The sequence below is a fragment of the Rhopilema esculentum genome, chromosome 3 (assembly GCF_057945365.1).
Source record: "Rhopilema esculentum isolate cy_ngs chromosome 3, ASM5794536v1, whole genome shotgun sequence".
NCBI lineage: Eukaryota > Metazoa > Cnidaria > Scyphozoa > Rhizostomeae > Rhizostomatidae > Rhopilema > Rhopilema esculentum.
This window is the reverse complement of record NC_142817.1, coordinates 5,323,852-5,384,799: the sequence shown is the minus strand read 5'-3', so window position 1 is coordinate 5,384,799 and position 60,948 is coordinate 5,323,852. Positions and strand designations below refer to the sequence as shown.

Below are 60,948 nucleotides of genomic sequence, written 5' to 3'. Positions count from 1 at the left end.
AACTTGAAAACCTTCAAAAGGCAACTAATCCTCGAATAAAACTAAAAATGATTACAATCATCAACTGACCTCCTGTCTAAAGTACGTTTCCATAAAAGTTTAGTTTCACTTTCAAGTTGAGCAAAATTAAGATTAATTGTTAAGTTTCCCGATCTTTGTTATTGTAAAATTCATTGAAAACAAAATTTTGATCAGAAAATTCTGTAAGATTTTTTGAAAACCTTGAAAAGAACATATTTTATTTTGAAAATGGCTTTGAAAAAGGCAAAAATTTTAAACATACTCTTTTTTTCGTATGAAACTTCTGAGAGCATATAACGTCGGAATAAGGGTCCAAAAGAACAAGATGGAAAAAGTCGATCCAGAAGTTGGTCTTTACTCTCCATCTTGCTCTTTCTGACTCTTATTCTGGCGTTTTATACTCTGAAGAGGTTTAGACGAACAGACTTTAAGTATGTTAAAAAATATTTGCTTTTTTCAAAGCCATTTTCAAGTTTAGTAGCGCCAAACAACTGTTCATATGTAGCCAGAGGCACCTACACAAGGGAGGCTGGAGGGGCAGAGGGGGCAAGAAGTGCCCTGGAATATAATGACCACTTTGACTACTCTCGTTATATTAATATCTATTAGAAAATACAAGAAAGATGATAACACCAGCACAAAAATGCAGAGAATGAAAAGAGTGTTGGCCACAAGAGGGAGAGCGGCAAAGATGTGTATAAATGATAAACAAAAGATGTGTACCCCAAGAAGTACTCCAGGAACCTAAGGAGGATAAATCGGTATAAAAACTTAGCGGGCAATCAAAATGTTACAACCAGCCCATTTATAACAGCCATTATTTTTATAAAACCAAATATCGTGAATAGTGAGTGACAAGGCCAATTAGTAACCGTTTTCATTTATGGGTCATTTCGTCAACATTTCCTTTACGTTTGGAATCTTTGATGGTAAAAAACCCAGCTATATGGGTGCCACATATTCAAGTTAATATTTTATTATGTTACCTGTTCTAGGTACGATAAAGGACAATACTTTCTGAACGCCCTAATGGTGGCAAGCTTTTTTATTTTGCAATTCATTTAAAAACTCATAGGCATCATGCTTTTTGTACGTTACAACCAGAAATTTTGTGCCCAGAAGAAATTATGACTTATTGGAGCCAAAAATCTTGACAACTTTTAAAATAACTTTATACGGAATTTGTTGAGAATTCATGCCCTCGTGTAAAACCTTCTTTAAAACTTAGTGGAAAGTTAAACCGGCTGTTTTGAAAAAAACTGGTTTCAAATTTACAACTATCTATTAAAGTATTCCAATCTTCCTTCAAACTTTTGTTGCGGAATAGAGACTGTGCCTTTTTTTAAGAAATTCTTTATCCTTTTACCATGTCTACGCACAGTCTCTCATACAGAAGGGGCCTTCAATCTGTAAAATCATCAATTTGCGCAAAACGGACGGCAGCAGGTACTCTAAAAATACATTTGTCCAAGATATGTTATCAGATACTTTTCGGACAAGTCTACAGTTTTAAGCATATGTTCAATACCTGATAATAATTCCGCACGCTGATGCACTGGCATCATATCTTTGGTAAATGATGTGTAACTCTAGCGTAGAGGCAGGAGCAACACATTCATTAGGCTAGCATGTGCTGAGGCACCCCTTTTACTTTTTTCAATTATATGCTGCACAACCTTCGAAAATTTATGAGAATGAAATCATGTATTTCGTCAAATTTCTAAAGATTTCGAGATCGATTTTATTCGAAAAGAATCTCGTCTTCTAGGCAAGAGAAGTTGCTTTCTTTGTAAAATCTTGGAAGATAGTGTCTCGCTAGCTGAAAAATCATCAATTGATACCTAAAATTGTGGGCAATACATAATTTGGTACCTACAAATTTTGTCAGCCGTGTAGACGTTTAAAATAAAGTCAATTTGACTGAGAATCTTCTTCATGCCAATGCCAATTGTGAATAAAAAGCTTTGATTTTCAACATGGGGCATGTTCCGACATTCTAAATAGGGTGATTTAAAAAAATTCTCCGAGGACGATCCCCCGTTTCCTTTCCTGTGACAATGCTTGCAACAAACTGATTCTCAGCTAAAGCAAAGTTTTCCGAGCCCGTTTTACAAGCCCTAAAGTTTTGTGACTTTAGCACCTATTGGCGCAGTTTTGGCTGCTTTTCCCGGTGGGTCAAATGGTTGCCAGTCCGCCACTGGCCAGCACCATGTCCTTCAAGGTCAGTACTGCCTCCCTCGTTCCCTTCTGTCATCCATTTTTCCAAGACTTATTTTGTGTAAATAAGCACACTTCAAAGGTTTTTTAAATAAAGAAATAGTGGACCGGTTTATCTTATCTATAATATAGCATGGTAACAATATATTGAAAATTCATTGGCCCACGAAAAAATCTACGGAAAATCTATGTTTTTCTGGCCAGGCATTCAAAAAACTGAAAAAACCCCTGGTCTAGGGTATTCTCTGCGTGTTCGTGACTGATATCCATTCAACGTTGAGTAGTTTGATCTTCGATACTACCCTCTCAAAACTCCAAGCTTCCAAACACTTCGTCACATTAACTATGTCTTTATTTCCGTGAATTTCATGCTATTTTGAATCTGTATCAAAGACAACATATTGAAAGGCAACAACGTTAGTGACAAACAATTACCACCAAAGCGTTTTTAGTTTACTAATGTCAATAACAATTTTAGGGGCAATATTGCAGTATATAGACACGGACTGCTTTATTAGGAGTTGTCGAAGTAGGAATATTATGTTCTGTTATAATGAAAAAAACGCATTTCTTGAGTGCGCCTACAGAAATATAGAATTCTGCAAAAACAAGCGCTGAAAATTATCTCAAAGTCAAGGCCATTGAGTTTTAAAGGCGAATACGGTAACTTTGGCAAAGGATTGCTGCATTAGCTCGAAGGGGATGAGGACAATTGGATGTTAATTTTTGTAAATTGCCTGCTGGTGGACATTCTAAAGCCAATAAACAGTCGTGAAGCAGCTGCAATCTTCCAGTCAAAATCTTGTCACAGCATTGTCTATAGTTAAAGCAGTGCGAGAGGAGCTTAAGGAACGATGTGTAAACTTGACTGAGGCCCGATGCATGGAAACGGTTGCTGATCTTCGAAAAAACAATCAAATCCACGAAAAAACAAGCAGCCTTCAGCGAAAAAGGGGCTTTTTTCCCCAGCGCTTTGATGATTTTGTTCCAAGTACTCTCCGTCAGTGAGTCAGTCATAAAGGCTCAAAGCTTCCAGTATTTATGAATCGTACAAGATCCTTATACCTCTACAAATGTGAAGCGAAAGTTTCCTGTTTTTGAAAAATGTTGGAGGAGGTTCGTATGCAAAATTTTCTCTTGAGTGCTAAAAGACATGAATTGGCTAGAAGGTGGCAATCCTGGACAAAAATAGTTCAGACTTTAAAGATAACTTTTCCCCTCCCACGATTCAATGTTGGATGAATGAATGACAAATTGATAGAACTACAGATCCAACATTTATTTGGGATGAATGAGAGGATGCAATTTTACAGGGCAACCTTGAAGAAGGAAATTGCAAAAGTTGCATTCTGTTTCCTTTTGACCGGGATTGAAGCGAGCTCGAAAAGATCTAGCGACTGTATAAAGAAAGTGCACAGATACTTGCAAATTTTTATTAATGTGTATAAGTTGCATTTACTTCTGGCTTGACGTCAACACATGCGGACTTTGAGGAGAGCTTGTTTTTTACATTAAAGGGACTGGATCACGTGTTATGCCGCGGGCCAATGTTGTTGTATTGTAGCTTGTGGATGGGGTGAATCCACCACGACAACTAAAGTAAGTTTTGACTGGAAAGGGAATCGGAACGCGTCGGACGGATTTTAACGTATTTTAGCATATTAGTGCTCGAAGCAGAAATTTATTAAGAATGTCAAGGTTAGAAAAAATTACAGTTTTCTTATAAAAATGGTTGCATTAATTAGTAATACTTTCCTATCCAATTTACAAATAAAACGGAAAGAATGTAAGCTTTGGAAAGATTCATCTGGAAAGTTGATCGACATGCTAGTTCAGGAAGACATGTAAAGCAAAATGTGCTCATTGGCCGTAATACTGTTTCTAATCGAAAAGGGAATCCCTTAAAAGCAAAATTCATAATGAAATAATTCTGCTGTTAGGGTACATTTTCCTGACCCGATCCAAATGAAGTATCGCTGCTCGTTATGCGTGTATAAGGCCCTGGGGCAAAAATGAAAGAGAATCTCCCTGCAAGCGAAGCAAGCGGAAATTTTTGCGATCACGCCCTTTCTATTAGCTTAAAATACATATATTTTCTTGTAATCGGTTGTAAATATCTTTTAAAAGAGTGTGGATTCTCGTGAACACGCACATCTTTTCCTACATTTAAACATAATAATCAATGTTTAATGCAAGGCAAGATTTTGACGGCAGTTGCCGTTTCAGTTTCAACAAAATGCCGCATCAGGAGAGATTTAGAACACAATTTAACACAAGCACAATTATCATGAAAGTACTTGACACAATTAAAAAAGATGCCAGGAATAAAAGGATGAACAATTGGCGTGCACACTACATCAAGACTTTTGCAATGAAAACCTTTTAAGGATGGTTTGATAAAGATAAAATGTGTTTGATATTCGTGCCTGCTTTTGTCTTTTACATCTATTGAGGGTTTCAGAATTGCTTTGAAGATGACTACGTCACCATCATAGACATAACTATTGAAAAAGATACTGCTCTTAAAGGTTTAAAAAGCTCGTAAAGAAGCCTTTGTTGATGGATTAAAGGAGACTTGCCTTGCTAATATTCAGACTGGTATCACAGAAGGTGAGTTATATTGTGTTCATGATCTCATCAGGAATGGAAGACTCACAGACGAAGATGTTTCCTTTCCAACAATGTACTACCAGTGTATAGACAAAACAGAAGAGGCTAATCTAGAGACTTTCCATTCAGTGTCATGACACCCAGAATACCAGTTTCACGGTAAAAGCCGTAGAAATAATTTTTGCTTCGTGCTCCTAAAGGTTGGGAGCCCCTAAAAGTTGGGGGCCCTAAGTTTTCGCTACCCCGTGGGCTTCAAAGTTGGGGGTCCTTAGTCCGCTACGCCACTAGGTCAGTGGCTTTTATAGCACATGTTGGAGTGCCGAATCAAAGGTAATATATGTGGTTTTTGGGAACATTTTGCGGCCACGCCTTAATTCTAACGTGCTAAATTGAGAAAATGAATAAGAAATTCGCTTCTCTAAGGAAGGTCACACATTTACTTTAATAAATAAATCAAGATTCTTATGTGTTCCGCATTTTAATGTCCTATAAATATCTAGGTGCTGACTGTTATTTTTGCCACGGCTAGCTCATATTTTTAATATAGAGTATTAATAATTTAAGTTGTAATAAACATTTTTCTTAACACAGTATTTATATTATTCATAGTTACAGTATTCATAGAGTATTTATAATGCATTTTAGTCTCGTACAATTGGCAATTACAAAACCACTATTTGATTCACTTTTCTGAAGGAACGATTTTGTATATCGTCTAAAATCGACGAGAAAGCGTTGGGGAAGGGGTGAATTTTGGATAAGTATTTTTAATGACTGGTCTCAATGATTTTGAAACTGCCTTTATGTAACCAAATGTTGGTCATGGGTGTTTGCATTGGTAGAATTAGCATTCCCTATTAGTAAAAAGGTTTTCTGACGGAACAAAGGGCGTGACCTAGATTTTTGAACTTCGCTAACTTGACCACCCATTTACCCGACACTTCGCGGTCTAAAATTTTTTCCTACTTGCCATGGAACAGAATTGTCTGCTATTTTGATAATAGGAATCGTAAAATACCCTGATATGGTCTATTGCATAGGAAATGCAGTTATACTAATTATGCAAAAGATATGCAGAAACTGAGAGTGGAGGTTCGTGAGGATTGCAAACTTGACAAAAACGCAGTTGGTAACCTCAATGTTGATAAAGAATTGATTACAAAAGCAACTTTGCATTCAGAAGAAGAAATACTTAATGAATTGATAGATGTTGGGAGACAACCAATAAAATTATAATTGGATTTATGATGTTCTTCTATAAACACGGCTAGCAGCAGATAACTTTGGAAATGTTGTTGCGGAGCTAACTCCAGTATCCAGTTGTACGAGATCGTGCCGTACATTTATAATCAGAAATTTTCAGATTGAGTGGCGTGCTTTAGAGAAATCACCGGCATGACATGGCGTGTAATAGAAAACGAATAGGTTGATGAAAATTGCGCTCTCGTTACCTTGACATCATTCAGTGCTGACAGGGCATCCACTACTGGCAGGGCATCCACTCAGTGACAAGAGAGGTTACAAGGCCTAATGCTGATGTCAGTAGAATCGGAAATTCTTGAAAAGACTAGATACCGAAATTGCTTGTCAAGGATTTGACAGATTTTGATGCTAGAAGAATGGACTTTCTTTGGACCTTTAGTATACGATATCCTATGCCTACCTACAATCACTGCCAAAAATACTTGGAACACCCAACACTTTGCGCTGTGCTTTTCTATTTTTCATTTGTTTCCCGAATACAACTACTTCCGTCCCGCTTTCCACCCAAAACAATGTTGAAAGTATAGAAAAATATCACACAAGGCACACGAAAAAGCGTACTCCACAACCCCTTCCTTTTTCCTATAGTAAATCAACATTGTTCTAAGAGGGAGAGGGAGGTGGCTGAATTTGCTTTTGAAAACTGACGCTAGCGTTCCAAAACTTTTGGCAGTGATTGTACCTACCAAAGGTGTGAAAAAACAGTTCTTTACCATTTCCAGCCTGAAACGATTTAAAGCCATGAGGAGAATTGTTCAGCAAATTGTCAATTGTGAAATGGAAAAGGCAAACCCAAAAAGCCACAAAAGACTCTGTTTTTATGCTTGATAAAAACCAGCCCTTGGAGCGTACAAACAACAAAGCAAAAAATTAATTCATTTTCAACGATCGGCATTTTCCACCACTTTGAAGGGTGTGACCTGTCAAAATCTACCGTTGGGACAAAAGTTGGTTCGAATCCTTCTCAGACCCCTGGTCTTGGTCCATCAGGGGCGGACTGGAATGGTATTCCTTAAGGGGAATTTGATCTTTAGGGGCCTAAAAAGTTTGCATATTGCGGCATTGGTTATATTTATAATTGGAGTGCTGCAGAATAGTAAGACATTGATTATAAGAATGCATCTAAAATTCAGTAGACGGATTTTTTTATAAGAAACTAAGGTCCGGTGCTGGTAGGCAGTTTCTTAAATTTTCTGGTCATTTTGCTATCAAAAGTTTCTTACATGCTTCTTAAGTTTCTTAGGTAATGAATTTTTTAAACGTGCTCCCAAGGTAGAGTAAATATTTCACTCACATTCAGAGATAAAATAACAAAGTAATCAAGAAATTTTGTTTTCCTAGAATGACTAACTCTGTTGAGATCTGCAAACAGTTAAGCTCATTGAACTTCATAAATGTCAAGTTGAAGTCAAAACAAATTTTAAACGGAAACTTCTTGAGTGTGCAATTTACTGAGAATGAATGCAAAATGCATGTCAAGTGTAGTGTTGTAATACACAGTGATGTTCAATGTCAAGACTGTTTTGAGTGTCAACTTGGAAAATTGAAACTGCAAATTATAAAAGTTTCTTAGCTTTTCTTGATTTGGGAAGGGTTGTTTCTTAACTTTCGAAAAAGTGAGCCTACCTTTTCTTATAGCTCGTTTTTTATAAAAAAATGAGTGTGTGCAGCAAAGGACATTTACAGGCAATTTTCGCTAAAGATGTGAATTACTTCAGTTTGAAGGCGGCCATAAATTAGAATCACTTATCACTTAACAGCATAAGAACGATGATCGGGGACATCACAGTTTATGGTGTGGAGAGTTTACAGTGGGTTGGAAGTTGCAAAAAGTAACATCATTAAAGCTTTGGTTAAGGCCACCACCATTGTTGACAGCAAGAAAAATTTTGAAAATTTGACATTCTGAGATGACCGGAAAATGAATCTACATTTTATATTAACAACATTTATTTCGAACGTCGATTGATTGATGAATCAAGGAAGATTCCAGGCAATATTTATGAACTTGTTATTATAAAAATTCTATATTATTTTGGCTTGAATTTGACAGACGTTTGATGTCTCTTGCAAAGTTTTTGTATAGACTTTAAAGCACAAGAAAGTTGAGCAAAGCATAACAAGAAATATAAACACCCCTCCTCGCTCGTATATTATTCAGGGACCCCACGTCTCCTCTTCTCCAAATTCCTCGAACCAATCCCTTCTATAGCAACGCCCAACTCTGTCCGTACCTTCAATGGTACCTAATGGTTCTCTTATTATATCTTGATGGTATATATAGTTATATACTTGGTACCAAGGGTACAAGGTCCTATACAGTTTGACCAATTTGGTCCGATAAATTTCTTGCATGATATATTCGAGCATTGGCCCGCTGACACTTGAATTCGTAAGTGTAAACTGAATTATGTGCTTCGATTAAATCGACACAAGTAGAAAATTGTGCACTGAAAGACTATTGAAGATCTAGGAGCCCAATATTACGATCGTTTTATGTGTTTTCTACTGCAAGGGAAGCGAATATCTTGAAACTGAAACTACGATCCCGGACAAAAATATTGAGACGAGATGCAATTTTTGCATTTTTCTACTTTACCTTACTTTACCTTACTACCTTACTATTTTTACCACAGGACGTGCTCTCTCCTCGATTAGTCTATTTATTGAGAGAGCTCCTCCTTTAAGAAATTTCTGGATGTAAATCTCCTTCGTTTTTATAAAATCATATATATTTTTTATTTGTTCTCTATTTCTCTCATTATATATAATTCATTTCATCTTTTGTAACCTGTTGTTGTATTTTAAAAGATTTGTATGTATGTATTTTTAAAATGAAATGAACTGAACTGAGTTAACGCCACCTTGCCCTTCTAAATTCGAATCCCTCCCTTTCCCCCGAAGCAATGTTGGATTTGTATGTAGTTCTATCATTTTTGCTACAAAATCATGCATTCAACATTGAATTGGGGGATGGGGGAAGTTATTTTTCAAGAACATAAAGTTTTCCTGAAAAGTCTCAACTATTTTTGTCCGGGATTGTAGATCACGAAACACGATGAAACGGAACGGTCGACAATCCACTCGAAAGAAAACGAATTCGACCATTTCACCACGCACAACCCACCCTCCCAAACCCTTCATATCAACGACGGCCGAAAAGGTTTGAATTTGATATCAAGCAATATTTTCTTAACTTTGTGGATTTTCTAGAAGGACCATATTTCTGATTAAAAAGTGGGAAACAGCACGTATGTGTGCAATCCAATCCCCTTTGCGTGAAAACAAATATGTATTCAATTTTGATCACAATGAGAATTGTGGCGTCACCTTTTGCGAATTCGGGTATGAACTTTTGCAAATTCGGGCGTGAACCTTCGAAATGCATTTTCATGGGAATTTGCTTGACAACTTCTCTAGAGAGTCCAGTCGAGAGAGAGAGTACCCTGTTCACCAAGTTCAAGACAAGCTCAAAACAACACAAAAACTGGCACGAGGACGGCAAAATACCTGGAGAAAATAGTCATTAGCGCAGCCAAACACAATGAGTTCCCATTTCAAAATAACTATGGTTCTTCTTCGCAGTTAAAGAGTTTGACTCCCCTACATATATTTTTATGCTCATATTTAAACGAATAATCGACGTTGAGGTTGTCTTCCACTTTCACTCGGACCGTTGAAAACTTTGATTTTCTTGGAGTCATATTCAAAATAATTTTCTGAATTACCAACTTTTTCTTACCCTTAAATACAGCAGAGAAGTACTTCCACGATGCAAGTTTCATAATCAGGGAATGCCCAACAACTCCATCTCGGCGCCGATAATTCTTGCTACAGAGGCTCCATTGCAACATCAATTCTCCTGCTTGTCATTTATGTAGTCTTTCCAGAGAGGGTTTGCAACAGCATCATCAATAACCTTCCTGGTTGTATCCCCATGATGACAGGAGCTTGACTTGCAGGTTTAAATGGCATCAGAAATTCAAGGTGTGGTGGGCCTACTTCGCCACGTGCCAGACGATTTAACTTGTTAACGCAATACTGAAAACGCAAAAGCTTACTGAAACTTGATAAACACACAGTATGTGCACCTTGGTTCTGTTTTCGTATATCTTCAATTCATAACGTAGCCCGTGAAATGCAAAAACACATTGTACTAAAAGCAAGACCGTCCCATCGACCCTAATCGCATGACTTCTCACTTCACTGAGGTACTCGGGCACCGCGGAGCAGGGAGGGCTGGGGGGGCTTTAGCCAAATATTAAGATGCCAAATAATAAAAATGCCAAATATCAAGTATCAAACTACCAGAAAAGACTCTTTTTATACGGTTTTAGCCCCCCCCCCCGCTTTCTTTAGACCACCCCACTTTCCTCAACGCTCCGCGGTGCCTGGTACTTTAGAATGATGTGGCATGGCAAAGTGATGTTTGAAGGTGAGGGAGACAAAGAATGGTAAAGTAGACTGATGGGTATGACCCCCTTCCCCTGTTAATCACGGACCTATAATTTTGATTAATTTTCATTCTTTCGCTTTCCTTTACCCTTGAGCTTCTTGTCAAAATACTTATCGAAATAAGGTCCCTTTTCTCAGTATTCGAGAATTAAGAAACTGGGCGATGCAGTGAAAAGCTTTACAAGTATGTCTCAGCTCTTACCTTACCTTGTGCATCAACATAAGAACTTTCTTTTTGTTTTCGACAGAAGAGAAAGAGAGAGTCAAAAAACGACAGGATTTCTGGATGAAATTGATAAGGCAAATTTTAACCATATACATCAAAATACCTCAACTGTTATAAATTTGTTTGTTATAAATACTCACCGAGGATAAAGTAATATGTTTCTCACTTTACATTGAAAATCTATTTAGGTTTTGCTTTATGAATATCTTTGAGGTCTAGAGTCGTTGAAGACACCGGCACGGTCCAGGGGCATGGCTATTAGCTTCATGATAAGGAAAAAATTTTCAACAGTGATTTTCAGCTTCTACTGGTATGTAAATGATATTTCCATTCCGATAAGCGTATGAACGGCTTACTTCTAGCACCTATTATTAGTAACACCTATTATTTTTGTGCTTTAAGGCAAGATAACAGTGAGAATAAAACTGTTGAAATATGTACCAAACTAGCAAACATGATTCGGGTCGATAGAATGGTGAACAGGGCGGGAAAGGGTGCGACAGGAGGTGGAATGAAAATTCTCCGACGTCGTTAATTACAACAATGGCCGTTCTGTGTTAAGTACAATATGTTCTTTTAGAGTTTGTCAGAAGTCACAGTGTCCCTTTCCACCACCTTAAGTGTCAAATAGATTTGAATAATAAAGAGTTTAAAACTGGGACAGTGGTTTTTCCATACTTATCAACTAGAAACGTAGCATGCTCTGGTACAGCACTATTTTACAACGAGGGTTCCTTCATTTACATATCTTTTGACGCTGTTAACTGCAAGAACTAATTGCAACGTAACTTTGACTAAACATTTCGTTTTAAAAAAAGTGAATTTGTATATAAGAACAGTAAGATAAAACTTTATTTGATTCAGTCGGCAGTTAATAACAAGTGCTTAAAGTGAAACTGAAGATAAGTAATTCAATAAATCTTAAGAAGGGTTGAAGGGGGATATGAAGAGATTTTTGTCAGTAGACAGTCATATGGCTACCCTGGGCGACAGAGTCTCCATTATTTAGTCTCAGAAATATACAGTATTCTCTCTATTTAGAGGACACTGTCGGGACCAGAGCAAGGTGTCCGCTAATTGGAAATGTCCGCCTTTTGGAAAGTTTTGCAATATAAGTTTCAAAGTTGAAATAGACCCTTGTTTTGTATTTAAAAGGTGTAATCAGTGGTGGCGCCAGGGGAGGGCTAGAGGGGCTATAGCCCCTCCGTTGGAGGCACTTAGCCCCCCCCCCATCGGAGGCAATTTTAGGTTATTGTCGGAGCAAATTTGACAAAATAACGTACGAAAACTGCATATTTTAGTTATTTTAGCCCCCCTGTCGGAAGCTCCAAGCTCTATGTCGGAATACTTGAAAAAATATTCATTTGTCTTATTTTTTTGTTCGCTGGCTCCTAAATGTTTTGTACTGTCTGCTAATTGGAAAAAAAAGCCAAATTCATTATTTTGTGCAAACAATATTATCCGTTGATTGGAGTGTCCGCTAATTAAGTGTCCGCTTTTTAGAAAGTTTTTTTATGAGACTTTAACCAGAAAATGATCGGGAAAAATTTTTTTTCCCGCTAATCAGAGGTGTCCGCCTTTTAGAGTGTCCGTTAATTGGAGAGAATACTGTAGTTCGAAATTAGTTCCAGAAATAATTATTTGAGCTTCCTTCTTTGCCACCGAAGCGGTCTACAATACTTTATCCCCGGTTTATTGAGGCTCTGGTACCCAGAGTATCATATGGCTGGACTGCTAGGTAACAAGGTAAAAAAAGATGGTGCCTCGGCGACGAAAATTTTGACGAAAATACGTCCCCTTTTAGGCCTGCACATTATGACAAACTTCCGGCCTCTTTAAAAACTTTGTGAAAGTAATATCTAATTGCAAAAGGTGTTACACACATGAACAACAAGAGTGTTGGCATCCGAAACAGGACTTGATTTGCACCAGGGAAATCAGAGAACGACAGGTCATTTCCTCTAAAAAATTTTCAAGTCCCTCCTTTAGATGAAACCATCTACGGAAATTCGTCAAATCTTCCTGTTTCGACCACTGACAAAATCTCTGGAATATGAGTACATTCCTCCTGGTCAGACAGCATTATGTCTAGCAGAGTCGATTAAAATATCTAAAAATTTAGTCCTAACTTAACCGATATCTAATTTGCATGGGCAGCCCGGCAAAAAAGCTCCTTCTAAGAATGCGTTTAGAGCGACTTGGATCAATAAGTCCTGCTGAGTATTGGTTGCCTCGGCAACCTGCTCCTCCACAGAACTCTCGACTTGCGGGAGAAAGTGATGCAACCAAAGGTCTTCAGCCCAGCTGCAAAGAAAAGGATACCTTATGTCATAATAGTGCAGGGTTTCTATTTTCAAACGAGGAAGGGGAGAAAGAAGACGGAATGCAACTTACCAAATATGACATTAAGGCCGTATTAGACACAAGGACAAGCAGAGGCGCAGTATTATCTAAAGCGCACGAAACATAGAGCCTATGGACCATAGGAACTTTTGCTTAGGCCTAGGCACTTATGATGACACCTTTCTGCTTTTAGTACAATATATATGTAAATCTTGTCACGATAAAGCGATTTCCCAGCACATTTCTACAGAAAGCACGCGACCAAGCGGCCTTCTTCGAAAGGGAACCAACAACTCCAGAAAGATTGTGAATGTTGTCTTGAGTCTTCATTTCATCAACATCAATAGAATCAACGGATAATATTACGAAAGTATGTGACATGAAACATAAAATCATTACCTTTTAAGGCCGGCTGAATCACTGAAAGGAGCAGACAGAAACAGCCCAAGATCTGCGAAGAAAACAATGACAGTGAGTAATGTGCAGGTTTGTTAATCGTGCTTAGATCATGTCTTGCCACAAACGACCAATGAACTAACAGAAATTTATGAAACACATTGCAGTCAGATTGGCTTGACTGTCCATAAAATGATGACTTTGTGTGTAACAATACAAAGTGCTTTTCGAATCGATTCATGTTTGCATCCAAATTACAGAACAATTGAAAATCAACTAGCAAAAATTAAAGAGACTATAAACTAAGTGATCTGATCAGAAGGCACATTCTTACATACTCTCAATTCCTTAAAGCAAGCTGGAAATCGTCCCTTTGGTACCTACAACTAGTTAGCTTTGAATCTTTTTTGATATATTTTTCAGTAAAAACCAAAATGGCACTGAAGATAATGAGAAAATTGAGTGTGACTTTATTTGGTTTTGGTGACATTATCAAAACAAGTGTTTGAGCATTTTATGGCAGCACCAGGTGACATTGAGCCTAAGCAGATATACGATGAAACAACTTTTACACAAGTGACAACGAATTACGAAATAAAGAAACAAAATTGAATGGTTCGACCTTTGGCATCTACAAAAAATGAACTTCAAATTTTGAAAACAAAATGAACATGATTCACAATAACGACAAACCTGGCATATCCAATTTAATGTCTAGCTTTTCAAGATCGATTCTAGATCTTCTGTAAACTTCGCTTATCCAGGAGCTCCAGTTATCAATTTCCCTAAAAATGGATCAAGCAATATTCAGAGATTGTGAACTGGGAAGAACTTGAAATGTTTCTGAAACTGTAAGTGACTTGACAATTAACGTCATATGGGAGTATGATTGGATTGTAAGAAAGGTATCTAATTTAAGATTGACATTAAATGTATAAATCTGATTGTTGAAAATGTTAAGCAGCCATAAAAATCAAGTGCTAAATTTCGCACTAGTCATGTGGCAGGTGAATAGCTGGACAGGGCTCTCGGAGGATGGCACAAGACACAAACTGAAAATAAGAAGACTCTGCCAGATTGAAATTATGAGAGCACCTGTTCAGACACAATGTAAAGCAGTCTCATAGAAAATTAAAATCTAAATTAGAAAAAGTAGCTTGTAGAAGTGAAAGAGCCAATAATTCGGCTATTAAAAATCTCGCTGCCATAACACTCCTGTAAGTGTAAAAAGTAAACTACAAAGATATTCACCTGAAGTTTAATCGGCTTTTTGAATTTCGTGTTGCCTTTTGTCGGAGCCAACGTTGCAGAAGAACAGGCATGGTTGGTGGGAGATCAATTAACTTGAAAAATCTATGAATTCCTTGCCCAAATCGGTCCATGCTGGAAAAAAGTGAGCACTTAAAACAAGTAAATATAGAGTATTAAAATCTTGGCTGCAAATGGCTGGAAAAAAAGCCGGAAATAGGCAAGAAACACTGATAAAAAATCAATACTGAATAATATAAAGATTGTTGCTTTACAAGTAGTTTTGATACACACAACGTCCCCATAAAATCTGAGTGTATCAAAGTGTTCATTTTTGAACTGAGACGAAAAACCTCATGCATAGTATGAAAGGGTTGAAATATACTTGATTTGGCAAACTAGCAAACTTGCCTTGATTTGGCAATCGACTTCAGATGTACAAATCTGAATTCTGTCGATGCCACATCTCTTAGTCGCATGACCAGGATTACTCAAAATGATATGCTATTCCAAACTCTGGCGGGGAACATGGTGCTCAAGGTTGGGTAGAAGTACGATTTAATAAAGAGAATTTTTGTCTCATGGAACTTTTGTCTCCTTTCTAGCTCTCATGGATAGCGCTCTATCAGCCTTATAGATACGTTAGCAGCTGTAAATATTACAGCTGTACCGTCTTCAAAATATATGTCCCTTAGTAGCTCAGGCTATCGACCGCGGTAAGGCAATTTTGCTGCAGTTCTGAAGGCTGAAGGTTGGGCTCTATCCTTTATTTAGGGAAGGACTAACAACGACGGGGAAGCTAAAGAAAACGAGAATAGGACAGTATCTGCATTTTTGGAGGGGGGGGGGGGGGAGTGATGAAGTCTGCATTGAAGGAACTGGCCATCCTTTGTTTCCATGCTTTGGCCTATGGGCACGGCTCGCATACAGGAATCGCCTTTACTTTAAGCAAGACAGTTGATGACAAAAAATAAATGATATTTCCAACAATTAATACCACCTTGACTCTCCAAATAGCAAGGAAAAGCGGAAACCTAACATACCGTTGTTCTATACTGTAAGGGTTATTTACCTTGTCTTCGTTGCATATGCAAGTACGATGACGTCATTTTGCAAATAGTAAAGCTGACTGTTCACTCCATGCCATTGCTTAGATAGAAGGGTTCTTCTGTTCCACGTTTTCCAAGCCAAACAAAGACATCCCAAGATAATTTTCGATTAAGGATGAAATCAACGTCGATCAGAATAATTGTTGAGCACTTCGGTCTCTCGCGATTCACCTCAACCAAAGCTCCTAAAAAGGGACAACAAACTGCATTGCAATGGACTCGTCTAAGCTCATTGATCACATAATACAACACCGTTTGAAGGTGGAAATGGGGTGCTATGGAGAAACTTTTTCCAAGCACCGTATGTGGCAAAAGGAACAATAGCGTAATTTTCAAGCATTTTTTTAACATTTTACTGAAATGTAATAGGCCAGAATTGGAGTTATTTTTGTCAATTTATCATAATTATTTTTCCCAAAGACGCAAAAAGTAAGATTTCCAATGTCCACCAGGAGAGCTACAATTCCTATCACTGGCAAGATAGCCAAATTTAATCCAACCTAACATATCAATTAATTCGAATGCCTTTCCTTGTAAAACACTTTGAGATGTTTCGAAACACATCGATTGATCCAGAATTATTAAACAGCCATACCCGTTATGTATCAGAACAAGAAGACAGTTAAAATGTGCGTCAACATATGGTATGTGACTTTGTATGACGACTTATATAGCAATATATGCTAGGGTATTTAGCAGATAACAGAAACATAGCATGAGTTGTATTTTTGCGAAAAAATTTCTATATTTTTAAATATAATCCATGAAAGTAATTATGATTTCTAGTACGTCCTTTCATTGATTATCGGGAAATAGCATTTGTTGAGAAAAGGTTGATTCGTTCGTAAAAAATACACTCTTTCACTGCTGTTTGAATTTATACATGCGGACAACAATCCCTCAAATAAATGTGCTTCAAAAACGCTTAGCCAAATCAAATGCTTCCAATCAACTACTATGCCCGTCTACGTAATACAAATCACAAATCTGCCTTCAGAAACAAATTATTACCTTTCCTTTTCAAAAACCCTCGTGCATATAAACAACTCTCACATGGAATTTTCCAAGGTCTTTTTGGACTTCGCGCAGTAGCCCGGAAAGTATGGCGAAAATCAGGCATGGGAAACGCATTGGATTGAAATGAAACTATATTTAGTTCTAGTAAAAACCTATAAATGGGACATATAAAGGGTGCATAATAAAACACAAATTTACGGAGATACCAACCATATTCTCGTAACAGTTTCACAAGTTCCTGAGCAGTGCAAATCTCATTCTCTTCAACGCTGGCAATAAAACTTGTCTTGCCTCTAATTTCGTCCATGGTCTGATTGAAAAATAAATTTCATCCTTGCAAGTTACATGCAATACTGGATATACGTATAAAAATACAGCTCATAATAAAATGGGATTCTCAGCTAATTGTGCGCATATAATAAAGCATATAGCTCATTATAAATAAATTTAATTTGTGAACATGCCCTTTCGTGCAGAGTTCCTATCGAGTTCTAAGAAAATCTCAACTGACAAGATCCTGTAACAAACGCTTTAAAACCCCTTCCACATAAACGCTTACGTGAAAACGGAAAACATTTGTTTCGTTTCCATTTAGATGAGAAAGCGAACTTTGCAAACGTACTCTAGTATCTCTAATAGAAGGGGGAGGTAATAGAAGGGGGTGTTTATGTCGACCAGTTTTCAATAGAAGGGTGTGCTAATAGAAGGGGGTGTTCATGTCGACCAGTTTTCAATAGAAGGGGGTTGCTAATAGAAGGGGGTGTTTATGTCGACCAGTTCTCAATAGAAGGGGATTGCTAATAGAAGGGGGTGTTCATGTCGACCAGTTATCAATAGAAGGGTGTGCTAATAGAAGGGGGTGTTCATGTCGACCAGTTTTCAATAGAAGGGGGTTGCTAATAGAAGGGGGTGTTTATGTTGACCAGTTCTCAAAAGAAGGGGATTGCTAATAGAAGGGGGTGTTCATATCGACCAGTTTTCAATAGAAGGGTGTGCTAATAGAAGGGGGTGTTCATGTCGACCAGTTTTCAATAGAAGGGGGTTGCTAATAGAAGGGGGTGTTTATGTCGACCAGTTCTCAATAGAAGGGGATTGCTAATAGAAGGGGGTGTTCATGTCGATCAGTTTTCAATAGAAAGGGGTTGTTAATAGAAGGGGGTGTTCATGTCGACCAGTTTTCAATAAAAGAGGGGTGCTAATAGAAAGGGGTGTTCATGTCGGCCAGTTTTCAATAGAAGAGAGTTGCTAATAGAAGGGGATGTTCAGGTTGGCTAATTTTCAATAAAATGTCAGTAAAATTCAATGGCAAAGGGGAGCTAATAAAAGGAGTGGATGTTGGTAAATCTTTTAATTAAAAGGCAGTGGAATTATTAGGATGGTGACACTGGTTACTTGATAATGGATAGATGGTTAGAGATAAAGATAGACAAACATAACAAGAGGAATTATTGACAAGTGAAAATTGCGTGTCCTGGTCATGACAGGTTTGTAAAATTTAATAGAAGGGCGGGTACTAATAAGCGACAGAGCGGAGGGCAAATTCTTCTGAAGTCAATACAAGGGGGCCCTTCTATTAAAGACACTAGAGTATTTACTGCGCAAGGTGTTCTTCTTATAATCCATGAGTCAATTATACAAAAATATACATATCTTACTGCGCAAAAGGAATCGTAATGTAATATGATACTATGTAATATTACTTACGCTGAAAATTTCAGATTTGGGAAATGAATAGGAAACAAATTTTCTTTACGTTTGGTGAATTTGGTGAAAACAAATTTTCTATCACGGTGAGCTTATTTTTAAGCAAGTTTTCATATGGAAAATATCCAAACAAAATAATTTTTTATTCTATCCAGGGGAACAAACAACAGACATGAAAAGTAGAAAATTCATTATTAATCAAATTAATGCAACCTGTTATAATGAGACAACACAAAGGACGATATGCACTTAGAAAATCCTCTACATCATTGAAAGTAAAGTTAATGTAAAATGAAAGTAAAGTAAAGTCCAGGGAAAACGACTTTCTAAGCAACATACATTAACTGCTTTCTTACCGGTCGATATCATACGGAGGATACTGTAGACAACATACCTTGAGCCAATGGGAGAAGCAGGAAATGAAATGCTTAGCCTCTATCGTGTCGTCAGTCATGAACAGCACATTTCTGTACCGCTTAATCTGAAAATGGAAATCATATATGTTATGTGGAAATAAAATCATTACTGTCATCAACAGTGGGTGTATTTTCAAATAAGTTAAAAACTTCAAGCTATAACAAAAATTCAAGCTATAGGAATAGCTCACCAATCTGCAATATTCTTGTAACGAAGTATCTTCTAAAGACGTAGAGTATGCCACTGAATCAAATGTTGAAGTTGTTTCATCTGAAAAGCAATGATTAAAAAGTGTTGTCACCGTTAGGACAAAAGCTTTAGGACAATGAAAATTGCTAACGATTAATCAATTTGTCGTTACGAAAATTAAACTAGACACCTCTAATCAGAGATAAACAATTATTGAGAATATTGTTAAGAATATATATAAACTTTATCAAATAAAGAAAACCAAAAAAGAGCATTTTTCGTGCAGTTATCAACTACAACGTAAAAGTGCATTAATAAAAAATCCTTTTATGTTAGACCATAACTTAAAAGCAGAAATTTAGGTTCATCTTTAGTCTAAAAAGAAAGGAAAGAGGATAGATTGACCAAGCTCTCAAAATAAGTTAAAATATGTTTAGGGATAACTCATATTCAATCTAAAAACAAGTGGTGCTCTCTCCTCGATTAGCCCAACTACTCAGAGAGTCCCTCCTCAAGGAATTCCCCTTCATACAATTTGATATGTATGCTATTATTTCTCTGTTGTTTTTAGATTTGTGCTTAATTTGTATTGTGTGTAGTATTGTATTAATGTAACTGATAAATTGTATGTAGTTGAATTTTTAAAATAGGAGACGGAAACTAAAAAATTAGAGTTGTCCTGAAAAGCAAGTTCGAAACTTTTTTAATATCTTCCTAATCATGCATTAACATTTCCAATGATAAAGATCTAACTAGCCGGAGGTTTTAGCATATTTCTTTTAACTGTCCTTTCTGAATGTTGGTGACACCGTATCAAAAAAGGTAATGAATTTGAAAATGTAAGGAAACGTAAGTTGAGCTTTTTGTGGTATTCCAATTGCATACTCATTTGATGTAATTACGTAGTCACTCTAATACTGGGATTTTTCTTCTAATAAAATCAGTACCATATCAATTTGTGGTTGACGTCAGTAAAAACTGGCGATGGACAAGAACAAATCTGGGGGATTTCTTCACTTTCAATAAGAATTAGGAAGAACTTCTGGAACTAATTCGATGATTTCAGCCAATGAATTGTTTGATTTGATTTGACAGATGGAGGCTCCCTACAAGGACCGAAACTCGTGAACGTTTTCTTAAGCGAGTTGAGACTCTTGGAGGGGAAAAGAGGTTAACATGTTGCAACAGTACCTTTGAGACGAATAGTCAGGTAAGGTTTTGATCTATCTTGCCATGCTGCTGTCCAAGGCGTGATACCTGCAGGAAACCCTGTAGGCGTCCAGGCAACAGATCCTAGCTCAAATCGACTGACGCTTGACTGGAAAATCGCTGTAAACAGTGTAAAACGAAGAAAGGCTAAGAAACTGGCAAAACACATCGCAAATTTCAAGGGAAACGCTAATGTTTATACAACTGCAAACGTTTAGGGCCTGAAATTACGGCATAATTAATTTGGCATAATCGTTGATATTGTCATAATCTACCGAGAATTAAATTGTCACGATCGTGGAGCTATCTGAGCTTTGATAAGCATCACAACACCAAGTGCTGTATTTTTACTTAACAGCACTGTGGATTTGACAAAAAAGTCGAACTATCACATGTGAGCCCATTTGCAAAGAAAATCAATTCGGAAGTGACGTACCAGCATTACTCGTGCTCAGACCTCTAGACGCTCTCCAAGGAACCTTATCCAAGAAAAATTTTTTCACGGCCTCTGTAACGGAGATCCATTCACTTTCGTTTTGTAGCCGCAATTCACCAATGAAGTCTAGAATACTATCAGACATCACCAAACCATCTGCTAAAATACAAAATACAGAAAAAAATATTACCAACTTGACAGATAAGACATGCAGCGAAGTTAGAGAAGTTTAACCACCTCTAGCTAGTAAAAGCAAACAAAGAAATCAATTCAAGCGTCCCACTTGAAAAACATGAAGCATAACAAAGACAAATCTGACATTGTCCAAAAAATCAAGCAAGAATTTTAATAAAATCGCTTGAAGATTTCCCTTGACATTATTACACAGGCACTACATGACAAACTAAAGCAAATAAAGAAAAATGTTTTATTTTGCATTCAGGCTTGTGGACGTTAATTTCCAAAATAATTTAAAAAATCATAAAGGATCCTTTGCATAACAAGTGTTATTCAAAGCCAGCCAACTATTGCTTAGGATATGCAGCTATCTAGCAAAAGAATTCTATTCCTGCACCTATAACAGGCTCTCACAAATGTTTAAAGTACTTTCAAAGGTCACTAGCATACCATCAGAAAAGCCCCAGCCATAACCTGGGCAACTGCAATGAGTAGGGTGCAGGAATCTAGAATTAAAAGCATCAAGTCAAAGTTTGTAGAAAAGTGGAAACAATACTTCAGTTCAGATTCTTGCAAATAATTAAAGAAGTTTTGTTTACCGATGTATGCTAAAGGCAACATACAGGTTTGATGTCGCAGAAATTTACACTAGTTGCCAGGTACCGCGTAAAAAGCGTTCTTGAAAAGTCTCTGAAAACATTAGATGTCTCTGTAATTTTGACATTTTCGACATTTTATGAGGTCATTAGTAATTGTTTTTGTTTGAGTGTCGTAATGAACCGACCGGCAAGGAGAAAGATAAGTAAATTCTGATTCAGTGCCTATCGCGCGCAGTTGTTGTTAAGGCTATGTACATACAACCATAGAATTTTATCACCAAAATTTAAAAAAACATTTTACTCGCATCATTTGTTAACAATTAATTATATATATATATGAAATAATGAATTAGAAAATCTCCTTTGTCCACAGTGTGCATCATTCAAACAAAATGTATACAAATACAGTCAAGATTACTGTATAGCAAATGTTTCTGATGGAAACCTTGCCTACACTTATCACAATCTCAAAGCATACTCGTCACCCAGTTACGCGACAAAGTGCCTTCAGGACCTAAGACTAGAAGGTTAAGACTTAAAAAACAGACTGACATATGACAGCAGATGCTAAAAAGAGCAATAGTTTCAATTCTATCACCATAACATTTGAGCTAAACATCCTCTTGTTTCTAAATAAACAAAACAAAATTTTCTTTATAAATACTAGGAAAATAAAACTAAGTTATATACCATGTATGGTTTCTCCACCCACCCACAAAACAACGATGTTTGCCTTTGCAATTATCATCGGAAAGGTTATATCAGAACAGACACCTTCCTGTTGAGAGTCGCTGATACTAGGAGCAGAAGGGTGTTAAGGGCATTGGAGGTTCCCTACCCTTTATGTAGAGAAGAGTCATGTTTTGTCGTATACCTTGTTTTGTTGAAACTTGGGGGTATCCCCCTTTGGTCACTACCATAAGATAAGCATTCGTAAAATGAATAGGTCAGGTGTGCATGTTTAGTTTCACTTTAGGACAAATAATCCTGTCATCTTAAGGGGCGGGAGTGCACTTTTAAATATACCAATATGGGAACAACCAATAACAAAGTTTGTTAATGTCTAATTTCTACTACTTATGGATGGCTCGGAAATTTTCACCCCACGTATGACTTGTTGTCTTGCGTTTCCTTGGATAGCTATTTGCTTTCTGAAAGAACACAAAATAGAGCGAAAAAGACCCTATCTTGCTTGATTATTTAATTTTGTTCTCTTGGCTGACAAAAGACTGTAGTTGAGTAACATATGAAAAGTTATTAGAATGCTACGCATTGCCAAAAACGCAGCAGCAAGAGATATCGAATTCTCTTCATTAAAAGATAACGTTCAGTTCAAATATGAGCAAGCAGCTATTTTGAAAAGCAAAAACAGAAGACAAGTCGAGGAGTAATATATCATGGCAAAATATGGTGCCCTCCCCCAAAACAAAAACACCGTTATGTTCATGCTTCATAGCCCGCTCCGCATAAAACTGCTTTCTAGCATGCCCTCAATTTTTGGATAAACCCATTTTGGAAAAAGACTTAAATGCTAGTCCCCATCTATAACGCAAATATCTAAGTGATAATTACTGCCCAACAACGAAGAAATAATTTGTTATTTGCTAAAACGTCCTTGTACGTAAAACATATCACGAGGTCGTGCCATCATGAATACTTCGATTTTTTGTTTCACATATATACTACAATTATATACAATTATATTCTTGGCCTAATTGGAAGTTATGCTTGAACCGTAACATAAATTATTCCCAGCGTCATGAGATAAACCTTGGGTCAACCCATTAATGCATGCCACCTAACGCATCCTTGGCCATTTAGCAATCTAAAATTTAAAAGCTAGGTCCACTGAAAATGCTTCACTAAAATATCCATAGCTAGATGATACAGTTGACTTATGACAATCCATAAATATTAACATGGACGTTCTATATTCCGATTAAATAATGTAAATAATCTGATCTTACTTTAATTATATTTAATTTGTTTAAAGACACTGTCTCGTTGAACTTTGAGCATACTCGCCTGGGCAGGTTTTTCTATACAATATCAATAGGTCTTGGTCTAGGAGCCTTAAATCTTGATGATCGGTCACCAAGGGAAGCGGTGGAAATTACAATAGGTATACGAGCCATTGACTCCTCGTGCTTGGAATTACAAAAAGGCATCGTTTCGTTTGGAAACACCAAGGAGACTACTGTGTTCCGAGTTTGCGTGAAGTCGCAATATCGCGGTACCTGCACATCGAGACACAGCAGCCCCCGTGCATTTCGGAAACGATACCCTTGTTTCCAGAAATATGAAACGAGGACATGTTGCACAACCACTGCTGACTGAACAATCACTTAGATACATTAGGGTGACGTCACAAACTTTCATAAATTCTAATGCTTGTTCAATAGCTGCCACAAAGGTTAGGAGCTCGCTTCTGCACTGTTCAACAGGATAATAAATACCGTGTCCACAAAAAATAGAATAATAAAGTACATTACATATCAACGGTTTAACAAGTTTATCACCTAAGATCTAATAAGGTAAAAATGAACTTAAATGAGTTGTGTTTTATATGTCGGGTTTATGTGTCTAGTGTTTGACGTCATTGAGTTAAAAAATAAACAAATCAAGATATTGTAATCATTTAGGCAGAATCAATCAACGTGAAAAGGATATGATTAGTGCTGTAGATCCACAATAACAGTACTTTTGCTGGCAAGTTTGATGCAAGCGGTATTTGAAATTTTGTAAAAATTTTTTTTTACTCGAAACAACCTAAAAAGCCTCAAGATACGTTTTGAACGCCATTTCGGGTCATTTGGTGAAATTTATGCTGATATTTTGAAAATAAGGAGTTGGTGATTTTTGAAAAAATTCATGACCCCGGACATGCAAAAAAGTTGAAAAATCTTGAAAATTTTTTTTACTCGAAACAACCTAAAAAGCCTCAAGATATGTTCTGAACGCCATTTCGGATCGTTTCGGTGAAATTTATGCTGATTTCTAGAAAATAAGGACTTTGTGATTTTTAAAAAAATTCATGACCCCGGGCCAGCGAAAAAGTTGAAAAATCTTGAAATTTTTCAAAAAATTTTTTTTACTCGAAACAACCTAAAAAGCCGCAAGATACGTTCTGAACGCCGTTTCGGGTCTTTTCGGTGAAATTTATGATGATTTTAGGAGAATAAGGACTTTGTGATTTTTGAAAAAAGTCATGACCCCAGACCTGCAAAAAAGTTGAAAAAACTTGCAATGTTTGAAAAAATTTTTTTTACTCGAAACAACCTAAAAAGCCTCAAGATACGTTCTGAACGCCATTTCAAGTCGTTTCCGTGAAATTTATCCTGATTTTTTGAAAATAACGAGTTGGTGATTTTTGAAAAAATTCATGACCCCGGACCTACAAAAAAGTTGAAAAATCTTGAAATTTTTCAGAAAAATTTTTTTAATCAAAACAACCTAAAAAGCGGCAAGATACGTTCTGAACGCCATTTCGGGTCGTTTCGGTGAAATTTATGCTGATTTTTTGAAAATAAGAACTTTGTGATTTTTGAAAAAAATCATGACCCCGGACCTGCAAAAAAGTTGAAAAATCTTGAAATTTTTCAAAAAAATTTTTTTACTCAAAAAAACCTAAAAAGCCGCAATATATGTTCTGAACGCCATTTCGGGTCGTTTCAGTGAAATTTATGCTGATTTTTTGAAAATAAGGACTTTGTGATTTTTGAAAAAATTCATGACCCCGGACCTGCAAAAAAGTTGAAAAACCTTGAAATTTTTCAAAAAATTTTTTTTACTCGAAACAACCTAAAATGCCTCAAGATACGTTCTGAACGCCATTTCGGGTCGTTTCAGTGAAATTTATGCTGATTTTTTAAAATAAGGAGTTGGTGATGTTTGAAAAAATTTATGACCCCGGACTTGCAAAAAAGTTGAAAAATCCTGAAATTTTTCAAAAAAATTTTTTTACTCAAAACAACCTAAAAAGCCGCAAGATACGTTCTGAACGCCATTTCAGGTCGTTTCGGTGAAATTTATGCTGATCTTTTGAAAATAAGGACTTTGTGATTTTTGAAAAAAATCATGACCCCGGACCTGCAAAAAAGTTGAAAAATCTTGAAATTTTTCAAAAATCTTTTCTTACTCGAAACAACCTAAAAAGCCTCAAGATACGTTCTGGACGCGATTTCGGGTCTTTTCGGTGAAATTTATGATGATTTTAGGAAAATAAGGACTTTGTGATTTTTGAAAAAATTCATGACCCCGGACCTGCAAAAAAGTTGAAAAACCTTGAAATTTTTCAAAAATTTTTTTTACTCAAAACAACCTAAAATGCCTCAAGATACATTCTGAACGCCATTTCGGGTCGTTTCGGTGAAATTTATGCTGATTTTTTGAAAATAAGGAGTTGGTGATTTTTGAAAAAATTCATGACCCCAGACCTGCAAAAAAGTTTAAAAACCTTGAAACTTTTCAAAAATTTTTTTTACTCAAAACAACCTAAAATGCCTCAAGATACGTTCTGAACGCCATTTCGGGTCGTTTCGGTGAAATTTATGCTGATTTTTTTAATAAGGAGTTGGTGATTTTTGAAAAAATTCATGACCCCGGACCTGCAAAAAAGTTGAAAAATCCTGAAATTTTTCAAAAAATTTTTTTTACTCAAAACAACCTAAAAAGCCGCAAGATACGTTCTAAACGCCATTTCAGGTCGTTTCGGTGAAATTTATGCTGATCTTTTGAAAATAAGGACTTTGTGATTTTTGAAAAAAATCATTACCCCGGACCTGCAAAAAAGTTGAAAAATCTTGAAATTTTTCAAAAATCTTTTCTTACTCGAAACAACCTAAAAAGCCTCAAGATACGTTCTGAACGCCATTTCGGGTCTTTTCGCTGAAATTTCTGATGATTTTAGGAAAATAAGGACTTTGTGATTTTTGAAAAAATTCATGACCCTGGACCTGCAAAAAAGTTGAAAAATCCTGAAATTTTTCAAAAAATTTTTTAATCAAAACAACCTAAAAAGCCGCAAGATACGTTCTGAACGCCATTTCAGGTCGTTTCGGTGAAATTTATGCTGATTTTTTGAAAATAAGGAGTTGTTGATTTTTGAAAAAATTCATGACCCCGGACCTGCAAAAAAGTTGAAAAACCTTGACAATTTTGAAAAAATTTTTTTTTTACTCGAAACAATCTAAAAAGCCTCAAAATACGTTCTGAACGCCATTTCGGGTCGTTTCGGTGAAATTTATGCTGATTTTTTTAATAAGGAGTTGGTGATTTTTGAAAAAATTCATGACCCCGGACCTGCAAAAAAGTTGAAAAATCCTGAAATTTTTCAAAAAATTTTTTTTACTCAAAACAACCTAAAAAGCCGCAAGATACGTTCTAAACGCCATTTCAGGTCGTTTCGGTGAAATTTATGCTGATCTTTTGAAAATAAGGACTTTGTGATTTTTGAAAAAAATCATGACCCTGGACCTGCAAAAAAGTTGAAAAATCCTGAAATTTTTCAAAAAATTTTTTAATCAAAACAACCTAAAAAGCCGCAAGATACGTTCTGAACGCCATTTCAGGTCGTTTCGGTGAAATTTATGCTGATTTTTTGAAAATAAGGAGTTGTTGATTTTTGAAAAAATTCATGACCCCGGACCTGCAAAAAAGTTGAAAAACCTTGACAATTTTGAAAAAATTTTTTTTACTCGAAACAATCTAAAAAGCCTCAAAATACGTTCTGAATGCAATTTCGGGTTGTTTCGGTGAAATCTATGCTGATTTTTTGAAAATAAGGAGTTGGTGATTTTTGAAAAAATTTATGACCCCGGACCTGCAAAAAAGTTGAAAAATCTTGAAATTTTTCAAAAAATTTTTTTTACTCAAAACAACCTAAAAAGCCGCAAGATACATTCTGAATGCCATTTCGGGTTGTTTCAGTGAAAATTATGCTGATTTTTTGAAAAAAAAGGGTTGGTGATTTTTGAAAAAATTCATGACCCCGGACCTGCAAAAAAGTTGAAAAATCTTGCAATTTTTCAGAAAAATTTTTTTAATCAAAACAAACTAAAAAGCGGCAAGATACGTTCTGAACGCCATTTCGGGTCGTTTCGGTGAAATTTATGCTGATTTTTTGAAAATAAGGAGTTGGTGATTTTTGAAAAAATTCATGACCCCGGACCTGCAAAAAAGTTGAAAAATCTTGAAATTTTTCAAAAAATTTTCTTTTACTCGAAACAACCTAAAAAGCCGGAAGATACGTTCTGAACGCCATTTCGGGTCGTTTCAGTGAAAATTATGCTGATTTTTTGAAAAAAAAAGGGTTGGTGATGTTTGAAAAAATTTATGACCCCGGACTTGCAAAAAAGTTGAAAAATCCTGGAATTTTTCAACAAAATTTTTTTACTCAAAACAACCTAAAAAGCCGCAAGATACGTTCTGAACGCCATTTCAGGTCGTTTCGGTGAAATTTATGCTGATCTTTTGAAAATAAGGACTTTGTGATTTTTGAAAAAAATCATGACCCCGGACCTGCAAAAAAACTGAAAAATCTTGAAATTTTTCAAAAATCTTTTCTTACTCGAAACAACCTAAAAAGCCTCAAGATACGTTCTGAACGCGATTTCGGGTCTTTTCGGTGAAATTTATGATGATTTTAGGAAAATAAGGACTTTGTGATTTTTGAAAAAATTCTTGACCCCGGACCTGCAAAAAAGTTGAAAAACCTTGAAATTTTTCAAAAATTTTTTTTACTCGAAACAACCTAAAATGCCTCAAGATACGTTCTGAACGCCATTTCGGGTCGTTTCGGTGAAATTTATGCTGATTTTTTGAAAATAAGGAGTTGGTGATTTTTGAAAAAATTCATGACCCCAGACCTGCAAAAAAGTTTAAAAACCTTGAAACTTTTCAAAAATTTTTTTTTACTCAAAACAACCTAAAATGCCTCAAGATACGTTCTGAACGCCATTTCGGGTCGTTTCGGTGAAATTTATGCTGATTTTTTGAAAACAAGGACTTTGTGATTTTTGAAAAAAGTCATGACCCCGGACCTGCAAAAAAGTTGAAAAATCTTGAAATTTTTCAAAAAAATTTTTTTACTCGAAACAACCTAAAAAGCCGCGAGATACGTTCTGAACAACATTTCGGGTCATTTCGGTGAAAATTATGCTGATTTTTTGAAAATAAGGAGTTTGTGATTTTTTAAAAAAGTCATGACCCCGAACCTGCAAAAAAGTTGAAAAACCTTGAAATATTTCAAAGAATTTTTTTTACTCGAAACAATTTAAAAAGCCTCAAGATACGTTCTGAACGCCATTTTGGGTAGTTTCGGTGAAATTTATGCTGATTTTTTGAACATAAGGAGTTTTGAGATTTTTGAAAAAATTCATGACCCCGGACCTGCAAAAAGTTGAAAAATCTTGAAATTTTTAAAAAATATTTTTTTACTCGAAACAACCTAAAAAGCCTCAATATACGTTCTGAACGCCATTTCGGGTCGTTTCGGTGAAATTTATGCTGATTTTTTGACAAAAAGGAGTTGGTGATTTTTAAAAAAAGTCATGACCCCGGACCTACAAAAAAGTTGAAAAACCTTGAAATATTTCAAAAAAATTTTTTTACTCGAAACAATTTAAAAAGCCTGAAGATACGTTCTGAACGCAATTTCGGGTCGTTTCGGTGGAATTTATGCTGATTTTTTGAAAATAAGGAGTTTGGAGATTTTTTAAAAATTCATGACCCCGGACCTGCAAAAAAGTTGAAAATCTTGAATATTTCCGATGAAATTTTTTTACTCGAAACAACCTAAAAAGCCGCAAGATACGTTCTGAACGCCATTTCGGGTCGTTTCGGTGAAATTTATGCTGATTTTTTGAAAAAAAGGGTTGGTGATTTTTGAAAAAATTCATGACCCCGGACCTGCAAAAAAGTTGAAAAATCTTGAAATTTTTCAAAAAAATTTTTTTACTCGAAACAACCTAAAAAGCCGCGAGATACGTTCTGAACGACATTTCGGGTCATTTCGGTGAAACTTATGCTGATTTTTTGAAAATAAGGAGTTTGTGATTTTTTAAAAAAGTCATGACCCCGAACCTGCAAAAAAGTTGAAAAACCTTGAAATATTTCAAAGAATTTTTTTTACTCGAAACAATTTAAAAAGCCTCAAGATACGTTCTGAACGCCATTTCGGTTGTTTTGGTGAAATTTATGCTGATTTTTTGAAAAAAAAGGGTTGGTGATTTTTGAAAAAATTCATGACCCCGGACCTGCAAAAAAGTTGAAAAATCTTGAAAATTTTAAAAAATATTTTTTTACTCGAAACAACCTAAAAAGCCTCAAGATACGTTCTGAACGCCATTTTGGGTAGTTTCGGTGAAATTTATGCTGATTTTTTGAACATAAGGAGTTTGTGATTTTTGAAAAAAGTCATGACCCCGGACCTGCAAAAAGTTGATAAATCTTGAAATTTTTCAAAAAAATTTTTTTACTCGAAACAACCCAAAAAGCCTCAATATACGTTCTGAACGCCATTTCGGGTCGTTTCGGTGAAATTTATGCTGATTTTTTGAAAATAAGGAGTTGGTGATTTTTGAAAAAATTCATGACCCCAGACCTGCAAAAAAGTTGAAAAGTCTTGAAATTTTTAAAAAAAATTTTTTTACTCGAAACAACATAAAAAGCCGCGAGATACGTTCTGAACGCCATTTCGGTTGTTTTGGTGAAATTTATGCTGATTTTTTGAAAAAAAAGGGTTGGTGATTTTTGAAAAAATTCATGACCCCGGACCTGCAAAAAAGTTGAAAAATCTTGAAAATTTTCAAAAAATTTTTTACTCGAAACAACCTAAAAAGCCTCAAGATACGTTCTGAACGCCATTTTGGGTAGTTTCGGTGAAATTTATGCTGATTTTTTGAACATAAGGAGTTTGGAGATTTTTGAAAAAATTCATGACCCCGGACCTGCAAAAAGTTGAAAAATCTTGAAATTTTTCAAAAAATTTTTTTTACTCGAAACAACCTAAAAAGCCTCAATATACAATCTGAACGCCATTTCGGGTCGTTTCGGTGAAATTTATGCTGATTTTTTGACAAAAAGGAGTTGGTGATTTTTGAAAAAAGTCATGACCCCGGACCTACAAAAAAGTTGAAAAACCTTGAAATATTTAAAAAAAATTTTTTTGCTCGAAACAACCTAAAAAGCCGCGAGATACGTTCTGAACAACATTTCGGGTCATTTCGGTGAAACTTATGCTGATTTTTTGAAAATAAGGAGTTTGTGATTTTTTAAAAAAGTCATGACCCCGAACCTGCAAAAAAGTTGAAAAACCTTGAAATATTTCAAAGAATTTTTTTTACTCGAAACAATTTAAAAAGCCTCAAGATACGTTCTGAACGCCATTTTGGGTAGTTTCGGTGAAATTTATGCTGATTTTTTGAACATAAGGAGTTTTGAGATTTTTGAAAAAATTCATGACCCCGGACCTGCAAAAAGTTGAAAAATCTTGAAATTTTTAAAAAATATTTTTTTACTCGAAACAACCTAAAAAGCCTCAATATACGTTCTGAACGCCATTTCGGGTCGTTTCGGTGAAATTTATGCTGATTTTTTGACAAAAAGGAGTTGGTGATTTTTGAAAAAAGTCATGACCCCGGACCTACAAAAAAGTTGAAAAACCTTGAAATATTTCAAAAAAATTTTTTTACTCGAAACAATTTAAAAAGCCTGAAGATACGTTCTGAACGCAATTTCGGGTCGTTTCGGTGGAATTTATGCTGATTTTTTGAAAATAAGGAGTTTGGAGATTTTTGAAAAATTCATGACCCCGGACCTGCAAAAAAGTTGAAAATCTTGAATATTTCCGATGAAATTTTTTTACTCGAAACAACCTAAAAAGCCGCAAGATACGTTCTGAACGCCATTTCGGGTCGTTTCGGTGAAATTTATGCTGATTTTTTGAAAAAAAGGGTTGGTGATTTTTGAAAAAATTCATGACCCCGGACCTGCAAAAAAGTTGAAAAATCTTGAAATTTTTCAAAAAAATTTTTTTACTCGAAACAACCTAAAAAGCCGCGAGATACGTTCTGAACGACATTTCGGGTCATTTCGGTGAAACTTATGCTGATTTTTTGAAAATAAGGAGTTTGTGATTTTTTAAAAAAGTCATGACCCCGAACCTGCAAAAAAGTTGAAAAACCTTGAAATATTTCAAAGAATTTTTTTTACTCGAAACAATTTAAAAAGCCTCAAGATACGTTGTGAACGCCATTTCGGTTGTTTTGGTGAAATTTATGCTGATTTTTTGAAAAAAAAGGGTTGGTGATTTTTGAAAAAATTCATGACCCCGGACCTGCAAAAAAGTTGAAAAATCTTGAAAATTTTCAAAAAAATTTTTTTACTCGAAACAACCTAAAAAGCCTCAAGATACGTTCTGAACGCCATTTTGGGTAGTTTCGGTGAAATTTATGCTGATTTTTTGAACATAAGGAGTTTGTGATTTTTGAAAAAAGTCATGACCCCGGACCTGCAAAAAAGTTGAAAAATCTTGAAATTTTTCAAAAAAATTTTTTTACTCGAAACAACCTAAAAAGCCGCGAGATACGTTCTGAACGACATTTCGGGTCATTTCGGTGAAACTTATGCTGATTTTTTGAAAATAAGGAGTTTGTGATTTTTTAAAAAAGTCATGACCCCGAACCTGCAAAAAAGTTGAAAAACCTTGAAATATTTCAAAGAATTTTTTTTACTCGAAACAATTTAAAAAGCCTCAAGATACGTTCTGAACGCCATTTCGGTTGTTTTGGTGAAATTTATGCTGATTTTTTGAAAAAAAAGGGTTGGTGATTTTTGAAAAAATTCATGACCCCGGACCTGCAAAAAAGTTGAAAAATCTTGAAAATTTTTAAAAAAAATTTTTTTACTCGAAACAACCTAAAAAGCCTCAAGATACGTTCTGAACGCCATTTTGGGTAGTTTCGGTGAAATTTATGCTGATTTTTTGAACATAAGGAGTTTGTGATTTTTGAAAAAATTCATGACCCCGGACCTGCAAAAAGTTGATAAATCTTGAAATTTTTGAAAAAAATTTTTTTACTCGAAACAACCCAAAAAGCCTCAATATACGTTCTGAACGCCATTTCGGGTCGTTTCGGTGAAATTTATGCTGATTTTTTGAAAATAAGGAGTTGGTGATTTTTGAAAAAATTCATGACCCCAGACCTGCAAAAAAGTTGAAAAGTCTTGAAATTTTTAAAAAAAATTTTTTACTCGAAACAACATAAAAAGCCGCGAGATACGTTCTGAACGCCATTTCGGTTGTTTTGGTGAAATTTATGCTGATTTTTTGAAAAAAAAGGGTTGGTGATTTTTGAAAAAATTCATGACCCCGGACCTGCAAAAAAGTTGAAAAATCTTGAAAATTTTCAAAAAATTTTTTACTCGAAACAACCTAAAAAGCCTCAAGATACGTTCTGAACGCCATTTTGGGTAGTTTCGGTGAAATTTATGCTGATTTTTTGAACATAAGGAGTTTGGAGATTTTTGAAAAAATTCATGACCCCGGACCTGCAAAAAGTTGAAAAATCTTGAAATTTTTCAAAAAATTTTTTTTACTCGAAACAACCTAAAAAGCCTCAATATACAATCTGAACGCCATTTCGGGTCGTTTCGGTGAAATTTATGCTGATTTTTTTAAAAAAGGAGTTGGTGATTTTTGAAAAAAGTCATGACCCCGGACCTACAAAAAAGTTGAAAAACCTTGAAATATTTAAAAAAAATTTTTTTGCTCGAAACAATTTAAAAAGCCTCAAGATACGTTCTGAACGCCATTTCGGGTCGTTTCAGTGAAATTTATGCTGATTTTTTGAAAATAAGGAGTTGGTGATTTTAGAAAAAATTCATGACCCCGGACCTGCAAAAAAGTTGAAAAATCTTGCAATTGTTAAAAAAAATTTTTTTACTCGAAACAACCTAAAAAGCCGCAAGATACGTTCTGAACGCCATTTCGGGTCGTTTCGGTGAAATTCATGCTGATTTTTTGAAAAAAAGGAGTTGGTGATATTTGAAAAACTTCATGACCCCGGCCCTGCAAAAAAGTTGAAAAATCTTGAAATTTTTCAAAAAAATTTTTTTACTCGAAACAACATAAAAAGCCGCGAGATACGTTCTGAACGACATTTCGGGTCATTTCGATGAAGCTTATGCTGATTTTTTGAAAATTAGGAGTTTGTGATTTTTGAAAAAAGTCATGACCCCGGACCTGCAAAAAAGTTGAAAAATATTGAAATTTTTAAAAAAAATTTTTTTACTCGAAACAACCTAAAAAGCCGCGAGATACGTTCTGAACGACATTTCGGGTCATTTCGGTGAAACTTATGCTGATTTTTTGAAAATAAGGAGTTTGTGATTTTTGAAAAAAGTCATGACCCCGGACCTGCAAAAAGTTGATAAATCTTGAAATTTTTCAAAAAAATTTTTTTACTCGAAACAACCCAAAAAGCCTCAATATACGTTCTGAACGCCATTTCGGGTCGTTTCGGTGAAATTTATGCTGATTTTTTGAAAATTTGGAGTTTGTGATTTTTGAAAAAAGTCATGACCCCGGACCTACAAAAAAGTTGAAAAACCTTGAAATATTTCAAAAAAATTTTTTTACTCGAAACAATTTAAAAAGCCTGAAGATACGTTCTGAACGCAATTTCGGGTCGTTTCGGTGAAATTTATGCTGATTTTTTGAAAATAGGGAGTTGGTGATTTTTGAAAAAATTCATGACCCCGGACCTGCAAAAAAGTTGAAAAGTCTTGAAATTTTTCAAAAAAAATTTTTTACTCGAAACAACATAAAAAGCCGCGAGATACGTTCTGAACGCCATTTCGGTTGTTTTGGTGAAATTTATGCTGATTTTTTGAAAAAAAAGGGTTGGTGATTTTTGAAAAAATTCATGACCCCGGACCTGCAAAAAAGTTGAAAAATCTTGGAAATTTTCAAAAAATTTTTTTTACTCGAAACAACCTAAAAAGCCTCAAGATACGTTCTGAACGCCATTTTGGGTAGTTTCGGTGAAATTTATGCTGATTTTTTGAACATAAGGAGTTTGGAGATTTTTGAAAAAATTCATGACCCCGGACCTGCAAAAAGTTGAAAAATCTTGAAATTTTTCAAAAAAATTTTTTTACTCGAAACAACCTAAAAAGCCTCAATATTCGTTCTGAACGCCATTTCGGGTCGTTTCGGTGAAATTTATGCTGATTTTTTGACAAAAAGGAGTTGGTGATTTTTGAAAAAAGTCATGACCCCGGACCTACAAAAAAGTTGAAAAACCTTGAAATATTTCAAAAAATTTTTTTGCTCGAAACAATTTAAAAAGCCTCAAGCTACGTTCTGAACGCCATTTCGGGTCGTTTCGGTGAAATTTATGCTGATTTTTTGAAAATAAGGAGTTGGTGATTTTAGAAAAAATTCATGACCCCGGACCTGCAAAAAAGTTGAAAAATCTTGCAATTGTTAAAAAAAAATTTTTTACTCGAAACAACCTAAAAAGCCGCGAGATACGTTCTGAACGACATTTCGGGTCATTTCGGTGAAACTTATGCTGATTTTTTGAAAATAAGGAGTTGGTGATTTTTGAAAAAATTCATGACCCCGGACCTACAAAAAAGTTGAAAAACCTTGAAATATTTCAAAAAAATTTTTTTACTCGAAACAATTTAAAAAGCCTCAAGATACGTTCTGAACGCCATTTCGGGTCGTTTCGGTGAAATTTATGCTGATTTTTTTAAAATAGGGAGTTGGTGATTTTTGAAAAAATTCATGACCCCGGACCTGCAAAAAAGTTGAAAAATCCTGAAATTTTTCAAAAATTTTTTTTTACTCGAAACAACCCAAAAAGCCTCAAGATACGTTCTGAACGCCATTTTGGGTAGTTTCGGTGGAATTTATGCTGATTTTTTGAACATAAGGAGTTTGGAGATTTTTGAAAAATTCATGACCCCGGACCTGCAAAAAAGTTGAAAATCTTGAATATTTCCAATAAAATTTTTTTACTCGAAACAACCTAAAAAGCCGCAAGATACGCTCTGAACGACATTTCGGGTCATTTCGGTGAAACTTATGCTGATTTTTTGAAAATTAGGAGTTTGTGATTTTTGAAAAAAGTCATGACCCCGGACCTACAAAAAAGTTGAAAAACCTTGAAATATTTCAAAAAAATTTTTTTGCTCGTAACAATTTAAAAAGCCTCAAGATACGTTCTGAACGCCATTTCGGGTCGTTTCGGTGAAATTTATGCTGATTTTTTGAAAATAAGGAGTTGGTGATTTTAGAAAAAATTCATGACCCCGGACCTGCAAAAAAGTTGAAAAATCTTGCAATTGTTAAAAAAAAATTTTTTACTCGAAAAAACCTAAAAAGCCGCAAAATACGTTCTGAACGCCATTTCGGGTCGTTTCGGTGAAATTCATGCTGATTTTTTGAAAAAAAGGAGTTGGTGATATTTGAAAAAATTCATGACCCCGGACCTGCAAAAAAGTTGAAAAATATTGAAATTTTTCAAAAAAATTTTTTTACTCGAAACAACCTAAAAAGCCACGAGATACGTTCTGAACGACATTTCGGGTCATTTCGGTGAAACTGATGCTGATTTTTTGAAAATAAGGAGTTTGTGATTTTTGAAAAAAGTCATGACCCCGGACCTGCAAAAAGTTGATAAATCTTTAAATTTTTCAAAAAAATTTTTTTATTCGAAACAACCCAAAAAGCCTCAATATACGTTCTGAACGCCATTTTGGGTCGTTTCGGTGAAATTTATGCTGATTTTTTGAAAATAAGGAGTTGGTGATTTTTGAAAAAATTCATGACCCCGGACCTGCAAAAAAGTTGAAAAATCTTGAAATTTTTCAAAAAAATTTTTTTACTCGAAACAACATAAAAAGCCGCGAGATACGTTCTGAACGACATTTCGGGTCATTTCGGTGAAATTCATGCTGATTTTTTGAAAATAGGGAGTTGGAGATTTTTGAAAAATTCATGACCCCGGACCTGCAAAAAAGTTGAAAATCTTGAATATTTCCAATAAAATTTTTTTACTCGAAACAACCTAAAAAGCCGCAAGATACGCTCTGAACGCCATTTCGAGTCGTTTCGGTGAAATTTATGCTGATTTTTTGACAAAAAGGAGTTGGTGATTTTTGAAAAAAGTCATGACCCCGGACCTACAAAAAAGTTGAAAAACCTTGAAATATTTCAAAAAAATTTTTTTGCTCGAAACAATTTAAAAAGCCTCAAGATACGTTCTGAACGCCATTTCGGGTCGTTTCGGTGAAATTTATGCTGATTTTTTGAAAATAAGGAGTTGGTGATTTTAGAAAAAATTCATGACCCCGGACCTGCAAAAAAGTTGAAAAATCTTGCAATTGTTAAAAAAAAATTTTTTACTCGAAAAAACCTAAAAAGCCGCAAGATACGTTCTGAACGCCATTTCGGGTCGTTTCGGTGAAATTCATGCTGATTTTTTGAAAAAAAGGAGTTGGTGATATTTGAAAAAATTCATGACCCCGGACCTGCAAAAAAGTTGAAAAATATTGAAATTTTTCAAAAAAATTTTTTTACTCGAAACAACCTAAAAAGCCACGAGATACGTTCTGAACGACATTTCGGGTCATTTCGGTGAAACTTATGCTGATTTTTTGAAAATAAGGAGTTTGTGATTTTTGAAAAAAGTCATGACCCCGGACCTGCAAAAAGTTGATAAATCTTGAAATTTTTCAAAAAAATTTTTTTATTCGAAACAACCCAAAAAGCCTCAATATACGTTCTGAACGCCATTTCGGGTCGTTTCGGTGAAATTTATGCTGATTTTTTGAAAATAAGGAGTTGGTGATTTTTGAAAAAATTCATGACCCCGGACCTGCAAAAAAGTTGAAAAATCTTGAAATTTTTCAAAAAAATTTTTTTACTCGAAACAACATAAAAAGCCGCGAGATACGTTCTGAACGACATTTCGGGTCATTTCGGTGAAACTTATGCTGTTTTTTTGAAAATTAGGAGTTTGTGATTTTTGAAAAAAGTCATGACCCCGGACCTACAAAAAAGTTGAAAAACCTTGAAATATTTCAAAAAAAGTTTTTTACTCGAAACAATTTAAAAAGCCTCAAGATACGTTCTGAACGCCATTTCGGGTCGTTTCGGTGAAATTTATGCTGATTTTTTGAAAATAGGGAGTTGGTGATTTTTGAAAAAATTCATGACCCCGGACCTGCAAAAAAGTTGAAAAATCTTGAAATTTTTCAAAAAACTTTTTTTACTCCAAACAACCTAAAAAGCCGCAAGATACCTTCTGAATGCCATTTCGGGTTGTTTCGGTGAAATTTATGCTGATTTTTTAAAAATAAGGAGTTGGTGACTTTTGAAAAAATTCATGACCCCGGACCTGCAAAGAAGTTGAAAAGTCTTGAAATTTTTCAAAAAAATTTTTTTACTCGAAACAACATAAAAAGCCGCGAGATACGTTCTGAACGACATTTCGGGTCATTTCGGTGAAACTTATGCTGATTTTTTGAAAATAAGGAGTTTGTGATTTTTGAAAAAAGTCATGACCCCGGACCTACAAAAAAGTTGAAAAACCTTGAAATATTTCAAAAAAATTTTTTTACTCGAAACAATTTAAAAAGCCTCAAGATACGTTCTGAACGCCATTTCGGGTCGTTTCGGTGAAATTTATGCTGATTTTTTGAAAATAAGGAGTTGGTGATTTTTGAAAAAATTCATGACCCCGGACCTGCAAAAAAGTTGAAAAATCTTGCAATTGTTAAAAAAAAATTTTTTACTCGAAACAACCTAAAAAGCCGCAAGATACGTTCTGAACGCCATTTCGGGTCGTTTCGGTGAAATTCATGCTGATATTTTGAAAAAAAGGAGTTGGTGATATTTGAAAAAATTCATGACCCCGGACCTGCAAAAAAGTTGAAAAATAATGAAATGTTTGAAAAACCTTTTTTCACTCGAAACAACCTAAAAAGCCTCAAGAAACGTTCTGAACGCCATTTCGGGTCGTTTCGGTGAAATTCATGCTGATTTTTTGAAAATAAGGATTTGGTGATTTTTTAAAAAATTCATGACCCCCGGACCTGCAAAAAGTTAAAAATGTTAAAATTTTTTCAAAAAAAAATTTTACGTGAAACAATATAAAGCTTAAAATTTTACCTTTCTGAAATCATTTCTAGACATTTGGTTGAGCCTCCAAGTGGTATCTGAAAATGGTAGGAAAGAGTATTTATAGCATGTTTCACACTGAAACTTGAACAAATCTCAAAATATGTGAACTTTGTAAAAAAAATATTTCTAGAAATAACATCAAAAGCCTTAATTTATGTTTGGAACACCATTTCGGGTAGTTTCAGTGAATATTATGCACATATTTACAAAATAAGGGCTTAGTGAGTTTGAAAAACTTCATGACCCCAGACCTGCAAAAAAGTTGAAAAATCTTGAGATTTTCAAAAAAAAATTTTTACTCGAAACAACCTAAAAAGCCTCAAGATACGTTTTGAACGCCATTTTGGATTGTTTCAGTGAAATTTATTCTGATTTTTTTAAAAAAAGAAGTTGGTGATTTTTGAAAAAATTCATGACCCCCGGACCTGAAAAAGTTAAAAATATTTAAATTTTCTCAAAAAAAATTTTTATGTGAAACAATATAAAGCTTAAAATTTTACCTTTCTGATATCATTTCTAGATATTTGGTTGAGCCTCCAAGTGGTATCTGAAAATGGTAGGAAAGAGTATTTATAGCATGTTTCACACTGAAACTTGAAAAAACCTGAAAATATGTGAACATTGTAAAAAAATATTTCTAGAAATAACGTCAAAAGCCTCAATTTATGTTCGGAACACCATTTTGGGTAGTTTCAGTGAAAATTATGCACATGTTTACAAAATAAGGACTTAGTGATTTTTGAAGAAATCCAAGATCCCTGACCTGCTAAAAAGTTCAAAAAATTTGAAATTTTTCAAAAATTTCTTTACTCGAAACAGCCTAAAAGCCTTAATGTACGTTCTGAACACCATGTGGCCTCTAATAGGTACACTGGGAAGAAAAACAAGGATCGCAGGCCTCTCCGCACCGATTTTAGTAGGTGTGTGACTCATGGGGTGACACTGATTGAAAGTGAATCCTTTATCACACACAACCAACACAAAAATTTTTCCAGTGTTTATTATTTATATAGTGTCAAGGGATTGCCTAGATGGTGAAGGCTGTACTTTAAAAATTATTCCACAGAGCAACAAGACAATGTTGCAGATAAAATAGTAATTGTAAACGCATATGGATGAGGTGGACAATATTGCTAGTTGTGCATCACATCCATGTGCGCCTTGGCACCACTACAGGTGCATGGCACGCAATTACATGCCAGAAACCGAGAGGCCTGATTTGCTTTTATTTGAGATAATAAGTTTGTTTTGTTGGCTAAGAATGAAACTGGCAAGACTTTTTTATTCTGAAATATTTGAAACCTGGCTTCAATGGTAATGCATCCATAAGATACCACAAAGAACTGTTAGAGCAATTGTACAGCAGCACTTCAATAGAATATTCCAATTTGCTGACAATCTTGTATTGATATGCTTGTTTGTACCATGTTATAGAAATTAAAATTTATCTGAGAAAAAACCCAAGATCCACTCTTATGACCCTGGTACCTTGTCAGTTGCTTTCATCAGATATTTCTCAGAGATTGATATTCTTGCATATCTGATGAAAATCTCAAGTATATATCTTTGATTATATAAATATATATATCATGTGAAAATATAGTTTCAATATATTTCTAAAACCATTAAAATTTAAAATTTAATGATATTCAAAGGCAGCCAGAGTTTTTGGTGAAAGCAGGATGAGGAACCTGTCAGTTAAAAAATGGACCACGGTTCAGCAGCGGGTCAGCAATAGTTGGTCCATATTCTCATTGACAATTTCAAATTCAGAGAAATAAATGCTTTATGGCCAAAAAACAGTAAAATAAATCCACAAAAAAATAGTGAAACCAAACCACAGAAAAACAGTGAAACAAACTATTCAATGTAAAGTCATTTGCCACTTTAGAAAATGTCAGTTGAGAAATTGACCATGGTTCAGCAATGCGTCAGCAATTGTCAGACAAAATACTCATAAAACATTTCAAATTGATAAAAAAATTAATGTTTTAGGATTTATGAGACAAGGGAATGTGTCTCCAAAAGAAAATTGGTGAAATCAAAACTATTCAATGTAAAATTTATTTGCCATTTTATGAAAAGTCAGTTGAGAAATGAACCATGGTTCAGCAATGGGACAGCAATGATCAGGTTTTGACCTGGTCATCCATGGTAAAATGATAGCAAATACAGACAATTGTTCTTTTTTCTTTTCTTTCTATTCAGGGTAACTTCTTACATAGTCCAGAATCAACATTCTCAAAGAACAAACAAGTTAAGTTCTTTGCAGGCAAAATCTTATTTCATTGATCAACCATTGTCACTAGCCATGGTCAGAACTTGTCAGAATCATGGTTCAACCATGGTAGGACCATTGCAAACTATGGTTAGCCTGTGAACCATGCTTGGGTTTTTGCAGGGGTAAAAGTGTAACCTCAGTGAATATGTTGTCTTTCAAGAATCAAACTGCTAGCCAATGACAAAATTTAGTTATTACAGCTAAATATATACAAAATTGGTAAAAGAAACTTTCTTAGTAACTAAAAACATTAATGTAACTGCTGACTTTTAAGCTGCAAGGTAGGTTGTAACATGTGGTAGCTCATTTTCTTACATTGGACATTCTATGTCAACCATTTCCAGCAACATCAAGTTTAGGACCAGTGCATGCTGCAGTATAAGCACACATTTAATTTAAAGAAACGGCCCTCCTAAATTGCTATTCCAATTTTCCCTCTCAATGCAGTAATTACGGAACTGATGAAAGAGTCGAAATGTGATGCTGCTTTGCACTGCTAAGTGAGCTGGTTGAACCTCGCCCGCCTGGCAACCTTAACCACGAATGCCAGCTTCCAGGTTGCATTTAGGGGTTCCCTTTTCATAATCAACCACTGGCATTAAAAATAACATAATTTGCACAAATGCAAATTTCACAAAAATAATTAGGTGAGAAAAGAAGTTGGCAACATACCGCAACGAAATTGCTGAGATTTTCTTCATGATGATGCCAGTTCGTGTTGCAACCGCCCTCTTTTGAATTCCTCCCAGAACAGCATTCTTCGTACTTTATAGCAGCTTGCGTTTAAGCTGATTGTAAATAGATGTGTCCAAGATTGGTTGATAAGAACAAGGGAATGAAACTGCAATCTAGACCTTCGTCCATGGCCGAGTCGTGCAATCCAACATGGTGTTCATTCCCGCCGTGTTCGTTGGCTGAAAAGCTGGAACCGAGGCTACAACAACTTCCCCAAGGATTGCGCAGCGTCGCAGGATCGTCGGTAGGGTTCATAGGACCAGAACGGCTGGTATAGAAGGAGGAAAAATTTCAAAAAACCAACAATTTATTGGATAATCTAAGATTTTCTTTAAACTTAATAAAGGTTTATCTTTGCGTAAAAAAATTTTCTTCTTCCCTTACTTTCGGTGTGGACGCTCATAATGTAGACAAAGACTTTTTTTAAAACAAATAAAAATAATGGCATTTTAAAAAAAATCCACCACCGTGTCAACGGAACCTTGTTTTGGTTCCTTGGTTTTGCTAACTTAGTGTACTATGATATCCTTTCAGTCGGTGTAAACGATAAACAAAGTGCTCACAATAGCTGCTACACATGACACTTTCATGCCACATGCTGACAGAGAATGTCGAAAATATTCACGGAGGGCATTACATGCGGCTATTAATACTTTGTGAAATGAATTCCAAGCCCTTTTCCCAAAGGCAGCATTGAAGATAGTGAGCACATAACTGCACATAATCATAATGGCGGTTAAAGCTTACTTTCCACTGAGCGAAAAGCTGCCGCGCGAAACCTGTGAAGTTTTTTTGCGATTAACGTTTAAGCTTTCCACTGCAGCAGAAATTTCTCTTTTCTGGTTCTTTTAAAAAAGGTAAATCCCACAACTGACAGTTTCAAAGGGTCAACAGTTCTTTATTTGTTCTTATATTTGACTTCCGACAGTGTGTCATTGCAAAGTCTTGGAGGGCAGCTGCCCACCATGACACCCCATAGCTTCATCTCTGAATCCGACCCATCCTGCGACAACAGCGCATGCTCAGTATATAATCAATCAATATTTATTTATTTACACGAGATACCATTCAGCAAAATAAATATTTACAAAAAAAGAACTATTAAAAAAAGAAGTTTTTGCATATTTCTGCTCTACCAAGGGGTCGTGTTTGGGTCCTGTGGAAGGTTCGAAAGATACTCTCTAATACCTGTTTCAAAACGAGCGATGGATTCTTTTCTTCGAATGTTGTTAGGGACATCAATCAAGTTTTTGACACCAGAGAAATAGAAACCTCGCTTTGCATACTCTAACCTAACTTTGGGAATTTGCAGGTCTCCACAGTTTCTGGTTCTATAATCTGAAATCATGGATCTTTCAGTTAGTTTATGACGAAGATTTTCGGGACAGAGATCATGCAAGATTCTATATGTCATGACTCCTTGGTCAAAGGAGATCAACAACTTTACAGTGAGCCATTTGCAAGTCCATCCGTCCTTATACTTGGCATTTGCTATTAGCCTTTTTGCACTTCTTACAATTTTTCGACAAAAACTTTTCGCGCGACAGCTTTTTGCTTAGTAATTTTCGCTCAGGCCAATAAACTTGAATACACTAGGCGAACTGAAAGGGAATTTTTAAGCCTTTCTAAATTTACTATATCACAAAATACAAATAGCAAACCTTCCTTACCAACAAACGATTGTAAAATTGGCCTACCCTACGAGGACAGCATACAGCTAAACCTATGTGCAGCCTACTTTTGCTGTTGGTAGATTTGTGGTCCAAAGAGAGGATTGTTACAAAGCAGTAACACAAACATTCAATAATTCTGAGAGATACAATCGTATTTGTTGTTTTGATGAAGTTCGAAACACTCCGTCTCCCTTCACCGTTCCGAGTCGATATCATCGATTCTGTATCTCACTATCTACAGATCCTTCTCAAAAATTTGAAATCATCGTCTTGAAATTAGTTTATACTGAGAACTTCATGCTGTTTGGATCATTCGGTCGCGAGTTAGAGGCCCTTCACATGAGAAATCCCAGGCCTGTTTGAAACTCACGCCGGCCTGAGTTCAGTTCGGGTGAGCTAATTTCCTTCGCGTTCACGTTGATTTTTCAAATCGGTTGGAATGAATTGATGAATACTGCGTTTTCACACATGCAAGAATCAGGTGCTGTAACAAGAAGTTTCTCAAGCAGTTTAGGTTAAAAAAAGGTAGAGACAACGAGATTGGAAAACACTGGACGCACAGAGAAATGATTCACATGTTAAGTTCCCGCCAATTTTAAAAAATCTTGTTCACATGAACTTTTCACGCCGGCTTGAAACTTCAAACCGGTTTGAAAAACCGAATCTCAGGGCGGCCCGAATTTCAATTCGTCCAACTCATAGGATAATAGGAGTATTCGCTGCCTGACGGCCCAAATAACATGAAATTTCGGCACAGACTAATTTCAACATGAAGATTCCAATTCTATGATCCAATTTTGACAAATTCGAAGATATAAAATTCGACCTCCTCCTCCATAAATTGTTTTTATTGACCTCAAAGAGAGACTATCTTGAACAAAATATGAGGCTGTACGCTGCATAAATCTCGGCGTACTTGGCCGTTGTTCTTGCCGATTGAAAATCTTTCGTATGAAAGGAAGCATTTTGATTGGTGGCAGCCATTCTGAGGCTTGCGGGCCAACTGAGGCCCGCAACGAGATTTAATCCCGCCCAGCGAATTCTTTTGCCTCAAAAATATTGTCTCGTATTAATTTAATATTTAACTTTCTCTCGTTTAAATCAATTTTAGATGCAGTTTCTGGTCATCATTCTTAGACTAGTTCAATCTAAAATTTTTCTTGCCGCCAAAGTTGATGGCATTCTATAATAACTACAACAACAATCATCATTTCTGACTTCAAGGACTTCAAGTCGACCTAAAAAGAGTCTTACAAAGATTAACGTCCCAACTTAAAAATTGCAGAGTGGGGGCAAAACAACGATCTTTTGATTCAACCTTGAACAAAAAAAGTCGTAAACTTAACAAATTTTGTGTTAAACATTTTTTGTGTTTATTTACTATGCTACATTTGGAGGCTTTTGGCCCCAATCTCCACCAAACAGTTATCCCTGGCCTTCGGCGTGTAAATCCGACGTGTAATGCACATTGAGCATATCCCACCAGCATCTAGCCAGCACCATGTCCTTCAAAGTCAGTACTGCCTCCCTCGTTCCCTTCTGTCATCCACCTTCCCAAGACTTATTTCGTGTAAATAAGCACACTGGAAAGATTTTATGAATAAAGAAATAGTTGACCGGTCTATCTTTTTCTCTAATAAAGCATGGTAGCAATGAAATGAAAATTAATTGGCCTACGAAAAAAATTTACGTAAAATCTATGTTTTTCTGGCCAGACACTCAAAAAACTGAAAAACCCCTGGTCTAGGGTATTCTCTGCGAGTTCGTGACTGATCTCCATTCAACATTGAGTAGTTTGATCTTCGATATTACCCTCTCAAATTTCAAAGCTTCCAAACACCTCGTCACATTAACTATGTCTTCTTTTCCGTGAATTTCGTGCTATTTTGAATCTGTATCAAAGACAACATATTGAAAGGCAACAAAATTAGTCACAAACAATTATCACCAAAGCATTTTTAGATTACTAAAATTTCATTCCATTTATATAATTTCTCTAAAGATCTCAGGGTATTCACTGGATACCTTGAATACCCAGACACTACGCCACTGATGTTCTAACAATTTGGGTCAAGCTAAGAAAATTGGCTATTAGGGTTTCTTATTACCCATGTAGGACTAAAGATAGTGCTTTGCACTAAAAATACCTGCTCGCTCTTAAAAAACAAGGCGTTACTTTGGCCTGGAACACGTTGGCTAGGGTATTTCATAATCACAAATAATGTCAATAACAATTCTGGGGGCAGTATTGCAGTATATAGACACGCATTGTTTTGATCAGTAGTTGTCAAAGTAGGAATATTATGTTCTGTTGTAATAAAAAAACGCATTTCTTGAGTGAGCCTACAGAAATATAGAATATTGCAAAAACAAGCGCTGAAAATTAACCGAAAGTCAAGACCATTGAGCCTTAAAGGCGAATACAGTAGCTTTGGGAAAGGATTGCTGCATTAGCTCGCAGAGGAGGAGGATAATGGGATGTTAATTTTGGTAAATTGCCTAATGGTGGACATTCTAAAGCCAATAAACAGTGGTGAAGCAGCTGCAATCTTCCAGTCAAAATTCTGTCACAGCATTGTTTATAGTTAAAGCAGTGCGAGAGGAGCTTAAGGAACGATGTGTAAACTTGACTGAGGCCCGATGCATGGAAACGGTTGCTGATCTTCGAAAAAACAATCAAATCAACTGAGGTCAGCAACGTTCAGCGTTAAAGGGGCTTTGTTCCCCAGCAGCACTTTGATGATTTTATCCCTAGTACTCTCCGTCAGAAAGTCAGTCATAAAGGCTCAAAGCTTCCAGTATTTATGAATCGTACAAGATCCTTGTACCTCTACAAATGTGCAGCGAAGGTTTCCTGTTTTGGAAAAATGTTGGAGGAGGTTCGTATGCAAAATTTTCTCTTGAGTGCTAAAAGACATGAATTGGCTAGAAGGTGGCAATCCTGGACAAAAATAGTTCAGACTTTAAAGATAACTTTTCCTCTCGCACGATTCAATGTTGGATGAATGATTTCTAAGCCACATTGATAGAACTACAGATCCAACATTGATTTGGGAGGAAAGAAGGGATGAATTTTACAGGGCAACCTTGAAGAAGGAATTTTCAAAAATTGCATTTTGTTTCCTTTTCACCGGGATTGAAGCGAGCTCGAAAACATTTAGCGACTGTATAAATAAAGTGCGCCGATACTTGCAAATTTTTATTAATTTGTATAAGTTGCAGTTACTGCTTGCTTCACGTCAACACATGAGGACATTGGGGAGAGCTTGTTTTCTACAATAAAGGGACTGGGTCACGTGTCATGCCGCGGGCCAATGTTGTTGTGTTGTAGCTTGTGGGTGGGGTGAATCCACCACGACAACTAAAGTAAGTTTTGACTGGAAAGGGAATCGGAACGCGTCAGACGGATTTTAACGTTTTTTCACTTACAGTTTCAGAACCACATTTTAGCCTCGCTTACGCTATAATGGCTGATCTTTTATGTGTTTCTAACGTTATTCAATGGACGAGTCAGCAAAAAAGAGGCCTGCTCGGACTGCAGCAGGCAATGAGAGGAGAACGTTGTACAGGCAGGGGCGCAGTGGGAGTTAACTTTTTGGAGGGGCAAAGCTGAAAATTTTCCGATAAAACTATGATTTTTCCGACAAATTCTTTCTCAAAACATTCCTTGAAGACTATCCTTGCTGCATATACTACAACACTTGATACTACAATATAACGAATGGATCTGGAAATCGTTAACGAATGGATCGTTCGCTATACACCTTCAAGTTCAACAATAACCTTTATTCTAACCGATTCTAACAAAACCTACCAAATATAAATCGCTATGAATAAAACTGCAACAAGTTATAAATTTACACCCTACAAGTCTTCTCGCTATACTAGACAATAAACTGTCACGTTAGTGTTTATAGCTGTTTATAGCAAAAAGTTTTTTTGGCAAGTTTTGAATCGCATCATAATTTCTTTGCACTTATTTATGCTAAACCTTAAATAGATAAAACGCGTATAAATAAATAGTTTTCCTTTAAATGATATTGATATAAACTGTTACTCAAGCAGCATCTTTCTCAAAAGAGGTGTGCCAGCATACAAATCGATTATGTCACCATAGACTATCAACTGTAAAATATCACTTTCGACGTTGATTGTTATCAGAGAGGAAAGGTGGTCTTGTCCCATCGTTGACCATAGCCGATTTTTTACAATCCTCAGCTTTGAAAAAGCTCTTTCATAGTTTGTTGAACCTATTGGCAAAGTGACGAGAATCTTGTAAAAAAGGACCAGCTGTGGAAAGGCATTTTTCAGGTTGTAGTTATCATCAACTGAAGAACTGAATGAAAGTTTTCTCTATTCAAAGCCTTGGCCAAACGATTCGATTTTTCGCTCGATCTTTCTCTCGACATTTGATCTCAAAATCGAGCGAAGTCGAGTATGGGTGGCCAAACTTTTCGATCTTTCCCTCGATTTTTCATTCGACTTTTCATTCACGCCCACAAAATGAAGGCAAAGAAACGCAAATCGGCTGCCGTGTTTATCTTGTGTGCAAATATCCTTTAACAATCTCTTGACGAACTCGAGCGATATAAGACCGTTTCATGTAGAAACCGCCATTAAATACTTATTTCGTTAAAATATTACTATTTTCAGGCAAAATTTTGTTTCTTTTGACTAATTCCATTCTTAGAATGAGATTCACCACTTAGAAAGGTCCCCTGGACCTAGAGGCCCCAGGGTAGTATGCTTCCCTGCCCAGCATAAGAGATGATAACTGCGTACACGCTCACTCGACTCGCTTGACAAGGTGACCAAACGATTCGGTTTTCATTTGACAACACCTTTTTCACTCGACTTTTTTGATAGAGATCAAACTTCAATCGACATCACTCGACGCCAATCGACCTGCTCGACAAGGTGGCAAAACGACTCTATTTTTCACTCGATTTCTTGTCGATTTTCCCCTGGCATCTTTTTTTCTGCGTATTTTCCGCTCGACAAAATTTTGCTCTTCTAAGTCAAGGCGAAAACAATAACTTTTTACGTCTTCTACCATACCAGCGAATTCATTTCGAAATGAACTGAGTTAAACTTAAACTGTCGGAAATGGAAGGATATAAAATAACTGAGACCAAAGCGTTAATTTCCTTTACAAATTTCAGCAATGCGAAGATTCCGATGAATACTCTAATGAAAATAAGTAAGAAGAGTTGAGCATGCTCTATTTTACGAGAGGTTTAAAAAAATATGCGACCTTTTGGACAGGATCGATGAAAACCTTACATTTTGTCTAATATTTCAAATTTTCCGACAAACGTTGGATTTTCCGACTATCCGACAAAATTTTTGCCAGGGGGGCGGCTGCCCCCCTGCCCCGCCAGCCACTGCGCCCCTGTTTACAGGTCTGTTTGGTAGAGGGGATAGAGACTTCTGTGCGTGAAAGCACAAGTCCACGAACAGTGGAAATTGCTGAAGGCCAATGATAGATTTAGAAATGACTTGGCAGCTTATCAGGGAGGCACTAGAGGCAAACATTCAAGGTACCGGGCGTTCACATTCAACTAAACTGCCGACAAAGAATGTATCATTCTGCCAACGACAAAATAACAATGGGATAGCATGCATTTATGCAATGTGCCTCAGTTTACATATTTGTGCCTTATTTTCCAGCAGTTGCCTGTCTTGCTATTGAAATGACCTAGTATTGCATGACTAAGATATTTCACTTTTCAAAAAACGCAATTTCTATTCAAGGATGGCTATCTCCTCTCATAGCAATATTTTAGGAAGGTACTAGTGCTCGAAGCAGAAATTTATTAAGAATGTCAAGGTTAGAAAAAAATTATAGTTTTCTTATAAAAATGGTTGCATTAATTAGTAATACTTTCCTATCCAATTGACAAATAAAACGGAAAGAATGTAAGCTTGGAAAGATTCATCTGGAATGTTGATTGACGTGCTCGTTCAGGAAGACATGTTTCAAAAAATGTAAAGCAAAATGTGCTCATTGGCCGTAATACTGTTTCTAATCGAAAAGGGAATCCCTTAAAAGCAAAATTCATAATGAAATAATTCTGCTGTTAGGGTACATTTTCCTGACCCGATCCAAATGAAGTATCGCTGCTCGTTATGCGTGTATAAGGCCCTGGGGCAAAAATGAAAGAGAAGCCCCCTGCAAGCGAAGGAAGCGGAAATTTTTGCGATCACGCCCTTTCGATTAGCCTAAAATACATATATTTTCTTGTAATCGGTTGTAAATATCTTTTAAAAGTGTGTGGATTCTTATGAACACGCACATCTTTTCCTACATGTAAACATAATAATCAATGTTTAATGCAAGCCAATATTTTGACGGCAGTTGCCGTTTCAGTTTCAACAAAATGCCGCATCAGGAGAGATTGAGAACACAATTTAACACAAGCACAATTATCATGAAAGTACTTGACACAATTAAAAAAGATGCCAGGAATAAAAGGATGAACAATTGGCGTTCACACTACATCAAGACTTTTGCAATGAAGACCTTTTGAGCATGGTTTGATAAAGTTAAAATGTTTTTTATATTCGTGCCTGCTTTTGTCTTTTACATCTATTGAGGGTTTCAGAATTGCTTTGAAGATGACTACGTCACCATCATAGACATAACTATTGAAAAAGATACTGCTCTTTAAGGTTTAAAAAGCTCTTAAAGAAGCCTTTGTTGATGGATTAAAGGAGACTTTCCTTGCTGACATTCAGACTGGTATCACAGAAGGTGAGTTATATTGCGTTTATGATCTCATCACGAATGGAAGACGCACAGACGAAGATGTTTCCTTTCCAACAATTTACTATCAGTGTATAGACAAAACAGAAGAGGCTAATCAAGAGACTTCCATTCAGTGTCATGACACCCAGAATACCAGCTTCACGGTAAAAGCCATAACAAGAATTTTTGCTTCGGGCTCCTAAAGGTTGGGAGCCCCTAAAAGTTGGGGGCCCTAAGTTTTCGCTACCCCGTGGGCTTCAAAGTTGGGGGTCCTTAGTCCGCTACGCCAATGGGTCAGTGGATTTTATAGCACATGTTGGAGTGCCCAATCTAAGGTAACTCTATGTGGTTCTTGGGAACATTTCTGCGGCCACGCCTTAATTCTAACGTGCTAAAATGAGAAAATGAATAAGACTTTGAGCAGCGCTTCTCTAAAGAAGGTCAAACATTTACTTTAATAAATAAATCAAGATTTATACGGGTTCCACATTTAAATGACCTATAAATATCTAGGTGCTGACTGTTATTTTTTCCACGGCTAGCTCATATTTTTAATATAGAGAATTAATAATTTAAGTTGTAGTAAACATTGTTCTTAACATAGTATTTATATTATTCATAGTTACAGTTTTCATAGAGTATTTATAATGCATTAAAGTCTCGTACAATAAGGGTTTGAATTTAAAAGTCATTCGCTAACTTGACCACCCATTCACCCGACAATTCGCTGTCTATAATCCTTTCCTACTTGCCATGGAACAGAATTGTCTGCTATTTTGATAATAGGAATCGTAAAAAACCCTGATATGGTCTATTGCATAGGAAATGCAGTTATACTAATATTCGAGATCCTTTCAAAGATCATGATTAAAGATATGCAGAAACTGAGAGTGGAGGTTCATGAGGATTGCAAACTTGACAAAAACGCAGTTGGTAACCTCAATGTTGATAAAGAATTGATTACAAAAGCAACTTTGCATTCAGAAGAAGAAATACTTAATGAATTGATAGATGTTGTGAGACAACCAATAAAATTATAATTGGATTTATGATGTTCTTCTATAAACACGGCTAGCAGCAGATAACTTTAGAAATGTTGTTGCGGAGCTAACTCCAGTATCCAGTTGTACGAGATCGTGACGTACATTTATAATCAGAAATTTTCAGATTGAGGGAGTGCTTTAGAGAAATCACCGGCATGACATGGCGTGTAATAGAAAACGAATAGGTTGATGAAAATTGCGCTCTCGTTACCTTCACATCATTCAGTGCTGAGAGGGCATCCACTACTGGCAGGGCATCCACTCAGTGACAAGAGAGGTTACAAGGCCTAATGCTGATGTCAGTAGAATCGAAAATTCTTGAAAAGACTAGATACCGAAATTGCTTGTCAAGGATTTGACAGATTTTGATGCTAGAAGAATGGACTTTCTTTGGACCTTTAGTATACGATATCCTATGCCTACCTACAATCACTGCCAAAATTAATTGGAACACCCAACACTTTGCAATGTGCTTTTCTATTTTTCATTTGTTTCCCGAATACAACTACTTCCGTCCCGCTTTCCACCCAAAACAATGTTGAAAGTATAGAAAAATATCACACAAGGCACACGAAAAAGCGTACTGCACAACCCCTTCCTTTTTCCTATAGTAAATCAACATTGTTCTAAGAGGGAGAGGGTGGTGGCTGAATTTGCTTTTGAAAACTGACGCTAGCGTTCCAAAACTTTTGGCAGTGATTGTACCTACCAAAGGTGTGAAAAACAGTTCTTTACCATTTCGAGCCTGAAACGATTTAAAGCCATGAGGAGAATTGTTCAGCAAATTGTCAATTGTGAAATGGAAAAGGCAAACCCAAAAAGCCACAAAAGACTCTGTTTTTATGCTTGATAAAAACCAGCCCTTGGAGCGTACAAACAACAAAGCAAAAAATTAATTCATTTTCAACGATCGGCATTTTCCACCACTTTGAAGGGTGTGACCTGTCAAAATCTACCGTTGGGACAAAAGTTGGTTCGAATCCTTCTCAGACCCCTGGTCTTGGTCCATCAGGGGCGGACTGGAATGGTATTCCTTAAGGGGAATTTGACCTTTAGGGGCCTAAAAAGTTTGCATATTGCGGCATTGGTTATATTTATAATTGGAGTGCTGCAGAATAGTAAGACATTGATTGTAAGAATGCATCTAAATTTCATTACATGTATTTTTTTTATAAGAAACTAAGGTCCGGTTCTGGTAGGCACTTTCTTAAATTTTCCAGCCATTTTGCTATCAATAGTTTCTCACATGTTTCTTAAACTTTTTAGGTAATGAATTTTTAAAACGTGCTCCTAAGGTAGAGTAAATATTTCACTCACATTCAGAGATAAACTAACAAAGTGATCAAGGAATTTTGTTTTCCTAGAATGACAAACTCTGTTGAGATCTCTAAACAGTCAAGCTCATCGAAAAGCTCATCGAACTTCAACAATGTCAAGTTGAAGTCAAAACAAATTTTAAACGGAAACTTCTTGAGTGTGTAATTTACTGCGAATTAATGCAAAATGCATGTCAAGTATAGCGTTGCAATATACAGTGATGTTTAATGTCAAGACTGTTTCGAGTGTCAACTCGGAAAATTAAAACTGCAAATTATAAAAGTTTCTTAGCTTCAATTTGGGTAGGGTTGTTCTTTAACTTTCGAAAAAATTGAGCCTACCGTTTCTTATAGCCTGTTTCTTATTAAAAAAGTGAGTGTGTGCAACAAAGGACATTTACAGGCAATTTTCGCTAAAGATGTGAATTACTTCAGTTTGAAGGCGGCCATAAATTAGAATCACTTAACAGCCTAAGAACGGCGATCGGGGACATCACAATTTAGACCCAGTTCATACGCCGCATTTCTGCCGCAGCGAATTAAATACAATTAAAGGCGGTAGTAGTGCGGTAATAGTTCTTCGAAATTAGGATTTTGTTTCAGACGCCGAATTAAAATCGTCGCATTTAATAGACCACGCGATTGATGTCCTGCGCAGCGCTTCTGTACGTTATTCTTCCTGACAACAAAAATGGCCAAAAATGACCCCACGTCTCCTCTTCTCCCAACTCCTCGAACGAATCCCTTCCAAAGCAACGCCCAACTCTATTCGTTCCTTCAATGCTACCCGAGAGTTCTCTTATCATATCTTGATGGTATATATAGTTATATACTTGGTACCAAGGGTACAAGTTCTTATACAGTTTGACCAATTTGGTCCGATAAACTTATTAGATGATATATTCGAGCATGGGCCCGCTGACACTTGAATTCGTAAGTGTAAACTGAATCTTGTGCTTTGATTAGAGAGAAAAAAGTAGGAAAATGTGCACTGAAATTCTATTGAAGATCTAGGAGCCCAATATTACGATCACTGTATGTGTTTTCTACTGCAAGGGAAGCGAAATCTTGAAACTGAAACTACAATCTTGGACAAAAATGTTGCGACATAATTTTTGCATTTTTCTACTTTACCTTACTTTACCTTACTACCTTACTATTTTTACCACAGGACGTGCTCTCTCCTCGATTAGTCTATCTATTGAGAGAGCTCCTCCTTTAAGAAATTTCTGGATGCAAATCTCCTTCGTTTTTATAAAATCATATATATTTTTTATTTGTTCTCTATTTCTCTCATTATATATAATTCATTTCATCTTTTGTAACCTGTTGCTGTATTTTAAAAGATTTGTATGTATAGATTTTTAAAAATGAAATGAACTGAACTGAGTTAACGCCACCTTTCCCTTGTAAATTCTAATCCCCCCCATTTTACCCCGAAGCAAGCAGTGTTGGATTTGTATGTAGTTCTATCATTTTTGCTACAAAATCATGCATTCAACGTTGAATTGGGGGATGGGGGAAGTTATTTTTCAAGAACATAAAGTTTTCCTGAAAAGTCTCAACTATTTTTGTCCGGGATTGTAGATCACGAAACACGATGAAACGGAACGGTCGACAATCTTCTCGAAAGAAAACGAATTCGACCATTTCACCACGCACAACCCACCCTCCCAAACCCTTCATATCAACGACAGCCGAAAAGGTTTGAATTTGATATCAAGCAATATTTTCTTAACTTTGTGGATTTTCTAGAAGGACTATATTTCTGATAAAAAGTAGAAAACAGCACGTATGTGTGCAATCCAATCCCCTTTGCGTGAAAACAAATATGTACTCAATTTGGATCACAATGAGAAATGTGGCGTCAACTTTTGCAAATTCGGGCGTGAACTTGTGCAAACTCGGGCGTGAACCTTCGGAATACATTTTCATGGGAATATACTTGACAACTTCTCTAGAGCGTCCAGCCGAAAGAGAGAGAGTACCCTGTTCACCAAGTTCAAGACCAGCTCAAAACAACACAAAAACTGGCACAAGAACGGCAAAATACCTGGAGAAAATAGTCATTAGCGCAGCCAAACACAACGAGTTCCCATTTCAAAATAAGTATGGTTCTTCTTCACAGTTAAAGAGTTTGACTCCCCTACATATATTTTTATGCTCATTTATCGTATTTAAACTACGACGTTGAGGTTGTCTTCCACTTTCACTCGGACCGTTGAAAAACTTTGATTTTCTTGGAGTCATATTCAAAGTAATTTTCTGAATTACCAACTTTTTCTTACCCTTAAATGCAGCAGAGAAGTACTTCCACGATGCAAGTTTCATAATCAGGGAATGCCTAACAACTCCCATCTCGGCGCCGATAATTCTTGCTACAGAGGCTCTGTTGCAACATCAATTCTCCTGCTTGTCATTTATGTAGTCTTTCAAGAGAGGGTGTGCAACAGCATCATTAATAACCTTCCTGATTGTATCCCCATCATGACAAGAGCTTGACTTGCAGGTTTAAATGGCATCAGAAATTCAAGGTGTGGTGGGCCTACTTCGCCACGTGCCAGACGATTTAACTTGTTAACGCAATACTGAAAACGCAAAAGCTTACTGAAACTTGATAAACACACAGCATGTGCACCTTGGTTCTGTTTTTGTATATCTTCAATTCATAACGTAGCCCGTAAAATGCAAAACACATTGTACTAAAAGCAAGACCGTTCTCATCGATCCTTCTCGCATGACTTCTCACTTCACTGAGGTACTCGGGCACCGCGGAGCAGGGAGGGCTGGGGGGGCTTTAGCCAAATATTAAGATGCCAAATAATAAAAATGCCAAATATTAAGTGTCAAACTGCCAGAAAAGCCTCTTTTTGTACGGTTTCAGCCCCCCACTTTCTTTAGACCACCCCACTTTTCTCAACGCTCCGCGGTGCCTGGTACTTTAGAATGATGTGGCATGGCAAAGTGATGTTTGAAGGTGGGGGAGACAAAGAATGGTAAAGTAGACTGATGGGTATTCCCTGTTAATCACGGCCCTATAATTTAGATTATTTTCATTCTTTCGCTTTCCTTTACCCTTGAGCTTCTTGTCAAAATACTTATCGAAATAAGGTCCCTTTTCTCAGTGTTCGAGAATTAAGAAACTGGTCGATGCAGTGAAAAGCTTTACAAGTATGTCTCAGCTCTTACCCTACCTTGTGCATCAACATAAGAACTTTCTTTTTGTTTTCGACAGAAGAGAAAGAGAGAGTCAAAAAACGACAGGATTTCTGGATGAAATTGATAAGGCAAATTTTTACCATGTACATCACAATACCTAAACTGTTATGAATTTGTTTATTATAAATACTCACCGAGGATAAAGTAATATGTTTCTCACTTTACATTGAAAATCTATTTAGGTATTTCTTTATGAATATCTTTGAAGTCTAGAGTTGTTGAAGACACCGGCACGGTCCAGGGGCATGGCTATTAGCTTCATGATAAGGAAAAGATTTGCAACAGTGATTTGCAGCTTCTACTGTTATGTAAATGATATTTCCATTCCGATAAGCGTATGAACGGTTCACTTCTAGCAGATACGAAATAATCACGCATGATGAGAAATGTTGTCGTCAAATAAAGAAGTTTTTGAAAAAATTACTAAAGTTAGAAACTCATATATATGTTCTTGATAATTGCAAAGACAAATGACAAGGGTACTTTCACCCTCCTATCAAAGGGGTTGCATCTTCGTCCCCTTTACCGTGTCTGTAAGTATCTTTCGGATTAAGTGAACAGCGCCTGAATAGGGTACCAAGTTTTTAAATAGTTAACACATAAGACAGTAAACACACCAGTTTCAAACCAAGTAGCTGATCTCTCTGAGTGTGTTACAAAGTTATTGAAAGGACGGGAATAAAATTTATAATGTTGGTAGTAACACCTATTATTTTTGTGCTTTAAGGCAAGATAACAGTGGCAATAAAACTGTTGAAATATGTACCAAACTAGCAAACATGATTCGGGTCGATAGAATGGTGAACAGGGCGGGAAAGGGTGCGACAGGAGGTGGAATGAAAATTCTCCGACGTCATTAAGTACAACAATTGCCGTTCTGTGTTAAGTATAATATGTTCTTTTAGAGTTTGTCAGGAGTCACAGTGTCCCTTTCCACCACCTTAAGTGTCAAATACATTTGAATAAAAAAGAGTTGAAAACTGGGGCGGTGGTTTTTCCATACTTATCAACTAGAAACGTAGCATGCTCTGGTACAGCACTATTTTACAACGAGGGTTCCTTCATTTACATATCTTTTGACGCTGTTAACTGCAAGAACTAATTGCAACGTAACTTTGACTAAACATTTCGTTTTAGAAAAAGTGAATTTGTATATGAGAACAGTAAGATAAAACTTTATTTGATTCAGTCGGCAGTTTATAGCAAGTGCTTAAAATGAAACTGAAGATAAGTAATTCAATAAATCTTAAGAAGGGTTGAAGGGGGATATGAAGAGATTTTTGTCAGTAGACAGTCATCTGGCTACCCTGGGCGACAGAGTCTCCATTACTTAGCCTCAGAAATATACAGTATTCTCTCTATTTAGCGGACACTGTCGGGACCAGAGCAAGGTGTCCACTAATTGGAAATGTCCGCCTTTTGGAAAGTTTTGCAATATAAGTTTCAAAGTTGAAAATAGACCCTAGTTTTGTATTTAAAAGGTGTAATCAGTGGTGGCGCCACGGGAGGGCTAGGGGGCTACAGCCCCTTCGTCGGAAGCACTTAGGAAACAACAATAATTATTTGAGCTTCCTTCTTTGCCACCGAAGCGGTCTACAATACTTTATCCCCGGTTTATTGAGGATCTGGTACCCAGAGTATCATATGGCTGGACTGCTAGGTAACAAGGTAAAAGATGGTGCCTCTGCGACGAAAGTTTTGACGAAAATACGTCCCCTCTTAGGCCTGCACATTATGACAAACTTCCGGCCTCTTTAAAAACTTTGTGAAAGTAATATCTAATTGCAGAAGGTGTTACACACATGAACAACAAGAGTGTTGGCATCCGAAACAGGACTTGATTTGCACCAGGGAAATCAGAGAACGACAGGTCATTTCTTCTATAAAATTTTCAAGTCCCTCCTTTTGATGAAAGCATCAAATCTCCCTGTTTCGACCACCGACAAAATCTATAAAATATGAGTACATTCCTCCTGGTCAGACAGCATTAGGTCTAGTAGAGACGATTAAAATATCTAAAAATTTAGTCCTAACTTAACCGATATCTAATTTGCATGGGCAGCCCGGCAAAAAAGCTCCTTCTAAGAATGCGTTCAGAGCGACTTGGATCAATAAGTCCTGCTGAGTATTGGTTGCCTCGGCAACCTGCTCCTCCACAGAACTCTCGACTTGCGGGAGAAAGTGATGCAACCAAAGGTCTTCAGCCCAGCTGCAAAGAAAAGGATACCTTATGTCATAATAGCGCAGGGTTTCTATTTTCAAACGAGGAAGGGGAGAAGGAAGACGGCATGCAACTTACCAAATATGACATTAAGGCCGTATTAGACACAAGAACAAGCAGAGGCGCAGTATTATCTAAGGCGCACGAAACATAGAGCCTATGGACCATAGGAACTTTTGCTTAGGCCTAGGCACTTATGATGACACCTTTTTGCTTTCTGTACAGTATGTATGTAAATTTCGTCACGATAAAGCGATTTCCCAGCACATTTCTACAGAAAGCACGCGACTAAGCCGCCTTCTTCGAAAGGGAACCAACAACTCCAGAAAGATTGTGAATGTTGTCTTAAGTCTTCATTTCATCAACATCAACAGAATCAACGTATAATGTTACGAAATTATGTGACATGAAACATGAAATCATTACCTTTTAAGGCCGGCTGAATCACTGAAAGGAGCAGACAGAAACAGCCCAAGATCTGCGAAGAAAACAATGACAGTGCGTAATATGCAGATTTGTTAATCGTGCTTAGATCCTGTCTTGACACAAACGGCCAACGAACTAACAGAAATTTATGAAACACATTGCAGTCAGATTGGCTTGACTGTCCATAAAATGATGGCTTTGTGTGTAACAATACAAAGTGCTTTTCGAATCGATTCATGTTTGCATCCAAATTACAGAACAATTTAAAATCAACTAGCAAAAATTAAAGAGACTATAAACTAAGTGATCTGATCAGAAGGCACATTCTTACATACTCTCAATTCCATAAAGCAAGCTGGAAATCGTCCCTTTGGTACCTACAACTAGTTAGCTTTGAATCTATTTTGATATATTTTTCAGTAAAAACCAAAATGGCACTGAAGATACTGAGAAAAATGAGTGTGACTTTATTTGGTTTCGGTGACATTATCAAAACAAGTGTTTGAGCATTTTATGGCCGCACCAGGTGACATTGAGCCTAAGCAGATATACGATGAAACAACTTTTACACAAGTGACAACGAATTACGAAACAAAGATACACAATTGAATGGTTCGACCTTTGGCATCTACAAAAACTGAACTTCAAATTTTGAAAATAAAATGAACATGATTCACAATAACGACAAACCTGGCATATCCAATTTAATGTCTAGCTTTTCAAGATCGATTCTAGATCTTCTGTAAACATCGCTTATCCAGGAGCTCCAGTTATCAATTTCCCTAAAAATGGATCAAGCAATATTCAGAGATTGTGAACAGGGAAGAACTTAAAACGTTTCTGAAACTGTGAGTGACTTGACAATTAACGTCACATGGGAGTGTGATTGGATTGTAAGAAAGGTTTCTAAATTAAAATTGACATTAAAGCTATAAATCTAATTGTTCACATTTCACAATTGTGCTACAGTTCGCATTAGTCATGTGCCAGGTGGAGAGGGCACTCGGAAGATGGCACAAAAAAGAAAACTGAAAATCTGAAGACTCTGCCAGATTGAAATTATGAAAGCACCTGTTCACACAATGAAAAGCAGTCCCATAGAAAATTAAACCTTAAATTGGAAAAAGTAGCTTGTAGAAGTGAGAGAGCCAATAACCCGTCTATTAAAAATCTCGCTGCCATAACACTCCTGTAAGTGTAAAACCTAAACTACAAAGATATTCACCTGAAGTTTAATCGGCTTTCTGAATTTCGTGTTGCCTTTTGTCGGAGTCAACGTTGCAGAAGAACAGGCATGGTTGGTGGGAGATCAATTAACTTGAAAAATCTATGAATTCCTTGCCCAAATCGGTCCATGCTGGAAAAAAGTGAGCACTTAAAACAAGTAAATATAGAGTATTAAAATCTTGGCTGCAAATGGCTGGAAAAAAAGCCAGAAATAGGCAACAAACACTGATAAAAAATCAATACTGAATAATATAAAGATTGTTGCTTTACAAGTAGTTTTGATACACACAACGTCCCCATAAAATCTGAGTAAATTCAAAGTGTTCATTTTTGAACTGAGACCAAAAAACTCATGCATAGTATGAAAGGGTTAAAATATCCTTGCTTTGGCAAACTAGATCTGAAGCAATCGACTTCAGATGTACAAATCTGAATTCTGTTGATGCCACATCTCTTAGTCGCATGAGCAGGATTAGTCAAAATGATATGTTATTTCAAACTCTGACAGGGAACATGGTGCTCAAGGTTGGGTAGAAGTACGATTTAATAAAGGGAATTTTTGTCTCATGGAACTTTTGTCTCCTTTCTAGCTCTCATGGATAGCGCTCTATCAGCCTTATAGATACGTTAGCAGCTGTAAATATCATCAGCTGTACCGTCTTCAAAATATATGTCCCTTAATAGCTCAGGCTATCGACACACGGTAAGGCAATTCGGAAGGCTGAAGGTTGGGCTCTATCCTTTATTTAGGAAAGGACTAACAACGACAAGAAACTGGCCATCCTTTGTCTCCATGCTTTGGCCTATGGGCACGGCTCGCATACAGGAATCGCCTGTACTTTAAGCAAGACAGTTGATGACAAAAAATAAATTATATTTCCAACAATTAATACCACCTTGACTCTCCAACTAGCAATGAAAAGCGGAAACCTAACATACTGTTGTTCTATACTGTAAGGGTTATTTACCTTGTCTTCGTTGCATATGCAAGTACGATGACGTCATTTTGCAAATAGTAAAGCTGACTGTTCACTCCAATGCCATTTCTTAGATAGAAGGGTTCTTCTGTTCCACGTTCCACGTATCCTTTATTTAGGGAAGGACTAACAACGACGGGGAAGCTAAAGAAAACGAGAATAGAACAGTATCTGCATTTTGGGGGGGGGGGGGGGGGGAGTGATGAATCTGCATTGAAGGAACTGGCCATCCTTTGTCTCCATGCTTTG

General features: G+C 36.3%; 2 protein-coding genes across 5 annotated transcripts in view; both read right to left on the bottom strand.

The window, feature by feature from the left end:
* Positions 1–14,763: 14,763 nt before the first annotated feature.
* On the bottom strand, positions 14,764–24,483 carry LOC135695030 (cortactin-binding protein 2-like). 3 transcript variants are annotated; one of them, XR_010517218.2, is made up of 8 exons: positions 21,488–24,483; positions 20,861–21,019; positions 20,407–20,544; positions 19,217–19,296; positions 19,004–19,090; positions 17,116–17,215; positions 15,852–16,073; positions 14,764–14,914 (listed from the first exon to the last, which is right to left on the bottom strand). XR_010517218.2 is itself a non-coding variant. In XM_065213975.2 (7 exons), the coding sequence occupies exons 2-7, from the start codon at positions 21,003–21,005 to the stop codon at positions 15,913–15,915; spliced, it is 711 nt and encodes a 236-aa protein (XP_065070047.2). In that variant the 5' UTR covers positions 21,006–21,019; positions 21,488–24,483; the 3' UTR covers positions 15,331–15,912. The 3 variants fall into 3 exon arrangements, 1 of the variants encoding a protein (XP_065070047.2); XR_016144565.1 differs by lacking the exon at positions 21,488–24,483 and having other exon boundaries at positions 20,861–21,429; XM_065213975.2 differs by lacking the exon at positions 14,764–14,914 and having other exon boundaries at positions 15,331–16,073.
* A 33,347-nt stretch (positions 24,484–57,830) lies between these two features.
* The window catches only part of LOC135693036 (uncharacterized), a 6,351-nt gene continuing 3,233 nt past the window's right edge, over positions 57,831–60,948 (bottom strand). Inside the window, exons 3-7 of one of the 2 annotated variants that reach the window (XM_089112352.1) lie at positions 60,691–60,948; positions 59,721–59,852; positions 59,186–59,277; positions 58,496–58,547; positions 57,831–58,057 (exon numbers count right to left, since the gene is read on the bottom strand). The exon at positions 60,691–60,948 is cut by the window's right edge and continues 145 nt beyond it. In XM_089112352.1, coding sequence (XP_088968478.1) covers positions 57,883–58,057; positions 58,496–58,547; positions 59,186–59,192 — 234 coding nt within the window. In that variant the 5' untranslated portion in view covers positions 59,193–59,277; positions 59,721–59,852; positions 60,691–60,948 and the 3' untranslated portion in view covers positions 57,831–57,882. Of the gene's footprint in view, positions 58,058–58,495; positions 58,548–59,185; positions 59,278–59,720; positions 59,853–60,690 lie in introns of those variants that run through there. The other variant, XM_089112351.1, reaches the window with a different exon arrangement.

Coding starts and splice junctions, on each gene's coding strand:
- LOC135695030 (XM_065213975.2), bottom strand. CDS start 21,005: ATGTCTGATAGTATTCTAGACTTCATTGGTGAATTGCGGCTACAAAAC. Junction 19,297..20,406: donor CCTGACTATTCGTCTCAAAG/GTACTGTTGCAA, acceptor ATTGCTTTTCAG/ATGAAACAACTTCAACATTT. Junction 19,091..19,216: donor TACAAGAATATTGCAGATTG/GTGAGCTATTCC, acceptor TTCCATTTTCAG/ATTAAGCGGTACAGAAATGT.